We start from the raw sequence: 72,089 nt of genomic DNA, 5'->3' as shown, positions 1-72,089 counted from the left end.
TACAGTTAATATAGGATTTAACCATATAACTTCTGTTTGTACTACAAGAGGAAAAAACATTGGTAACTGTAATGTGGTCACATGTAATACATTGTCTGTGACCACACTTCCAGCAACCTGGGAAATTTAACCATGTGGGTTTAGCTTTAACTTTATTTAGGTCTACAAAAAGACTAGGTGACAACTGTGAACCCAAAGAAGGTCTCCGCCTGGCCACTGCTTGTATAGAATGAGTCTGAAAATTACATAAAACAGAATCCTGTTCCAAAATTGGTAGGTATTTTTTCATGATATTTTTTATTTCATAAAACTGTTTGCTGTAGGTTGTGATACATTTAGGTAAAGCTTGTTTGTCACTATGGGGATTAACATCTCTAGTCTTCCTTTTGTTAGGTTTAATAAGCTTCTCTCTGTCCAGAGCTCTGGCTCTTGAGCGAGCTTCCTGAAGTACTGTATCTTTATAACCCCTTTCCGCAAGTCTCTGCTGTAATTTATCAGACTCCTTTTCAAAGGTAGTCAGGTCGGTGCAATTCCGTCGCAGACGTACCCACTCACCATATGGTATATTCTGCACCACATGGTGAGGGTGGCACGAAGTAGCCTGTAAGATCGTATTACCGGCAACTTCCTTGCGGAAAGGTGACACTTCTATTCTTCCATTGTTACCCTTAAAAACCACATCCAAAAAGGACATCTGATCAGTTGAAATAGTTGCTGTGAACTTTAAATTAAGATCATTGCTATTAATATAACCTACAAAATCGCCAAAAACTGTGATCTCCCCCCTCCATATCAGATCATCTATATAGCGTCCTATCCATTTAAGGTATGTCTGGAAGGGGTTGCTGGGGGAGAAAATATAAGCCTCTTCCCAAAATGTCATATAGATATTTGCATACGACGGAGAGTATTTTGCTCCTATCGGAGCTCCACGGACCTGAAGAAAAAAATGCTCATCAAACATGAAAAAATTGTTAAACAGGAGAAATTCCATAGCCATTAAGATGAATCTCTTCAGGTCCGTGAAGTATCCGCTATACAGGTCTAGATGTCTAGTGGCTTTCATGCCCTCCCGATTGGGGATGGAGGGATACAGCGAGACCACATCACATGCGGCCCAGCTGTAGCCCTCCTGCCATTCCATTTGTTGCATAATTTCAAGAACATGTTTTGTGTCCCTCAAATAGGTTGGAGTTATTTTTACCAGAGGTTGTAGGTCGCTGTCCACCCAGTCTCCCAGTCTCTCTCCCAAGGCTCCGATACCTGCCACGATCGGACGCATAGGGGGAGGGAATTCCCCCTTATGAACCTTGGGGAGAGAGTGGAAGACTGGGGTCACAGGCTCATCCACAAACAGAAAGTCCCTAGTTCTTTTGCTTATTACTCCCATACTGACACCTGTATCCAGCAATTTACTTAGTTCTTTTTAGCATTATTTAGTCGGGTCCCCTCCTAAAATTTTATATGTAGACTCATCACTCAGAATAGTCTCATTTAACTTTTTATAAAGGCCTGCATTCTGCATTCCGAATCCTATCTGCATTCCGAATAATTAGGTTGGGGTTCTCCCGCAGTGCTGCCAAGGCTCTCTTTTCTGATTGGGACAAATTAGAGTGAGAGTTATTTTTAGTATTCTTGTGACTAAGTTTTACTAGATCTTTTTCTACTAATTCCTGGTATCTATCAAGTACACCCGGTCTTGATGCCACCGGATAGAAACCAGGATTAGCCAAGTAAGCCTTTCTGTTATTAACTTATCCAGCTACATTATAACTGACACTCAGATCTCTCTTTTAAGTAGAGGTCTAAACTACGTTCCATCTTGTGACTTTAAGCTTTTTCCTACAATTTTGGACATTAATCGCTGGCCCAAAAAGGCCACACTTAAAAGACACTTTGCGATTTGTGAAGAAAGTAATAATGAACTCTCTATGTCCTCCTCACAAGAACAGAATAATGTTTTGTTTAACCCTTCATCTAACGAACATGAAATCTGTGTTGATTTTTTTGATCAATGTAATATATTTTCACTACATGCATTAGATATGGAGTCTCAGCCTTTTTGTGATCAGAGTAATGACTTTAAAATATCTAATCCTGGTTTCTATCCGGTGGCATCAAGACCGGGTGTACTTGATAGATACCAGGAATTAGTAGAAAAAGATCTAGTAAAACTTAGTCACAAGAATACTAAAAACAACTCTCACTCTAATTTGTCCCAATCAGAAAAGAGAGCCTTGGCAGCACTGCGGGAGAACCCCAACCTAATTATTCGGAATGCAGATAAGGGGGGGTCCGTAGTGCTACTCAACGCAGGCCTTTATGAAAAGTTAAATGAGACTATTCTGAGTGATGAGTCTACATATAACATTTTAGGAGGGGACCCGACTAAATAATGCTAAAAAGAACTAAAAAGTAAATTGCTGGATACAGGTGTCAGTATGGGAGTAATAAGCAAAAGAACTAGGGACTTTTTGTTTGTGGATGAGCCTGTGACCCCAGTCTTCCACTCTCTCCCCAAGGTTCATAAGGGGGAATTCCCTCCCCCTATGCGTCCGATCGTGGCAGGTATCGGAGCCTTGGGAGAGAGACTGGGAGACTGGGTGGACAGCCACCTACAACCTCTGGTAAAAATAACACCAACCTATTTGAGGGACACAAAACATGTTCTTGAAATTATGCAACTAATGGAATGGCAGGAGGGCTACAGCTGGGCCGCATGTGATGTGGTCTCGCTGTATCCCTCCATCCCCAATCGGGAGGGCATGAAAGCCACTAGACATCTAGACCTGTATAGCGGATACTTCACGGACCTGAAGAGATTCATCTTAATGGCTATGGAATTTCTCCTGTTTAACAATTTTTTCATGTTTGATGAGCATTTTTTCCTTCAGGTCCGTGGAGCTCCGATAGGAGCAAAATACTCTCCGTCGTATGCAAATATCTATATGACATTTTGGGAAGAGGCTTATATTTTCTCCCCCAGAAATCCCTTCCAGACATATCTTAAATGGATAGGACGCTATATAGATGATCTGATTGTCATATGGAGGGGGGAGATCACAGTTTTTGGTGATTTTGTAGGTTATATTAATAGCAATGATCTTAATTTAAAGTTCACAGCAACTATTTCAACTGATCAGATGTCCTTTTTGGATGTGGTTTTAAAGGGTAACAATGGAAGAATAGAAGTGTCACCTTTCCGCAAGGAAGTCGCCGGTAATACGATCTTACAGGCTACTTCGTGCCTACCTCACCATGTGGTGCAGAATATACCATATGGTGAGTGGGTACGTCTGCGACGGAATTGCACCGACCTGACTACCTTTGAAAAGGAGTCTGATAAATTACAGCAGAGACTTGCGGAAAGGGGTTATAAAGATACAGTACTTCAGGAAGCTCGCTCAAGAGCCAGAGCTCTGGACAGAGAGAAGCTTATTAAACCTAACAAAAGGAAGACTAGAGATGTTAATCCCCATAGTGACAAACAAGCTTTACCTAAATTTATCACAACCTACAGCAAACAGTTTTATGAAATAAAAAATATCATGAAAAAATACCTACCAATTTTGGAACAGGATTCTGTTTTATGTAATTTTCAGACTCATTCTATACAAGCAGTGGCCAGGCGGAGACCTTCTTTGGGTTCACAGTTGTCACCTAGTCTTTTTGTAGACCCAAATAAAGTTAAAGCTAAACCCACATGGTTACATTTCCCAGGTTGCAGGAAGTGTGGTCACAGACAATGTATTACATGTGACCACATTACAGTTACCAATGTTTTTTCCTCTTGGAGTACAAACAGAAGTTATATGGTTAAATCCTATATTAACTGTAACACAAACTATGTGGTATATCTTGCAACTTGTGAGACTTGTAAAATGCAATATGTGGGTTGCACCACGAACTCCCTGAAGTGCCGGATTAGGAGACACGTTTCGGATGCGGGAGGAGCAGGTTTTAATGTGTCTTCTTTGTCCCGGCACTTCAGGGAGGCTCATGGAGGCATTTGCGACTCCTTAAAAGTAATGGGTATAGAAAAGGTGCACAGACATACCAGAGGTGGAGACCATCGTAGGGCCCTGCTAATCCGCGAATCCTTTTGGATATTCCAATTGGATACGCGGCAACCGCAAGATATGAACTTGTGGCAAGATTTGATTCTGTCTTGCTAAAGCAGAGGAATTCTTTAAAGATCAGGTGCATAGGTGGAGCGGGTGGGAAATTCAAGTTTCCCTTCCTTAACGCTCACCTATATAGATCTTGATAAGAACAACATATGTTTGCGTGTCTTCACATAGGTATTCCTCCCTTGTAACATGTCATATACACCTTATACTTCTGGTGCCAGTACATGTTTTTAGGATCCATTCCAGATTTTCCAGACATCTAATTTTTTGCTTGGTGATTGGTCACATGACCTAAACCCCTTTTATATAAAATGTGTGTTTTTTACTTGATATGTATGCCATGATTAAGGACCTGGCATAGGTCCGAAACGCGTCGGCTGTCATCACGTTCCTGTGCACATGATCCAATAAATATTACCTGCATTTTACCTGCAATCCTGGGCTGGACCGTTTTCTTCCTTTTGTATGTACTGCATAGACTGTGTCATCTGTCTACCCTCAGTAAAGCTACAGTTTATCCGTAACTTGGCGTCGGTGTCTTCATTGCCCCCGTGCCTAGCCCAGGACCAGCGGTATTACCTTTGGGGGGGTTAAGGCCAAACCACGCCCTGGCATCACGATAAGAAGGGGTTAATAACATCTACCCTGCACCTCACACCCCAACGCCACACTGATATAGCACTGCAGTGCAAAAATAGAATTTATGTGAGGCAAAGGTTGTTTTTCAGGTTCGTCTGTAGAAGAAACATTAAATTATCTTTTTTTGTTAACAACACAAAAACTACCCATAAACACGACTCATCTAGCCTAAGTTATTTATTGTGCGAAAATAACACCTTGAGGTAGACTTAAGTAATGCATCTATCATAATAACAGCCATGACGATGAAAGGATGGGCCGCTGATGACAAGCCTAATACTACCTAGCCCGGGGCTGAAGGCCGGCTGCCAACTGCCTATACAAGATGCCTCTTCACAGTGCTGGAAGCATACTTCCTGATTTTATTGTAAATGAAGCTGAAACTTGGTATACATTCCCATATACATTTGATGTGTCACAAGTTATTTGGGTTCTAGAAAAATTCTTCAGGATATCCAGGCCTATTTATGTCTACATGAGGCCCTAAGCCCCTATAAAGACCCCCCTTAAAAAAAGAAAAACTTCATTGATATCACCTAAAACTTTTGACTCTCTCCAGCCTCCCTTCTCCATGGATAGCTTGATCCCTTATTGTGCTGCTATACAAGACAGACTTCTTTTTTCAGAGTGAAAGATGAAGTTTTTTGTTTTTTTTGGGTGGGGGCTTATGTTATTTTTCCCACCGATTGTGCGAAATTACCAAAACAGTCATTTTTCTTTTTACATGCAGCACCACTGCTGTCCATGGGCTGTGTGTAGTATTAGAGTTCACCACCACTGGGTGTTACTGGTTGAAGTCTACACCGAATACAGAGAACATTATTTTTTTTAATGTGAATGAAAGGAACACGTACAAGCATTGAGGGATGTAGACTTATTACAGCGAGGAGTAGTTGCTCCATGGTATTTATTGTTATGGACAATTGTTTCTCTGTAGGCAGAAATTATCCCTCATGCACGAAAACAGTTATAACAAAACACACTAGTGTTACCATTAGCAACCAGTTTACTTCTCTCCATTTTAAACTAAAGTTGTATCACCGCATGCAGAAACGTCCAAACTATAAAAAAAAAAAATATTATTTATAATAAAATACCAAGTGCTGACTTTTGGTCACCTCACATCTCTCAAAATATGAAATAAATAGTGATCAAAAAATTCCCATCCACCAAAAAAATGGTACCAATAGAATTAACAGAATGCACAAAATTTTTTATTTTAAATAATTCACAATGAAACTGAAAATCGGGCACAGAAAATTTACAGAAGTTTATAATATAGCCATTTATAATGGCAAAGTAATTCATACATTTTTTCAAGTAGGAAGCATAACAAAATGTATAGAAATTCGGTATCACTGTGTGCTGACCCACAAAATTAAATTAAAGGGGCATTTTGCAATAGTTAAACACATGGCAGCCTACCAGGACAGTAAAATAAACCATACTCCCCTCACCTGGCCCTGCGCTGTCACTCTGGTCCCCGTTTAATTACTCGTGTTTCCCCAAAAATAAGACACTGTCTTATATTTATTTTTCCTCCTGAAGACACACTATGGATTATTTTCAGGGGATGTTAATTTATTACGGTAAGTACGGTATGACACAACAATCTACATTTCTCCTCCATTTCATGAACCATCCCCACCTTGTCTGCAGTACGGTACTCTCCTTCCCATGCGGATGCACCATAGAGTACAATAGAGCACCATAGAGTACTGGGAGGAAGTGGCTTTAACTTCCCTCCAATGCTAGGCAACTGAAGGGACTTGGGAGCCGCCGCCTCCACACAGTCGCATTCCCACGCTGATAAGCTGGGACACGGGACCCACCGCAGGGTATTGGGAAATCCCTATGATACCTATCAAGAAGGGGCAGATGAGAAGGGCTGGCTGTCTTCATTACCTTCAATAAGCCATGCCTACCACTATGGCTTATTTTCGGGGATATGGCTTATATTGAGCAATTTCATAGAACTCCTGGTATGGCTTACTTTATGGGTTTGTCTTATTTTCAGGGAAACACGGTATTAAGTCTTACACAGGATAATTGGGTCAGCATAATAACTTTAACAATAGTTAAAACATACACTGCCATAAACAATATATCAAGTAAATAATCTACTAGGCACTATTAGTAAAGATTGCTTACACCGGACAATTGGATCAGCATAATACACAAAACAATGAGGTTATTTCCCTGCCACATGTTTAATCGATGTACAATAGCACCTCAAGCAGACACCTGGCTTCTTCAGACCCAGTCATGGGACTCGCCCCTAGCTGCTGGCACAATCTTAAATAACCTCAAATCTTGTGTCTACCCACAGAGGTCACATAACCAATACCTGATGGTTAGATCTAGAAGGTGGACACAACAGGCACCTGAAGAAGGAAGTGACTCGTTGGTCTGTACTTCCTTTCTCGAGCACATGGCAAATTAAATGTCCGGCAGCCATCTTAATTAACTCAATATCACAGTGCAGCAAATGGCAACTAAAAAACAACTAACTAAATGACAACTAAAGAATGTATGTGTTGTACTGAATGCCATATGGCTGCCCTAGTAGAGAAATGTACTAATCTAGTGATAAGCAAGATTAACACAGGAGGTTCCAAAAAGGTAGAAAGCCAGTGCCTGTACATGAGGGGCAAGTAATGGTTATGGACCCCTCATGAGATCCTGAAGCAACGGTCCAGTCATCTGATGATGAGTATGTGTCTTTTTTCAAAGATAATGATGAATTGATCATGCAACAGGCCAGTTCCATCATTACTGGGAAATAATAGGGAAAAACTAAACAAATTGGAGGAAATTTAAAGTGTCTCTAGCAGTGGAACAGTATAGATCATCTCAGAAAGATGGGAGAACTAAAAGGTTGTATGATGCTAGAAATAGTCCAGAGAAACCTCTCTGTTTGCTGACCTCAGTTGTCTGGTCCCATGAAAGACCACATTACCAGAGACTTGTTCCTCAAAGAGGTTCAAGGTAACATGAATTAGTTGTGTGCGCAGGAGGAGACTTCCGTGCCCTCTGTTGTGATGTGGTCCTGGTAAAAGTATATTTAGTAAGGAAGACCTATATTGGGTACTAGAACTACTGGGGAATACCATGTTGAAGGTGCAAGGCCCAGTGGACAAAAGACATCAGAGGAAATGGGTGTTCTGTGTCCATAAAGATCAGGTAAAGGTCACCCAAGCTTTACAAGCCCAGGCAGATACTTAGGCATCTGTGGGATTGGGAAACAGGTAGGGAAATCATTTGGCACCAAAATATATTAATATGTCATTAGTTTTGTGTTTGAGGGAAAAATGGAGACGTGTGAAGATTCATTCCTGACCATGTGTAGCTTAAGTATTTTTTCCCTTGCCGGTCATAACAATCAGTGTTAGAAAACCTTACAGTATTTTTGTATTTGTAGAAGAAGCCTCTAAGAATCACTATGTGCAGTCAGGTGAGCAATTGTAAATGAGATGTCTGTATTAGACCAATTAGGCCGGATGAAGCGCTAGTTTGCGTGAAAACCACCGATTGTTTGCCTCTGAGTGCACACTTTCTGCAGTCCTGTGTCCCCGGCTGATCCCGTGAGAGGAGCATTGAGTCAATACCTGAGCGGTGAGTGCAGGATTTTCCGTTCGTCTTGTTGCCTGAATTCTGACCCTATAAATTGTCTGCACTTCCTCTTGACCTCTGCCGGATATTTGTGTCTTCTAGCCATTGAGAAAGCGTTCCTTGCAGTGTCCAGTCTGAACTGTGTACCAGTTTCCAGACCACGTACCTTGCCGCCTGTCCTGACCTTCCTGTCTGACCCTGACTTTCCTTATTATATTGTATCACTTCTCACCTCGGCCGCCACTGTGGGTTAGTTGTACCAGGGGTAGCGACCTGGGAGTTCGCCTGCTGCAGCAAATCCATCCCGCTTTGCGGTGGGCTCTGGTGAAAACCAGTGGCTCCTTAGACTCTGCTCCCTTGTGCGGCTTTCTCCAGTGGTACAGCGGATCCACTACTCAGACCTTTAAAGTAAGATCCGGCCATGGAACCCGCCAAGGTGCCTCTGCTGAGTGTTGCTGATCTCACCATCATCGTGGCCCAACAGTCACAGCAGATAGCGCAACAGACACAACAGTTGAACCAGCTTTCCGCTATGATACAGCAGCTCTTCTCCGCCCAGCAGCAGCAGCTGCCGCAACCTTCCTCAGTACTTCCTCCGGGGTCTGCTGCTTCCATGGCATCCGTCGGTCCTAAGCTTCAATTGTCCCTGCCCTCGAAGTACGAAGGGGACCCAGAATTGTTCAGGGGGTTGGTGACCCAGTGCTCCATTCATGTGGAACTGATGGCTGACCAATTTTGGACTGAGCGTGCCACGGTGGCATTTGTGGTCAGTCTTCTCTCTGGGAAAGCGCTAGCCTGGGGAACTCTTCTCTGAGACAGAAGTGATCCAGTGACAACCAACCTGCAAGCTTTCCTCTCGGAGTTCCGCAGCATCTTCGAAGAGCCTGCACGGGCCTCCTCGGCCAAAACCGCACTTCTGAACCTCCGCCAAGGGAATTCTTCAGTTGGATATTACATGGTCCAGTTCCGCACTTTAGCCACTGAGCTGAACTGGAATGATTCGGCCCTTTGTGCAACCTTTAAAAAGGGCCTTTCCCACTGGGTCAAGGATGCACTGGCTGCACGGGACCCTCCATCCTCCCTGAGCGAGCTTATTCTGTTGGCCACCTGCATCGATGTGCGCTTCACTGATAGGCAGGAAGAACTCCATCAGGAACTTAAAACAGCCAGGACGCGTTGTCTTGCCCGACTGGCCCAGATGTTTCAGCAGCCGCCTCAACTTCCTATGTCTCCAGTAGCCGAGGAACCTATGCAGGTGGATCGAGCCCACTTGACCCAGCAGGAGAGATCTCGCCGACACAAAGAAAATCTGTGTCTCTATTGTGCCAGTCTGGTGCATTTCCTCAGTAGTTGCCCTCTACAGCCTCATCGTCCGGGAAACGCATGCACCTAGGGCACTTGGGAGAGGCGTCTCTAGGTGTGAATTCTCCCACTCCTCGGTTGACCAAGCCGGTTCAACTCTCTACCTCTCCCGGGGTCTCGTTCCACACTACTGCCGTTGCAAGTGGTAGTCTTGCACAAGGAGAGGATCAAGTTCTATGTGCTTCCCCACTGTTCCTCCTCGGTTCTGCTTGGTCTCCCCTGGCTGCAACTTCACTCCCCGGTTCTTGACTGATATTCAGGCAAAGTCTCTTGCTTGGGACTGTCTTACACGCTGTCTGGCAACTCCTCAACCGAAGAGTTCCATACTTCCTCCTTCTCTGCTGGGTCTGCCTCTTCCATACCAGGACATTGCAGATGTTTTGCAAAAATACAGGCTGAGAGCCTTCCTTCACATCGCCCCTATGATTGTCCGAATGATCTTCTGTCTGGTTCTTTGCCTTCTACCCTTTGTCGGCTCCTGAAACTAAAGCCATGGCTGAGTATATTAAGGAGAATCTGCAGAAGGGATTCATCCAGAAATCTTCTTCTCCGGCTGGTGCTGGATTTCTCTTTGTGGAGAAGAAGGATGGTTCTCTTCGGCCATGTATTGATTACCGGGGGCTCAATAAGATCACGATCAAGAACCGGTACCCTCTTCCATTTATTTCAGAACTTTTTGATCACCCGCGGGGTGCCAAGGTCTTCTCCAAACTGGATCTACGAGGAGCATATCATTTGATCAGAATTTGGGAAGGAGACGAATGGAAGATGGCCTTTAATACGATTCTCCAAAATGGCCCATTTTGTACCACTGCCTGGACTTTCCACTGCCCCGCAGCTGGCGAATCAATTCTTCTGGCATATTTTTCGCCTTCATGGATTGCCGTTACACATTGTCTCTGAACGAGGGGTCCAGTTTGTCTCCAAATTCTGGCAGGCCAGGTAGAGAGGGTGAACCAAATTCTAGGGGATTATCTCCGCCATTTTGTTTATGCACGGCAGGACAATTGGGCCAATCTGTTACCTTGGGCAGAATTTTCCTATAACCACCGGGACTCTGAATCTCCATTCTTCATTGTCTACGGTTGCCACCCTCATCCACCTTTTCCTTTGCCCACTGCTTCTGGGGTACCTGCTGTTGATGATCAAGTTCAAGACTTTATGGCTATTTGGCAGGAAACCCGACGCTCTCTACTTCTTGCCTCCAACCACAAGAAGTCACAGGCTGACAAGAGAAGGCCACCCTCGGGTTTCTCTCCTGGAGACAGGGTCTGGCTGTCTGACAAATATGTTCATCTGAAGATCCCCGGTTCCTGGGTCCTTTTAAGATCTTGCACCATATTAACCCATTGTTGTACAAGCTCCACCTGCCACCATCTCTTCGCATCCCGAACTGCTTCCAAGTCTCCCTCCTTAAGCCGCTAGTCCTCAACCATTTCTCCCAGGGGAATGTCTCTCCTACTCCTGTGTCCGGTGCTGCTGATGTATTAGAGGCAAAAGAGATTCTGGCCACCAAAACTGTCAGGGGAAAACAGTTCTTCTTGGTGGACTGGAAGGGGTTTGGGCCTGAGGAAAGGTCCTGGGAACAAGAGGAGAACATTCTGGATCGGGATGTCAAAATTCTGGATCACTGTTGTCAAAGAAGAGGGGGGAGACCTAAGGGGGGGGGGGGTTCTGTTATATGTCGCACTCTCAGCCTGTCTTTTTGTCTTGTTACAGGGACGGGCAGCTCCACGGCTAGCATGCCAGGCTGCGGGCACACTGGTTCACCTCGCAGTTACTTACCTCTCCGCGTTCCTGGCTCTTCTGCTTCCTCTGACAGCCAGCGTGCGCATACCCGTCTCCTAGGGTGCACGCGTGCAGGCTCCCTGAGTTTTAAAGGACCTTCCTCTTGACCTGCCGGATCTTTGTGCCTTGTAGCCATTGAGAAAGAGTTCCTTGCAGTGTCCAGTTTAAACTGTGTACCAGTTACATTTTTCTACATTTCCAGACCACGTATCTTGCCGCCTGCCCTTACCTTCCTGTCTGACCCTGCAGTTGGCATGCCTCCTGGAGAGCTGCAGAAGAGGAGACAAGTTGCTTTCGGCTGCAGATGGCCTTTAAGTACTGCAGTTCAAATATAGAATTCATATGGGGTAAAGGTTGTTTTTCAGGTTTGTGTCTCGGAGAAACATGAAATATTCCTTTTTGTTTTATTTTTTTTAAATACTAAAGGGGGGGGGGGGGAAAAAAAAAAATAAAAAAATAAAATAAAATAAAAACAAAACTACTACTGATCAAATCTAAGTTACTCATTGTGTGATGCCATAAAGATGAAAGGATGGGTCGCCGCTGATGACAAGCCTAATAGTACATAGCCCTGGGCTGTAGGCAGGCTGCCAACTGCAATTTAGGCACAATAATTTTATTAGGCTGAAATTGGGTATACATGCCCATACATATACATTTAGGAAGATTCACTTTTCAGTTGGGTGAAAGGGGTACTCCGGTGGAAAAACTTTTTTTTTTCCAAATGAACAAGTGCCAGAATGTAAAAACAGATTTGTAAATGTTTTCTATTAACAATCTGAATCCTTCCAGTACTTATGAGCTGCTGTATGCTCCACTGGAAGTTGAGTAGTTCTTTTCACTCTGACCACAGTGCTCTCTGCTGACACCTCTGTCCATGTCAGGAACTGTCCAGGGAAGGAGAGGTTTGCTAGGGGGATTTGCTTCTACTCTGCACAGTTCCTGACATGGACAGAGGTGTTAGCAGAGAGCACTGTTGTCAGACAGAAAAGAACTTCAGCAGCTGATAAGTACTGAAAGGATTAAGATTTTTAATAGAAGTAATTTACAAATCTGTTCAACTTTCTGGAACCAGTTAATTTGAATAAAAAATAAATTCCACTGGAGTACCGCTTTTAAAGCAAAAATTCCAGCTATTTTGTAAATTGTAGACCCCATTGTAGGTACCTTTTATTTTAGGGAGCTTTCAGAATAATCAGTCCTGTGTGTGTGTGTGCATGAGGAAGAGCAATATTCCTGTCCATTATATAACTTTTAGATTACATTTTTTACTTGCTTTCTGCTCTGCATGCGTCATCTTTAATATTCAGATGTTCCTAAGCTTGTGAGTAGAGCCTTACATCTATGATAGTTCCCATACACTGCACACACATAGGAGTTTATTCATAATATTTAAGCAGCAAACGCATAAAGTACATCAAAGAGCAGTGTTAAGAAGTAAAAGCGGAGGCTCAAGCCCCAGGGTAAGACTAAGGCTAGGTTCACACTAGCCTTAGTCTTACCCTGGGGCTTGCTAAAATGTAAAGTGTAGTTCACAAATTCACACTTTGGAATTTGTGAATGCAAAATCCGCTTGGAAATTTCCGCCTGAAGAATGGCGTTGCTCATTCTTCAGCGGAAATACTTGCGGAACACATGGCAGTCTATTGGAGACTGCAGTGTCCGCGCGGTCCTAGCGCTGACTGATTCAGTCGGCATTGGCCACACAATCTCTGGGCGGAAATTTTCTCAGAGATTCCATAGTCTGAACCTAGCCTTACAGTAAGCTTGTGTAAATGCAAGTAAAATATATCAAGTGCTGACTTTTGGTCACCTCACATCTCTCAAAACATGAAATAAATAGTGATCAAAAAATTTCCATCCACCAAAAAATTATACTAAAAGAATTAACAGATAACTGCTCGAAAAAGGTCCTCTTAAAGCTTTGTAGTTACAGAGAAACCTCCAAAAGTTGCACAAAAAATGCACAGTAAATATGGAACTGAAAATCTGATCTGGAAAGGGCGGTAGTGTAAAGTGTTCCATGGGTTTAGAATCAAACAATGCAAAGCATTTCTTAGTAGGAAATATAACAAAATGTATATAAATGTGGTATCACTCTGTGTATTGACCCACAGAATTATTGGGGTATTTTGCAACAGTTAAAAAAAAATGGCAGCCTACCAGGACAGTAAAATTAACCATACTCTCCCTCACCTGGTCCTGTGCTGCCACTCTGGTCCACGTTTACTTACTCCAATGAAACAATTTCCCTGCTCTCCACCTGCTGAGGCCAAAAAATCATCAGCAGAGCAAGCTAACTAAACACAGGCACTTGTGCACTGGATAGGGAGAGCAAAGTATGCTTTATGGTGCCTTCCCACCTATTTCATGCTGCGCAAAATTTGCGGCAGCAGCGCGAAATATGCTGCGTATTCCTCGCTCACTATACACACAGGGATTTCCGGCAGCAGCAATATGCGTGTAGTGAATTTTGGAGGTGGGGCCGTGTGCCGGCGTGACTGTGAAGTGTGGCTCCACCTCCAAAACTCACTGCGCACATAGGGCTGCCGCAGGAAAGCCCTGTGTGTATAGTGAGCAAGGAATATGCAGAGTATTTCCCGCTGCTGCAGCAAATTTTGCACAGCGTGAAATACACTCTATACGCCAGGTGGGAACGCACCCTTATTGTGTTAGTGTACACCCCCTAGCATGTTGTCATGTGTTTTTTTTTTTTAAGGGGATATCCAAAATTAGATTAACATAGCTGCTTTTTAATCCTCAGGTTGGGTGTGGTATTGCAGCTCACTTCCATTAGAGTACCGGTCATCAAGTAAAACCTTTGCTATGTTATTCCTTATGTAATGGTATGCCTATTTGCCATGTATGTTCATAAAATATCTTCTGTCCATCAGTTTTTTACCTTTGAAAAAGTGGCCGCTAGGGGTCTCTGTTCTGTAGTGTTCAGCAGGACCTGTATAACCCACAGACTGGCACAAGTCCGAACTCTGCTCTGCATATCTCTCGCTCCCTGCCTGTCTGTCAATCATGCAGGCGGGAGCCAGCGGCTGCAGCAGAAAAAGCTCACAGGCAGTGAGCAGACTTTATAAAGGCATAACTCAAGAAATAATGGGCAAAATTAAAAAAGAAAAAAAGTGCTGGGGATTCAGGATGAAGAGGGGAACAGACTAGAAAGAACATAATCCCTATTTACTTGGTGGCAGGTACTTTTTAAAGTGAATGGAGAAAAGTTGTAATACCACACACAACCTAAGGACAACACCAGAGATGGTGAGGATATGAAGTTTGCAAGTCTCCCCCAAAAGTAGCAGCCTGGGCAGGGAACTATACTTACCTAGTCCCGTCGGCTGCACTGTAATAACGCCCTCTCCGCATGATTGACAGCCCGCATCACCGCTTTGCTCAGTCTGCTTAGGGAGCTTCTTATGGGTCCAGCGGGGGACGTTCCTGCCCCCCAGGGATGGTGAGGATAAAGATTTTACCATATATAATGGTAAAACACCACATTAGAATGTCATTTGGCTGGAAAAATGCATTGGTGCTGAATTTATCAATAGCAACTTTTCAGCGACAAGTCGCATCGGCTGAAAAGTACGCCGTAATGTCAGACCATGCTGGAGCAGGTTTATATAAAGTCTTAAGTATAGATCCCGAAGTCCGTGTGCAGAATTTATCAAGAGCCTTGCACCTTTTGATAAATTAGGCGCACAATAGACCAACCTAACCCTCTGTAGTTTGGCCTATATTGATGCGGGACAGACAGCTTTGATAAATCTCCCCCAACATGCCTAAATCTTCTCTCCCCTGACACCCACTGTTGGGTAGAGTCAGAAGATCAAACATACACTATAGACAGTTAGCTGGTCCCCATGAAGTCAGCCAGTTTGGACAACTTTTATCTAAATTATATAGGGACCTTTAGGGACTAAAAGACAGACCACATCCTATAGAAGACTTAGAGAATTTATTTTTTCTGTCCCTGTTGTATCATGTTGCTCTACATTGAGAAGAGACTGCACTAGATAATATAAATTCGAGATTTACAGTATAATTTTTTTTTAACCTACACCGTATCCCCTCTTACAAGAGAATACATCATAAATGAAGGTCGAGAATCACACATATCAAAGGTTTTATTATGTACATTTTTATCCAAGTTCTTTATTGTTTAAATTAACAGGATCCAGCAGAACCAATACAGCATCTACCATAAAAAGGGTGATATCTAACAACATACTCTTAAGAGTAGTGACCTGTTTAACCCCTGTGCTGTCCACATGGTAGCAAAGGTTTTAAAATGAAGGCAGGATTAGGAGCAACTTTGAGAGTAAGAGAATAAAATCAACACTATTCATTTGGTCCACGTTCATTTATCCCGATTAGAAAAGTAGCAGACACATGCGCACAAGGCATCTTTCCCATATGCCCAGCCTTCATACGGGAAGGTTGGTGATCGTCATATAGCTGGTGCTAGTTCTTCAACACTATTTCAATGGCTTGGAAGATGAATGGCGATACTTCAGGTGCCCGGCACTTCAGAGATAGCTGTTAACAGAAAACATAATTCTCATTCATTTGGATTACTGTAAAGCATTTAGAGGTCAATAACCACAGAACACTCTGTACAGACATCGAGCCAGCCATGAATGCTGGGAGACTTCTGCTCTGAAGGCTGGATAATTGGGAATTCAGGATCAATACAAGAAATATAAAATCTGTAATGCTTCTACAAAGTGGAGGCTATATTTTCATTTTGTAATGGGATTTTATAATGATTTCACTGAACTAGGTTTCCACATTAACTCTACCAATGTTTATTCTAAACTGGCTTCCTAAAGGGGTTATCCTTGAAAAACATATAATGTTTTCAAAAGCACCACACGTCCTCAAGTTGTGTGTGGTATTACAACTTGGCTCAATTGACTTCAATAAAGCAGATCTGTAATACCACACACAACCGGAGGACATGTTTTGACTGTTTTTGGAAGAAATCAGCTCTGTTTTTCTAAGCCTGGATAACCCTTTATACAATAGTACAAATAAAAATAAAAAATAGCCACATTAAGGTGAAGAGGAAACAAATGTCTAAACAAATGCAGTATTTATAATGTTAACCAATTTAAAAGTGCAAAAACTGATCCTGAATGATAGGTGTGAAGTCTTCATGCATCCTGACCTATCAAATTGAAGACGCCCTTCCAGCAATTTGTATCCCATAAGCCACCTCTCTGATGTACTATGCTGTGTAGTTCATATCCTTACTGATGCCTTTATAAGACGGTTAATGACTCCGGTCCAGTTGTGACCTGAATCATGTGATTGGAAAACAGACTAGCTGACACTTGCAGTGAGTCATGTATGCAGCAAAACTCACTTTGCCAATTCACTTTAATGGGAAGCAAACAGATATGCTCAGTGGAGTGAATAGAGAGCATGTACAAACACAATGCAAGCTTCACTGAGAAGGAGGGCCATTGCATGATCTGGAATGGAGCCGACAGCCAGCTCATAAAGGCACCAGTAAGGAAACTAACTGTACTATACAGGTGGCTAATGGGTACAAAATATCATATCAGTGCTTCTTTAAATGCAGGATGCTTGTAGCGATGGACCAGTCTTTATAAAAGTTGGTCAACTTATATATCATGTACCAAACATTCTTAGAATAAGGCTTAGACATATATATTTTTTTTATAATCAGCCATAATGCAGGAAAAAATGAATGCAGCCTCCCTCTCTTCAAAACCTGATGCATGCAGGATGGTCTCATCTACAATTTTTGGCTGCACTTAGTAAAAAATAAATAAATAAAGTGTGAAACTCATCAGTCTTTAGCATAGACTAAACAGTATGATCACTGCACTCGTGGTACTACTCATGGTGTCATGGTAATTATAAATATTAATGCCTTTAACCTCTTCAGGACGCCGGGTCGTATGCATACGCCCTGCATCCCGAGTCCTTAAGGACGTGGGGCGTATGCATGCGCCTGTGGGAATTCCGGTCCCCGCCACTAACCGGTTGGGGACCGGACCGGGATGCCTGCTGAAGTCGTTCAGCAGGCATCCCAGCACATCGCCCAGGGGGTCCCGAGACCCCCCCCCCCCCCTGTCGCTGATCGCAGAAAATCGTATGTCAATTCAGACATGCGATTTTATGCTATTCCGGGCTGATCGGGTCTGGTGACCCGATCACCCGGAAAATAGGGATGATCGGAGCCGTCAGTGACAGCCCCGATCATCCTGAGGGCTAGGAGCGAGGTTGCAGTGCTGCGATCTCCTCCTATCCCCTGCCATTGGTCAGAACTGATTCTGACCAATGGCAGTGCAGGACAGTGGGTTGAAAGTGAACGTAAAGTGATCTTTACTGTGGCAACCACTAGGAAGGCCAAACTGCAACTCCCAGCATTCCCAGACAGCCAAAGGCTGGGAGTTGTAGTTTTGATACATCTGGAGGGTCACAGTTTGGAGACCACTGTTACAGTGGTGCCCAAACGGTAGGCCTCCAGATGTTGCCAAACTACAACTCAGGCATGCTGGGAGTTGTAGTTCCGTAACATCTGTCCTTTCAGATTTAGCAATTTTCATGAAATTTTTGAAAATTGCTGCTCTACTTTGAAGCCCTCTAATTTTAAAAAAAAGCAAAAATATGTCCATTTTATGATGCCAACATAAAATGGACATATTGTATTTATGAATAAAAATAAAATGTATTGGGAATATCCATTTTCCTTACAAGTAGAGAGCTTCAAAGTTAGAAAAATGCAACATTTTCAAAATTTTCATGAAATTTGGGGATTTTTCCCCAAAAAAGGATGCATGTAATGCCGAAAATTTACCACCAAAATAAAGTAGAATATGTCATGAAAAAACAATATCAGAATCAGAATATTCGGTAAAAGCGTTTGTGTTATTAATTCGTAAAGCGACGGTGGTCAGAATTGCGAAAAAGAGCTCAGTCCTTAAGGTGAAAAAGGGCTGCGTCCTTAAGGGGTTAAGGGTTGACTAATGAAAAATACTTCATGCCTCTATAGGAATAAAAACTCTTGGCATTAAAGCCAATATATACAGATATATTCACATAAAAGCTAAGGCTTTTATCAGTTGCCTTATATCAATGCACTGACCAGACCGAGCGACAACTAATAGCAGATACTTACTGCACAGCTAGGACTTCCAGGCTGCATCCTCAGTTCTGCTAGTACCCAAATGCCATTTGTTAACTTTATAGACTGGTACAACATGTCCTGGCCTTCAACTGTACGCCGGGCCACTGTGAAGACATTGCTGGCCTGCAGCTTGTTGCTGACAGCATCTGTGAAATAAAAGCAGTACTGTAAAACAGCTGGACATTAACATATAAAAGATAACATTGGCGTTACATTCTACTGTGAGCACGTTATGTGAAAACTGACCAACTTTGTGATAATGGTCCACAGGAAAGAGACACTGACAATTACAATACTAGTTCTGCTAGGACTGAACAGACATCCTGTCCCAGCAATCCTTGGGAAAAAGGAGACAAAGGTATAAAGCACCATATGTTTCAGACTATAGGGAGCATCAATAATAATAAGCATAAAAAATAGGTAAACAAGATTTACTGTACATCTTCTATGGGTAATTCTTCATGCTGTGGGACAACTTATCAGGCCATACCTCCCTATCACCATTCCAGACATAGTGCCACAATCTTGGCAATTCAACTTTTCAGCCGAAAGCAGCCGAAGCAGGAAAGTTATGCAATTTGTTTGCTTAACTTTTGGTTGAAAAAATGAACTTCTGAGCTAGGACAACCTCTCCTCGGATAACAGACAGTAGCAGTCTGCAGAGGTAAGAGTTACTAGGGATGGTGCTGCTCCCTGTCAGCACATACAGTAGAGGAAAATACAGCATTTTCTTGGAAACAAAATGCATAATAGTCTGTTGTAACTACAGTTTCATTTATTTAGGATTACTTAATATCCATGGAACACTTACCTGGACTGGGAGGACAGTCTCTGACCTGGAACTGTGCTTCATTCTCATTGGGAATGTCTTTCCATGTAGCCAAAAACATCTGTCGCTCTGTTCATGAAAAAAAAAAAGTGAATAGAAACTGGTGAGTTCTGTCTTCTATATGCGAAAGACAGTCAGACCGCGACAGCACAGTAAGAGACAGGACATCCACAACCAGCAACCCAGAACTTAGCATAATCAACTCCTGGGAACCATAAGTGGACCTGAGGAAGGCATTAGGGTATGCCGAAATGCGTTGTCCTGAATTCTATCAATAAAAGTTATTTTGTCCTGTGCTACTCGAGTCTTCATGGCTACAGTTGTGCAGCTCCTCCGCTAAACCGGTTTCTTTTACTCATTTCGTCTATCTCCATTGTTCACTACTACTGGGGTCCGATACCGGTAAGAGGGCAGCAGCCAACTATCGTATTCCCCTTTACCTATGCCACTTGCTGCTAATTTCGGTGCATCTTCCAAAAAAAAAAAAAAAAAGTTGGTATATCACCTGGGTGTGGTGAAGGGAACACACCAACGGATACACCTCATCAGGGAGCGCCCCCTGTATATTTTTAACTCTTCATTCAAGTTGTCTTCTATATGATAACCCCCACACAGCTCTACGCTTAGCACAACACTAAACAATAAATGCAAGAATCTTTTGATTCAAAGATTGTAAAGAAAAAAAAAAAACCATCATGCTGGTCACGAAAAGAAGGAATATTTGAGAAAAGTTGGAGACCCCCATAAATACTCACCCATTTTTCCATCTTCCACAAATAAAATGTGAAGTGGATAGACAACACTAAAGTAAAAGACGTCAATATTGTTCTTTACTGCCACCTGCAGGAACAGAGAAATACTGCATTAAACCACAAAAACAATGGACTATGGTTCATAAATAATAGATGTTTTAATGATAGCAAAAAAATAAAAATAAAAATAAAAAAATAAAAAATTACAAAATTTTTTTTACACATTGAGAAAAAAAGCTGAAATATGGATTAACATACTGTACTATGAATAATAACAAGTTTAGGCAATTCACCTGCAAGTTATTGAGAGGCTCCATTTTCATGACAGATCCAATTGTATTTAAAGGAAGAGAGACTTCTGTAGATTGATTGGGGGCCAAAGGGGTAAGAATCTGTAGAGGAGCTGCTGGTGCCAACCCAAAGCTGTTAAGTAAAGGAATGATTTAGCTTAATATATTATTAATAAAAATTCTCCCAGAGGCCTCTATTGATCACATTGTATACCTGTTGCGATTGAACTGTATAGCAAAGTCGCTCATGACCTGAAGGGCTCTGTTGGTAAAATGCAAATCCATGAATACTCCACCAGATCTTCTGGCGAAAGTGCCGCTAATTTCCAGGCCTTTTCCCTTCATTGCATGTAACCATACCTGTTGAAAGAAAAAAAAAGGGCTCAATAGCTACATACACTCTATTAATGGGACGCATGTAATTTTAAAAGGGGTTTAAAATCAATGCTCCCAAAATATGACACATGCTATGGTACCACACATGTCATAGATTAACATGTTCATATAACCAGCCTCTATACAAGAGGCTGCATGTAAAACAAACCACTCGCTCCTAGTACATGGTATTATTCTGACAGTTTGCCAAACTATTTTGCTGTGAAATTTTTAGACTTTTCAAAAAATATAAGATCCTGCAAGATTGCATATGTGAAAAAGTATTACTTACTGTCTTTGGAGGTACATAAGATCCAATATTTGCACCTGTTCCACCACCCAAATCAAAGAGGTCACCAAGTCCTCCAGAGAGTGGGGGGCCAAGGGGTGCTGGAGCCACTGGAGGAGCCATGAAGCCAGTTGACAGCTACAAGAGAGAAGCAATAGGGAGATATAGTCTACAAAATAATAGTGGTAATGATACACATTACTTTACAATCATATCACCACCTACAGGCCATTTGTGATCATATGTATCTACATTATGACAACTGTGATAAAAAAAAAAAATAAAAAAAAAAAAAATAAAAAAACATAAAAAGAAAAAAGTGCCTTAAACAAATAAGACCAATCAATCACAAACTAGAATAGCTGCAGAATATGTTGTTGCTATATGATTAAAGCTTATTACAATCATTATTATTGTTATACCAAACATCCATGCAATGGAAAACAAAGAAATTGAATTGTACTTACACTTATATTTGGACCAGTGTCACCACCCAGCTGTAAAGTAAGAAAGAATTAAATAAAACAAGAAGAGTTCTTTTAAGAATGTTGGATTTAAAGTGTCCACAGTACTACCCTAGAATCCCCAGGATGTCATGGCGCTTTCTAGTGAGTGTGTCCCGTGAATGTAATTCTGTACAGTGGGTGATTTTGATGAAACCCTATAGGGTTAAAACCAACCCCCAACAATCCATGCAGTATAGATGTATAGTGCTCCCTAGCATACCCCTTCTGTGTCTTCCACAATCTTTGGAGTTGAAGCAGATGGGAGGGAAGGTAGAGCACAGGCAACCAGAAAAGAGGCAGGGAGACACACACAAAAAAGCCGGAGAGCAGCAGGCAGGAGCAGCACAGGAAAGAACATTGACAGAAAGAGAAAAAACATGAAAAGAAAGGATCAGCCTAATACACTGTGAAAGACATCAATTATTTTCCATTTTAAAGTAACCCTGCTTATTTAAAAAAAAAAAAAAAAAAGCCAAAAGTTTTGATCGGTCAGGGTCTCAGTGCTCTGAGACACCCACGGTCCAGGAAAACAAGTGGGGATAAGCATGCTTCACTTTCCGAACTACTTCCTGGGGCTCCATTGGGGTCTATTCATATGTACAGCATCGTCCGCAGATTTGATGTGCAGGATTTAAAGCCGTGTTGTCATTTAGTTATCTGCGTGGGATACTGTATGTGTGAATAGACCCTTATGAATCTATAGGGCTGCAGGATGGATCACTACAAGCCGGGGAGTAAAGTGCGCCTGATCGGTGTGGATCCCACTACTGAGACTCCAACTGATCAAAACTTTTCGCATGTCAAAAGTTTTTTGAAATGACAGACATTTTACTACAGAGCAAAGCATGAGACATATAAAAGGGACTATTGACAAGTTTACCCTAGAGAGCAGTGTGTGGCTCAGTACAAGACTCACTTAAACGTTTGATATTTCCTTAAGACATGTCAAAAAGGCGATTTTTATGCTTACCGTAAAATCTCTTTCTCAGAGGATCCATTGGGGACACAGACCATGGGTATATGCTGCTTTCACTAGGAGGTTTGACACTATGGCAACAAGAAAAGACGGCCCACCCGGCAGTGTATATCCACCTACAGGCACCTGAGCTAATCAGTGGCACCTGAGCTAATCAGTTTTAGTCCCAGAGCAGTAGGAGAGGACCGACAGATCAGAAAAAAAAAAAAAAAAAAAAAAAAAAAAAACATGAACTGTCCGAGGAAACCAAGAATAAAAGTTAACTGAACACACCCTCAGACAGGTAACCGAACCAGGAACACCAGAGAAAATAAGGGCGGGTGCTGTGTCCCCCATTGGGTCCTACGAGAAAGAGATTTTACGGTAATTACAAAAATCTCCTTTTCTCTATCTGCTCCATTGGAGGACACAGACCATGGGACGTACCAAAGCAGTTCCTAGGGTGGGCAAAGGAAAACCAATCAGGGTGGAAGGCTGGACCACCGCCGCCTGCAAAACTTTACGGCCCAGACTAGCATCAGCAGATGCAAAACCTGGTAGAACCTCGTGAAGGTGTGCAAAGACGACCATGTGTCCGCTCTACAAACCTGCGAGGCCGAAGCCTTGTTCCGGAGAGCGCAGGATGCCCCGACAGAACGAGTGGAATGAGCAGAAACCCTGAAGGGTGGGGTCTTCCCCTTGCAGTGGTAAGCTTCCGAAATAGAAGACCGAATCCACCGAGAAAAGGTGTCCTTTGAAGCAGGTTGTCCTTTACGGCGACCTTCCGTGAGAACAAAGGAGTCACAATGTCGAAAAGAAGAAGTGACAGATAGGTCCGAAGAGCCCTCAGCACATCTAGTTTGTGGAGCAAACGTTCTTTGGGATGAGATGGAGCCGGACAAAAGGACGGAAGGACGATGTCCTCATTAAGATGAAAAACAGAAACAACCTTAGGTAAGAAGGACGGAACCGGACGGAAAACAACTTTGTCCTGGTGTATGATCAGGAAGGGAGAACGGCAGGAGAGAGCAGCAAGCTCTGAAATTCTCCTAATAGAGGTTATTCCAATGAAGAACGCCACCTTCCAGGAAACGAGGCGAGAGGAATGTCCCTGAGAGGTTCGAAGGGAGCACCCTGCAGGGCACCAAGAACTAAGTTCAAGTCCCAAGGTGGTGTAGGGGACCTGTAAAGAGGGGCTGCGTGGGCCACTCCCTGAAGAAAAGTCTGGACATGGGGATCAGACGCTAGAGGACGTCGAAAGAGAGTGGAAATGGCCGAAACCTGTCCCTTAAGGGAACTGAGAGCTAACTGTTGTTCTAGCCCCGACTGCAAAAAGGAAAGAAGTCGAGGGAGAGAGAACATAACTGGAGAAAAGGAATGAGAGTCACACCAGCGAAAATAAGACTGCCAAGTACGGTGGTAAATCTTCGCAGAAGAGGGCTTGCATGCCCTGATCAAAGTGCGAATCACTTGGGGAGAGAAAACTCGAGCCCTCAGAACCGCGGTCTAAACCGCCACGTCGTCAAATGCAGAGAAAGTAAATTGGGGTGGCAAAGCGGACCTTGAAAGAGAAGGCCTGGATGAAGAGAGAGGTGCAGCGGTACATCTTCCAGTAGTCGGACCACATCGGCATATCACACCCTCCTGGGCCAGCCCGGAGCCACGAGAACGGCGGGAATGCCCTCTGCCTTGACCTGGGAAGGAGAGGAAGAGGAGGGACAAGATAGGGTAGGGCAAAGTCCGACCAAGAAATCACCAGGGCATCCAAAGCCAGAGCCAAGGGATCCCGGGACTTCGCCACAAAGTGAGGAACCTTCTGGTTGTGGCGGGACGCAAATAAGTCCATGTCTGGAGTGCCCCAGAGGTTGCAAGTCTCTGCAAACACCTCCGGATGAAGAGACCACTCGCTGGGGTCGGATGAGGATCGGCTGAGAAAGTCCGCTTCCCAGTTCTGCACTTCTGGGATGTGAATTGCTGAGATGGCTGGCACTCTGAGTTCCGCCAAGGGAAGAATCCTGGACACCTAAGCCATCGCTGCCGAGCTGCGAGTGCCGCCCTGGCGATCGATATACGCCACAGCAGTGGAGTTGTCCGACTGGACATGAACAGGATGGTCCCAAAGAAGGATCTCCCAATGGCACAGGAAAAGATAGATTGCCCTCAGTTCCAAAATGTTGATGGGGAGAAGGGCTTCTCGGGGGACCAAAGGCCTTGGACTGTCCGGTCCCTGAAGACCCCTCCCCAACCCGAAAGACTGGCGTCCGTCGTGACGACTTGCCAACGGAAGGGCAGAAAGGAGCGCCCCTGTAAAAGCAGGGGAGAATGAAGCCACCACAGAAGGGACTGACGAGACCTCTGAGGAAGAATGATCCTGCGATCAAGGGATAACGGAGATCTGTCCAACCGGGACAGAAGCGCAAGTTGAGGAGGACGGTAATGAAACTAAGCAAACGGCCTCAATTGCCGCCACCATCCGACCCAGAACCTCCATGCAGAAGCAAATGGAATCTGGAACAGGGTTCTAGAGCATCTGAACTCCTGACAAAAGACTCAGCCGCTTGTCCGGCAGAAGCCGAATCCGGGCGGACGCCATATTGAACTGGAGTCCCAGGAAAATCAACGACTGAGTGGGAGTTAGGTTGGACTTGTCCAGATTGACCATCCAGCCGAAACGGGACAAGGTCTGAAGGGTGAGACGGAGACTCTCCAGATTCTGGGTCCTGGTTGGAGCCTTGATCAGGAGGTCGTCCAGGTACGGAATCACTGAGACACCCCTCGACCATAAGAGGGCAATCACAGGCACCAGAACCTTGGTGAAGACCTTTGGAGCAGTGGCCAGATTGAAGGGAAGGGCCACAAACTGAAAATGGCCTTCCGGAACTGCAAAGTGGTGATAGCGCTGATGTCCTGGAAAAATTGGAATGTGGAGGTAGGCATCTCTGATGTCCACTGAGGAAAGAAACTCTCCTTGATCCATGGACGCCATGACCGAACGGAGAGACTCTTTGCGGAAATGGCGGAGGAGAATATGTTGGTTGAGGCACTTTAGATCCAGGATCGGGCGAACGGAACCCCCTTTCTTGGGGACCATGAAGAGGTTGGAATAAAACTCCAAAAATCGCTCCTCGGGAGGAACAGGGACAATCACTCCCTGAATGAGAAGGGACTGGAGCATGCCCCGAGGGGGACCCGGGAACGAAAAAAGCGATCCCTTGGAAGGGAGGCAAACTCGATCCGGTATCCGTTGGATACCACATCCCTGACCCAGGAGTCCTGCACATGCACGGACCAAACTTCCCGGAAGAGTAACAGATGACCTCCCAGGTAGGCTTGCGGGAGCCCGCTTTGGCCGTGAAACGACCGGAACGGTTATCAGATTTCCTGGAGGGACGGGTCTGGAAGGAGGGAGCCTTCTTGTCCCATGAGGGCGCCTGTCTGGACACTTTACTGGATCCAAATGCCCAAAAGGAAGTCTACTTTCAATGGGAAGTAGTACTGCGAACCTTATTTTGAGATAACAAGGAACTTTTACCACCCGTCTCATCTAGGCGCTTACCAAACAGTCGAGAACCTGTAAAAGGAAGCTCCATCAGAGATTTCTTAAAAGCGGCAAATGCGTTCCAGGCCTGAAGCCACATAGAACGACGAAGAGCCACCAGGTTGCCTGTGGCAAAAGCCACACAACGGGCCGACTGCATGGAAGCAGAACAGAGATAGTCTCCAGCCCTAGATAGTCGGAGAGCTAAATCAGCCAATTCCTCGACGGGGGATTCCGGAAAGAATACCCTGGCGGAGTTGGGAAGCCCAGACTGAAAGAGTTTTAGACACCATGGCAGAAGCATACCCAGGAAGGAAGGAAGAGCCCGCTGCTGCAAAGGCAACTTTTGCCAGAGTCTCTACCTTCTTGTCTGCCGGATGCTTAAAGGAAGCTGCATCTGCCAATGGTAGAGTAGTTGCTTTTGATATGTGGGAGAGCTGAGCCAAGTCGGAAATAGACTGGGAGAGGGAAGACACCCATTCTGGAGGGATAGCAGAGCTCACCGGGTCTGGAGGAGAATCCTGAGTAGTAATACCAGGAGAGTCGGTGGGTGCAGTGGTGCAGGCAGAACAAGTGGGTTCAGCAGAACCAGACATTTTAGTATTGCAGCCCTTGCAAGTATAATAGGTGACCAGGGCCCCGGTTAGCTGTCTAGAGGGAGGGACAGTTCTGGGATCGAACGTAGCAAAATTGAAACAGTCTCACCCAGCATCTGTGTCCCCAGTAAACGCAGCTGCTGTGAGGAGAACTCCGGTCCGCAGCTGAAGAGAGAGAGAGACAGGAGGGGAGGAATGGAGGACCAATGACAAGAGAGGGGTCGGACTAGACTAGGGCGCCTCTCAATGGCCCTTAGAAACACCTCTGCGTGCGCACAGCGCTAATTGGCAGAGAAAAAAAGTCTAGTTTGCGCGCCCGCAACTCATAGGGCACTATCCCCGCTGGCAATGAGAGGGCGGGGCTAGTACCCGACAAGAGCCTGCGGTCAAAGGATGATAATTTCCCAGGTTATAATGGCATCTGCTTTTACTACACGTTGCCTCTGCGAATGCATGAGGGAAGGGAGCGTGGAGAAGCGCCGCCGGCAGCACGCGGCTGACGATAGGATGAAGTAAGAAACTGTGCTCTGGACGCATTGAGCAAGAGATGCGGCCGGAGCTAGGTGCTGGTGCTTGCTTGCTTGTGAATGCAGGATGGGAGCTGTCCGCAGCGTGCGGCTGCCGAATAATGAAAGTAAACTGCACACTCCTGAGGTGCCGGCGCCTGTCTGTACAGAGAGAGGGGAGGGGGAAAGGAAGGGCACAGTCCTACACCACTGACAATAGCGTTCCCCACATCCCCAGGGGTTGATAGGGGTTGCCCAGTAACAATTAAAGAGGAGTGGGCTCAAAGTAGGGGTCTCCAGAGGATGAAACCTCACCTTAGTCAGAAGAACTGACTCCGTTACCTTGCTGTCAGAGCTCTGCTTTCCAGCATCCGGAAGTTATTGTTCCAAACGATGTGTGTGCAGGCTTCCGTGTTCAGGGCCACCCCTCGTGACGTCATGCCCGCCCCCATTAACGAAAGTCTATGGGAAGGGGGCACAACATCACGAGTGGGCGGGTGTAACGTCACGAGGGGCGGCCCTGAACACGGAAGCCCGCACACACATCGTTTGGAACAATAACTTCCGGATGCTGGAAAGCGGAGCTCCGACAGCAAGGTAACGGTGTACCCCTTTAATGAACCTAATGAAGTCTTCCGTCAGCTTTAGTCACCTGCATCATGCCTGGCTGTAACAGCGAGACGAGCAGGGAGGTAGGGGGCTCAGGTGCCTGTAGGCAGGTATACCCTGCTGGGAAGGGCCAACTTTTCTTGTTGCCATAGTGTCAAGCCTCCTAGTGACAGCAGCATATACCCATGGTCTGTGTCCCCCAATGGAGCCGACTGAAAGTTTTGATTGGTGTGAGTCTGAGTGTTATGACCTCTACCAATCAGGAGAATGAACCGGGAAAAGTCTGCACGCTCTTCTCCCTATGTGCCATGAGATTGAGACATGCTTCATAGCGGTACACTGAGTGTGTCTTGATCACTTGACACAGAGCTGGGAGAGAATGCACTGAGTGCTTGATTCTCCCAGGCTCGTTCTCCTGATTGGTGAAGGTCTGAACACTCAGACCTCCACCCATCAAAACTTTTGACATGTCTGTAGGAAATATCAAAAGTTTTTCCAAGTGACAGTGCACATTCTATTCAGTTCCTGTAACTATGATTGTTAGTGATTTCTTTCCTGCATGTACTCCATTTACCAGAGTAAGTGCTTAGTACATGATAAGTTCAATATCAGTCCCTGTGCACTGATTCAGTGACTTAGCCCCTTGATACACTTCACGCCCCCTCCCATAGACTAGCATTGAGGGAGCGGGGCGTGATGTAATGAGGGGGCTGGGCTATGACATCACAAGCTCCCGGCTCCAGTGTTCGGAACAGTTTGTTCTATCCCTTTAAGGTGGCAGATGCCATATGCTCCAAACAAAAGGGCAAAATTCCTTCCCGATTTCAATTATAGTAATCAAAATAAATCCCTGGATCACTGTCTCAACTCCAGTAATCTATTAATAGCTTATAATATTATATTTTTAAGAAAGGCATCAGGCGCCTCATGAAATTGTCCAAAAAATCAGCCATCACATAATCATGTGACAGAGTTCCATAGTTTCACTGCTCATACAGTAAAGAATCTGTCTGTAATGTTGGTGAAACCTTCTTTCCTCTAGACGTAGTGGATGCCCCCTTGTCATGGTTACCGGCCTATGTATAAAAAAGATCACTAGAAAGATCTCTATACTGTCCATTTATATATTTGTGTATGGTGATCACATAATTTCTTAAGACATCTTTTCTCTACACTGAATAATCTAGTTTAATCACAATAGATGTTTAACTCTTTATATCCCTTTTTTGAATATTGGCACCACATTTGCTATGCATCAGTCTTATGGAACACACCCTGGAAAATATCCGGGCGGACATTCCACAATCAACAGTCACTGGCACTCCGAAATGTGCCATCTTCATATATGTCAATGCGTTTCTGAGCAGATTCAGCCAAAAGTATTGACACGCTCGGAAATCAGGCATAAGGGTCCAGCTACCACAGCACATAATACCTGCAGAACCCTCTATACCAATGCTCAGTTGATGGATTCATTCCATTTAAACAGTGCAGGGTCTATAGATGTTTTGTCAAGTACTATAATTACACTTTTTTTTTTTTTAAATAGATTTCCTTTGAATTGTCCCTTCCTACATATACAAACGTTAAGGGCCACTCCACCAAAAAGTTATATTCCCCTTTTAGCATAAGCATGGTGAAGGTAAACAGCTCCCCCTCTTATCGGACACTTTGTTTTCCAGATAGGACATCAATTCTGGTCGCCCCTGTTACAGTGTGAACAGCCAATTGACACTGGGGATTGAGTGTGTTCCAGAAGTCACTTTCTTAATATAGCTCTATGAGACAGAGTTACACTGGCAAAGTTACTTCCGGTCCACAAAGCAAGAGCTGTGTTAATTGGCAATGGAGCGGGGACTGGAGCCGACATTCTCTTATGAATACAGAGTGCCCTGTAAGAGGGAGGAGCAGGGCAGCCATTTACACTCATGATGCTCATGCTGGGAGGGTAAAATACCTGGGGTATAGGTATATGGTATAATAAAGGGGCTGAATATTATGTACATACCAGAGTGTCAAGTCCACCACTCAGGAGATCTACTCCACCTAATGGAACAGAGCTGGTAGTCAGGGGGGGTCCACTGACTGGTGGTGCTAGATCAAGGTTTAGGAGGTCACCCAACAGATCACCCTGGGATGGGATGACTGAAGGGTTTGTTTCTGTTTGGGGTTGCACAGAGGTAACTGCATCTGGGCTTTCTGCACTCTCGTTGCTGTAGACAAAGAAGCAAGTAAATTAGTAATAGTCTGTCTGCAATGTAATACTACACCCCCTATAGTTTGCCTTGGAATTGCTTCAAATAGACTCATATTCTATTACTAAGTAGCAGGGAAGGTGGGAAGCTTTCCTTCAGGCAAACCAAAAGCAGTTCAGACTTCCATATATACGATTTAAGTCCTCCACTAGACACTATATAAATACTACCTGTAGTGCTGTTTTTAAGTCACACTTTAAAACCCTAGTTAACGGGTGTGCACTTTATGGTGTACTGTTTTGTTTTGTGTTTTAAAGCCACAGAGCTGGGCGGTATGACCAAATATGTGTATCACAGTATTTTTGTAACTTATGGCGGTTCCACGGTATATAACGGTGTTTCTTTCACCCCCCAAATGATGTGACCCGCAAGCGATGTTCTGCTCCCCCCCCCCCAACCAAATCATGTTACCCGCCAGCGCTGTAGCGGGGTACTACTCACATATGTCAAGCACTGCCCTCCTCCTCTTTGTTGGGGGCGGCTGTCGCTGGAACTCACTGTACGCCAGTGGTCTCCAACCTGCGGACCACCAGATGTTGCAAAACTACAACTCCCAGCATGCCCGGACAACCAACGGCTGTCTGGGCATGCTGGGAGTTGTAGTTTTGCAACAGCTGGAGGTCTGCAGGTTTGAGACCACTGCTGTACGCTGTATCCCTATGCCCGGGCTGCAAAAGATAAAGAAAATAAACTTTAACTTACCTAAGTCGGCCTTACGCTGGGGACTGGAACGTCGGACAGCCGTCAGCATATCACCGGTCGCAGCAATGCTCCGGCCAGTGATAGGCTGAGCCCACCGTCATGTAAGGAGCCGGCTTCTTACATGACAGTGGGCTCGGCCTATCACTGGCCGGGGCGGGACATCACTGCGGCTGGTGATAGGCTGACGGCTGTCCGACGTTCCAGTCCCCAGCGTAAGGCCGACGTAGGTAAGTTAAAGTTTATTTTCTTTATCTTTTGCAGCCCGGGCATAGGGATACAGCGTACAGCAGTGGTCTCAAACCTGCGGACCTCCAGCTGTTGCAAAACTACAACTCCCAGCATGCCCGGACAGCCGTTGGTTGTCCGGGCATGCTGGTAGTTATAGTTTTGCAACATCTGGGGGTCCACAGGTTGGAGACCACTGGCGTACAGTGAGTTCCAGTGCCAGCGGCCCCAAACAAAGAGGAGGAGGGCAGTGCTTGACATATGTGAGTAGTACCTCGCTGGGCTGATAATGAATTGGGGGGGGGGGAGCAGAACAGCGCTGGCGGGTCACATATGATTAGTTCCCCGATGTGGGGACAGCACAGGGCTGATTCATTCATTCCCAAGGGGGAGGGGCCAAACCGGTATTGCGGTATGGGTTAAAATTCATATCGTGCAGCACAAAAATTTCGGTATTCGGTATGAACCGGTATACTGCCCAGCCCTAGCCACAATTTCTTGCAGCTGTATACTACCAGGTATTATAGGAGCTGCTCTACTTGGTCTTTGGACACCTAGGCATGGCTGATATGAGAGGTTCACATTCATAGACATACCATACATACATAGACAAACCATGGTCTGTCATACATATCCAAACATACAGCTTGGGCACATAATGAACATTCATACATGAAATAAAAGTATCATTTCAGATGCACTGTACCTAGAGGGGTAACATACACTATCCTAGTAGAGTCTACTATCAGCTATTCTCTGCAACCTACATGAGATCTGTAAACACAAGATATCAGCCAATACTCACGAGCCAGTTCGAGGTGGTAACCTTTTGGGAACAACTCCACGACTTCCTTCTACAAAAGCAGTTGGAGGCTTGTGGTAGACAGAAGCTAGTGTACCAATGTAACAGATAAGCTCCTCCAGCAAAGTGGGCTCAATCAGATCAGTTTCTTCTGAGATCAAAGGTTTTTCTGCCAAGACAACTTCTTTGGCAGCAACAGGATCTGTGGAGAGCAGTCGCCAGTATATATAGCCACGATCTCGGAGATCTGGGTTATCTGAATCCTATATTTAAGTGCATGAGATAGAGATAAGAAACCCATACAGAAATAGATAACAGTGGTGCATAACAAAGTTACCAATTCTTTATATTGCTCAAACTATGCAATTATAATAAACGGATATGAAACAGCTTATAGGTCTTACACAATGTATCTAAAGAACAGTGCATTAAAACCATAAGGACATCTAAAACATTCACCTGAGTTGCCAAGCTTAATACTTGCTGTACTAGCTCCTGTGTCTCTGTAGGCTTCTTTAAGAACAGTTTCACAATAGCTGTCAGAAGTTGTAGTTGGACCTAAAATAGAAATACCTTTTGTAACTTGTTTAACACAGACAGCAGTGTTAATGCAATTAGATGTTCAATACAAATCCGAGGGTCAAAAGCTGGTATGCAGTCTACCCTAGAAAAAAAAAATCTACTCCTAGCAAGCTGGACTAACCAAAGAGAAGACAAAAAGCTGCCAAATCCCAATCTGAGACCACACTATTAATAAGATTGGAAAAAATGTAAATACAAATGTAACTAGTTTTTCAGTGAGATACAGTGCGCCCTGCTGCCACCTATGTTAGTAATTGTTCAGAGATGGAGAGGTTTGCTATGGGGATTTGCTTATGATCTGGACAGTTTCTGACACAGACAAAGGCAGCAGCAGAGAACACAGGGTTGGACTGGAAAAAACTACACAACTTCCTCCAAGGTACACCTAATACCGTATTTTTCGCCCTATAGGACGCAACGGCGTATAAGACGCACCCAATTTATAGGTGCAAAATCTAAAAAAAAATAAAGATTTTGAACCCAATAGTGGTCTTCAACCTGCGGACCTCCAGATGTTGCAAAACTACAACTCCCAGCATGCCCGGACAGCCGTTGGCTGTCCGGGCATGCTGGGAGTTGCAGTTTTGCAACATCTGGAGGTCCGCAGATTGAAAACCACTGTATAGGAGGTAATACTCACGTGTCCCCGCTGCCCTGGATGTAGCTCCATCGCTGTCGCAGCGTCCCCGTCGCTCCGGAACGTCTCTGCTGCCGGCCGGGTATCCTCGGTCTCTTTCGCGGTCATCACGTTGTTACGCACGCCAATGCACGTACGCGACGACGTGATGACGAGGAAGGAGAGCGCCGTCCATACAGGGGATCCCTGAACGGAGAAGACACCGAGGAGGCAGGTAAGGTCCCTCCCGGTGTCCTGTAAGCACTAACCCGGCTATTCAGTCGGGCTGTTCGGGACCGCCGGGGTGAAATCGCGGCGGTCCCTAACAGCCCGACTGAACCGCCGGGTTAGTGTCACTTTCCCTTCAGACGCAGCGGTCAGCTTTGATCGCCGCGTCTAAAGGGTTAATACAGGGCATCACCGCGATTGGTGATGTTCTGTATTAGCCGCGGGTCCCGGCCATTGATGGCCGCAGGGACCGCCGCGATAGGGGTGTATTCGCCGTATAAGACGCACCGAATTTTCCCCCCCAGTTTTGGGGAAGAAAAAGTGCATCTTATACGGCAAAAAATACGGTAAGTACTAGAAGACTTAAGATTTTTAAATATAAGTAATTTACAAAACTGTATCGGACGCCAGTTGATTTGAAAAGATTTCTATATCCACTTACAGAGCCACATTAGGGTACGTCTATACTTTTTAATGGCACCTTTTATTTTACCATTTAATGTATTGAGAAATCAAGGGAAAAAAAGTTTCTGGGGTGAAATGGGAACACTTCCCATTTCCCCTAAATACACAATCATTTTTTCAGGGTTTAATGTTTCACAATGCAAAATGGCTCTTTTACTATGTTCTGATTACATTGATACTTAAAGTACATAGTTTTTGTTACTTTTAACCTTAGACCATGCAGACCCGCCAGGACCTTTTTTTTTTTTTTGGAAAGTGAAGTGAGAAAGTGAAGTGACCGAAAATTTATTTTTATTTTTTTAGTTTTAAAGGGGTACTCCACCCCTAGACATCTTATCCCCTATCCAAAGGATAGGGGATAAGATGTCTGATCGCGGGGGTCCCACCGCTGGGGACCCATGCCCACCGGAACGGAAGTTTGTGACGTCACGACTCCGCCCCCGTGTGACGTCACGCCCGTCCCCTCAATGCAAGTCTATGGGAGGGGGCGTCACGCCCCCTCCCATAGACTTGCATTGAGGGGATGGGGCGTGACGTCACACGGGGGCGGAGTCGTGACGTCACAAACTTCCATTCCGGTTGTCGGGACCCAGACCCTCCAGCGCTTCCGGAGGAAACAGGTGGGTGCCGCATGCTATATTGCGCTGGTCCCCAGCGGTGGGACCCCCGCGATCAGACATCTTATCCCCTATCCTTTGGATAGGGGATAAGATGTCTAGGGGTGGAGTACACCTTTAAGGTGGTGTTCATTGTGCTTATAAATAATGTTCTATTTTAATAGTTTCAAGATGAGCTGTAAAGACAGCTCAGCCACGTAACTTACGCTTCAGTCTTTCTGCAACCTTAAATGGGCACTGTCACCAACTTTTTTTTTTGATATGTTGTAGTACATATGTACTACAACATATCTCTAATATAGTTTCATTATTTTTTTTATTAACAAGGTGTAATTTACATTTGAAAACCGGCCACAAGGGGTCACCCTCCTAGTGGCTGGCTGCAGCCTGGCGTGACGTCACGCCTGAAAAAGGACTGATTTTGGAGTGGCAATCAGTCCTTTTTCATTTAGGCTGCTCTCGCTCCCTGCCTGTCAATCAGACAGGCGGGAGCGAGCGCATTGGCTCCCCGGCCACTGGCTGGGAAGCCACTCCTCCCGCACGTGTCGTTGCCGCCGCTGCCCCTGCACGCCCGCTGCCGGACTCTGCAGTATCTGTAAGTAAAAGGGAACGGGGTATGTGGGCGGACGGAGGGGGGGGGGGGGGGTGTGATGGAGGGAACGGGGTATGGGGGGGCTTTGACGGAGGGAAGGGGCTAGCGCTGTAGCGCCGCATGGCACTAACATAGTTTATCTACACAGGGTGCCTCCAGCTGTTTCACTATTACAACTCCCAGCATGCCCTGACAGCCTATAGATGTCAGGGCAAGCTGGGAGTTGTAGTGGTGAAACAGCTGGAGGCACCCTGTGTAGATAAACTAAGGGCGGAAGTGTTGTCCCCAGTAGGCATCAGTGACGTGGTGCCTGCTGGGGAAGTCTGCCTGGTAGTGAGCACACTACCAGGCAGACATAAAGTTATTTTTAAGATAGTAAAAAGAAAAATTAAAAGCAGGGAGGGGGTTAGGGATAGATTGGCAATAGGCAGGGACAGAAAAAAAAAAATAGGATGGTGGGAGCTACCCTGCAAAGATGCTGTTTCACTAGTGCCAGGGCACATGTCTCACCTGTGTGCTCTCATCATGGAATCCCTCTAAGAAGCTTTCCAGCAGCTCATCAGCATTGTCAATGCGCTCAGCATACTCTCCTACTATCCAAATCATTGCAGCCCTTGCCTCTGGTTCATCGAGAGAATCCAGGTTTTCACACAGTGTGGAGATGACGCTCTCATATCTAAAGAAAGATTAGTGAATATAAAACTTCACATTGGGGCCAGATGGTGACATACTAGAGAAGTATTACATAAGCATAAAAGAGTAGATCTTCCGTCAATACTGTCCGGATATAATCTGCCTTTCCTTTAAAGCCCTTACTCCTAACCAGAAAACACTATACATCTCTCTGCTATAATTCTATAATAAACAACACCAGGGGACTACTAAACAACAGTAATAACAGAAAACTATCTAGACAACAGGTTAGAACGACTAGTGAAACCTACTTGTTTGGATACTTTCTGAAAATGTCCTTTATGACCACAATGGCTTCTTGGACCACATAATTCACCTTGGTCTGAATAAGATCCAGTAGGGTACTAACACAGCGCTCTGCAGATTGCTAAAAGAGAAGCAAAATAGAAAACCACAATTCAGAATCAATCTTTAACCCCTTAAGACCAAGCCCATTTTCACCTTAAGGACCAGGCCAATTTTATTTATGCATTTTCGTTTTTTCCTCCTCGCCTTCTAAAATCCATAACTCGTTTATATTTCCATCTACAGACCCATATAAGGGCTTGTTTTTTGCGTGACCATTTGTACTTTGTAATGAAATCTCTCATTTTACCATAAAATGTACGGCAAACCCCAACATTTTTTAAGGGAGGAAATGTAAACAACAATTTTGCACATTTTGGAGGGTTTCGTTTTCACACTATACACTTTACGGTAAAAATGACATGTTCTTTATTCTGTGGGTCAATACAATTAAAATGATACGCAGGGCTAGATACTTTTATATATTTCTACCGCTTAAAAAAAATCTTATGCTTTTTGTACAAAATCAGTAATGTAAAATCGCCCTATTTTGACCACCTATAACTTTCTCATTTTTTGCGCAGTCATCTGTACTTTCTATCGATACCACATTTGCATATGTAAAACTTTTAGATAATTTCTGGACTTTATTTTTTACATTTACGCCGTTCCCTGTACGGGATCATTAACATTATATTTTGATAGTTCGGACATTTACACACGCGGTGATACCAAATAAGTTTATTTTAAAAAAAAACGCTTTTTGGGGGTAAAATGGGAAAAACAGACAATTTTCATTTTTATTGGGGGAGGGGATTTTTCACTTTTTTTTTTACATTTCTTTTACATTTTTCAACTTTATTTTTGTACACTTTTTATGTCCCCATAGGGGACTATCAATAGCAATCCTTTGATTGCTAATACTGTTCAGTGCTATGCATAGGGCATACCACTGATCAGTATTATTGGTCATCTTCTGCTCTGGTCTGCTCGATCTCAGACCAGAGCAGGAGACGCCGGGAGACAAACTGAGGCAGGTGAGGAGACCTCCGTCTGCCATTACAGATGATTGGATCCCCGCGGCAGCGCTGCGGGCGATCCGATCATCTATTTTAACATGCGCATTGCCACAGATGCCATGATCTGTACTGATCACAGCATCTGAGGTGTTAAAGGCGGACATCCGCGCGACCGCGGATGTTGGCCATTACCGACGGGTCCCTGGCTGCTGCTAGCGGTCATACACAGGTCGTAAACTTATGTCCTGGTGCGCTAAATACCACCACACCAGGACATACATTTACGTCTGTGGTCGTTAAGGGGTTAAAATACTAAAGGCCCCTTTACATGGGCTACGGGCTGAATGAGTGTTTCCAGGATAGTCGGACCAGCGACAGGCAGGCAAATATTTGTCAGCTGATTGGATCTTGGAGTGCTCATTTAATTATCACTATCATCAGCACATCACCCTTTGTTTATGCAGCCAAAAAGGATGAATTTAAAGGGCCACACGAGTGAACGAGCATTTAATCGAGCCTTGTGAACTAGCGCCAACCACCGAGATAGAAATGTCTATAAGGATCTTAAACTGTCAACATGCTAAATAAAATAGTCATACCTCCACTTTTATGGCACAGCGTCCAATGGCTCTAACAGCTTTGCGTACAAAATCTACGTCCACCTCTGTGGCATATTCTTTAAGTTCGGCCAGAACCTATTTTATTTAAATGAAAAGGAATATTTGACTAAGTACCAGTATAATGACTAGAAGGTGATACAACTGTGTACAAGTTGTACATATGCACATAATATAGCAGCCACTAACCTGGGCAATATTTGCAGGTGATGCCAGTCTGATCATGATGTCAAGTTTTTCAAGCTTAACATAGATCGGGTCATTATATTTAACAAAGAAAACTTTCATTTCATGCTTCAAGATCTCTGGCCTGGAAGACAAGGCACAGAGAATAGGCAACAGACTTATGCACACAGAGCATCGGTAACACTTATCAGTATAAATATCTTACCTTTTCTGTACAATTAAGTTGATGTTGCGCAGTGCTACATACTGCAATTCAGGCTCAGCTGAGAGTAAAGTGACAAGTGGGGGTGCAAGCTTCTTTAACAGTGTCCCATAGTAATCCAAATCTTTGGACAGGAGTTCCATGAGTTTCATAAGAACCTTCACCGCAGACAGGACCACAGCTGAATTAGCATGTGACAGGCGAGGAGTAACACGTTCACATACACTGTAAAGAAGAAGTGTATCAAATAAAGAAAAGAAAAAAAGGATCATACCCTATATCCATTTGAGCAACATCAAACTTACCTTTGAGCTTCCCGGTCATCTTTGGGAACATAGTTGGCTAAGCAATCCAGAATGAAGATCTGCCCCCACTCTGTGCACTCATTGAGAGCAGTTAGTAGTTTATTGATGGACTGGGGGTTCAGGTCCAGAAGGTTACTATTAGGATGGGACTCTGCAATCTCTGACAGAGCTGCTACAGCATTAGCCACAACCTGGAATAAGGAGAACATTAGACTGAGCATTAACAATCGGTTAAGTAAGCTACTTGACTGCTATTGCCATACAATATGAATGATTCACATTTTGTTATAAAATTGCCCTTTTACACTAGTAGCAAATAATGATGAATATAAACTGAGTGTCAAAAGGGCCTGGAATATTACTGAGGTACAAACAGAATCTGAAACGTACTAACAATTCTAGAAACCACTGCTTTTTCACGATATAGATAGCTATTAGGGCTGCACGATATGAAAAAAATGTGCGATTGCGATTTTGGGCCTAAATATTGTGATTTCGATATGTGATGCTATATAGTAAAAAAAAAAATTAAAAAATGGTGAAATCCCCCCCCATTTCACAACTACCTACCCGTTTTATGCCCACCACCTATTTCACATCCCCTCCTTGTCACATTCTCCTCCCCCTTGTCGCATCCCCCCCTTGTCACATTCTCCCCCCACCCCCCCTGTCACATTCTCCTCCCCCTTGTCCCCCCCCCGTCACATTCTACATTGGGTTGAGCGGATTTCAAATCTTCCGCGGGACCCGGGAAACCTAGTGTATTGCTGCAGTATAAGACCTTTCCCCATCAGCCAATCACTGGCTTGACACGTGACACCACTGCAGCCAGTGATTGGCTGAAAAGGGAAAGGTCCTACTGCCTGTACTAAGAAGAGAGGAAACTCTGGAGCGCACGGAGACTAATCTGCAGGGACTGGGACTAGCTGAGCAGAAGATTTATTTTTATTTTTCTCCCTGTGCCCTTAGCTCAGTGTTTTTCTAGCAGGTTGCCTCCAGCTGTTGTGAAACTACTACTCCCAGCATGCCCGGACAGCCTTTGCCGGTCCGGGCATGCTAAGAGTTGTAGTTTTGCAACAACTGGGGGCTCCCTGGTTGGGAAACACTGACTTAGTATTTAAATTAGTTTTTACCTGCTCTGGCCGGCCTCGGCCACGGGAGCCACCCCGAGCAGATAATCGCATGTTTTCCCCGGGGCTGCATCGCTATATCGCAAAAAGCAAAAATTGCGATTCGATTGCTTTTGCGATATATTGCGAAGCCCTAATAGCTATTGACAGTCAGCTATTTAACCCACAGCATTTACTGTCACAATGTTACCCTCTCCTTTGGTACATTCCCCCTTAGATCCAAGCCAACAAAAAAAAACATCACAAAGAGAATTTCCTTACCATGGGATTGGAGTCAGATATTAGATCTTTCAATGTATCAAGGAATCCCTGATCTTCCACTAACTGAGCATTAATGTCATGCAATTTGGCAACACACACAGCCGCCGTTTTGCGCACATATGGGTCTTCATCCTTCAGGCATTTGCGCAGTGGCTCACAGAGATACTCTGTGATTTTGTCTACACGAATACAGCCCATGGTGCGCACAGCTAGAGCACGGATCAGTGGGTTTGGGTCTTCACAGTCCTGAAAGGAAAAAATAAAATAAAATGGAGAAAAGTTAAAAATAAAATAAATAAATAAAAAAAGACTACAAAATGACACGTATTTAGCATGGTAGCTAGCATAACATGACTTCTGAATAATTATCCATAATAGAATATTTCAGTTATTAAAGAAAATGAACATAGCAATACATAGAATTAGAAGTCTGAACACCATGCACACAGTCACGCCCCCTTCCTATAGACTTTTGCTGAGGGGGCGGGCGTGACTTCACGAGGGGCGGCCCTGAACATGGAAGCCCGCACACAGCGATCGGAACAATAAACTTCAGGATGATGGGGAGCAGAGCTCCGGAAGCATGGCAGCGGAGTACCCCTTTAAAAGGGAAACTCACAGCCAGTTCACCCACACTAAACCCAATATACAGGGTTACAAGTGCAGGTGAACTGGATTAAAATGTGGTATAAATTCCCAGGATCTGTGGTGCAGTTGTGGAGATAGACCTGCTATTTACCAACATTGCTAACATGTTATTTGCCGACTTTGTTCAAAGGGGGAGGGACCTGGAATCCTTAGCATCACTTCTGAGTCCCGCCTCCATTGCACAAAGCCAGCAATTAAGCTCTTAGCAGCGTCCATCTAGGGAACCGGACAACGGTTTATCCTGCTAAGATATACCTCATTTTAAATCCGTTTCACCTGCACTATAAACCTGTGATTTGCGTTAATGAGACATGTATAAATATGTATTCAGATAGCTCCCTCTATTGGGGAGTATGGGCATCTGGAATTGTTCCATTCACTTTCGTAGATATAGCTAAGCTATTCTATATAAGCTATTCCACTGTGTATAACCTGCCAGAGTCACATACTGTGCTAACCCAGCCCAGACTGTACCAGACCACTATGCACAGCCAATTTCATGTTGTCTTCTTTTTCAGATTATTTGGCCCCACAGGCCTCACACACAAAACTGATTGTAAAGATGGCTGACAGAAGACCCATGTCCACCCCAGGAGGCATCCAAAAATTTCAAGAACATGACAATAGAGAAAGAGGAGGAACAAACACAGTAAATAATACCTGCCGTTTCAAATATAATTGCTAAATCTGGTTTTGGTAGGTAAACCATGGTGGCAAGTGTTCTCACTGCTATTATTAATCACTTATCATCATTCACTTTCACTTCATTTCATGGGGTGGGACCAGAGCTAAGCTGTTCACCAGTATTACATACACAGGATCTTCCTTATTTTCTAGCCAATCACAGCACAACATACTCCTCTCTGCAATGCCATGACATAGTACTGGAGAGAGTGCACTAGACTGAACAGGCTGCTCTGTGCTGGGTGATGATTTATACAGTACTAGATGACATGTGGAGGGAGAAGGGATTATGGATGCACTACGTTTGCAAGGTGCTATGTAAGTAGAAAAGGAAAGAAAAAGCAGCATGTTCAAAGCAAGGAAAGGGTTACATTAAGCACAGAGCTGCTACACTGCAGTAGTGTGTACAGCAGTAGGTACAAAACAATTTACACAACAGAAAGCTGCCATGGGTGATCATAAGAATGAGAATAAGAATGAAGCCTTGATTTACCTTTGATGAACAGTGGGGATTATCTTCAGCATGCTTTATTTAACCTAAAGAAACCTGACAGAAATTACGCAGCAACTCTTCAGAAAGTCAAGTTTTTATTTCCGCTATCTATAGTGATCTTATTGCGTCCTCTAGCAAATAGCCGTATATGTTAACTTGGAAATCTGACTTAGGCTGGGTTCACACTACGTTTTTCAACTACGGTTCCCGCATACATTTTCTATCAAAAGCCGTATGGGTAAAAAACAGATGGAACAGTATGGGAAAAAGTAAACCGTATGCGTATTTAAACAGTTTACTGTTTTTAAAAGTGCATACTGCTCCGTCAGTTTTTATAGAAAAAAAACCCATACGTTTTTGAAAATGTTGTCCATTTTTAATGGGAGGGGTCTTGGGTGGGGACCAAATGCGCAAATGCAAATGCACATGTGCAAAGTAAAAACCGTATACATGTGCATTTCCCATTGACGTCCATGTTAAAAAAAAACGTATGCGGTTGCAGTACAGATTTTAAACCGGAGACAAAATCTTGGTCAACCACGGTTTTGACTCCGGTTTAAAAACCGTACTGCAACCACATACTTTTTATTTTTTTTTTTTTTAACATGGATGTTTTCTTTAGAAAAACGGATTGAAAACAGTATGGCAAAAATGTGATGTGAACCCAGCCTTAGGCTGCTCCTTTGAACCTAGGGAATGGGTCCAAATGGCTGTAACTACCTAAAAACTCTCTATTCAAAGGGGTACTCCGCTGCTCAGCATTTGGAACAAACTGTTCCGAACGCTGGAGCCAGCAGCTTGTGACGACATAGTCCTGCTCCCTCATGATGTCATACCCTGCCCCCTCAATGGAAGTCTATGGGAGGGGGCGTGACGGCTGTCACGCCCCCTCCCATAGACTTGCATTGAGGGGGCGGGCGTTAAGTCATAAGCTCCCGGCGCCGGCTCAGTGTTCGGAACAGTTTGTTCCAAACGCTGAGCAGCGGAGTACCCCTTTAATGCGAGATTGCAGGAGGCCGGCTGGAAGGTTCCTCATTTCTTCCTAGCACCTCCAGGAATTTGATTTGATATAACTTTGATCATTTGCTAACTGTTAGATATTGTACTATAATGGGAGATTCCACCTGAAGTGCTCTGGTCTTCCATCTTAAAGCAACTAGATTTCGACTTGTTTTACTTGTTCAACACCTCAAGATTGTATTGTTTTATTCGGTCATTGTTATTAACAGTTGTGACTTGCTTTTATTTACAATCTTTGTGCCTTTCTCCAGGGTTGGGTGGGGATTAGCTTGGCCTAAGGATGTTCAACTTCATTCTCTCTATGCTCTAGTTAGTAATTCGAGGTTGTGCGCTGTATTGTGAAACATCACATTATGTATGTTGTGTGTATCCGATGTATCTGTAAGACCTGTGCTCGTATATGTTGCTTTCCTGGTCGACTTAGATGAACGCTTTATGGTGAACTTGGGACTGTTTACTTTGTTTTGGGTTTTTTAATGTTTAAACATGCATAAAACTTCAATAAAAAGATCTAAGATCTGATTTAAAAAAATTAACTAAAAGATAAAGAGATTTACAAATATGTTAGAAATTCAGTTGGCAAATGGAAGGAAGTTGTTTGAAATGAGCAGAGATGCCTGGAGAATGGCCCAGAGTGATATATAAAACATCCATTAAAGGGGTTATCCAGGAAAAAACTTTTTTTTTATATATCAACTGGCTCCAGAAAGTTAAACAGATTTGTAAATTACTTCTATTAAAAAATCTTAATCCTTTCAGTACTTATGAGCCTCTGAAGTTAAGGTTGTTCTTTTCTGCCTAAGTGATCTCTGATGACACGTGTCTCGGGAACCGCCCAGTTTAGAAGCAAATCCCCATAGCAAACATCTTCTAAACTGGGCGTTTCCCGAGACGTGTCATCAGAGAGCACTTAGACAGAAAAGAACAACCTTAACTTCAGAAGCTCATAAGTACTGAAAGGATTAAGATTTTTTTAATAGAAGTAATTTACAAATCTGTTTAACTTTCTGAAGCCTGTTGATATATAAAAAAAAAAGTTTTTTCCTGGAATACCGCTTTAAGTCTAAAAGGACGATTGTTATCAGTATTTCACAGTATTTAAGGGTGTGTGCAACATAGTGACAAATTGTGAAGTCTTTATGGCATGGTTAATATTGATATGGCATGTTTTATACTGATCAGCTTTACATGCAGCAAAATAAAGAACAGAAACAGATGTTGGACGATATGAAAAAGATGACATTGAGCTTGTCCTATGATAAACTAGCATCTTACATGACAACTGAATAGCCAGTGCAGAAAACATTCAGCAATAGCTTTTTTTAAGTCTACATTTAACAAATACTTTAATGTAAACCAACAAAAAAAAATGGATGTCCACTGAAGATAGCTTCTGACATATGTGAGAACATATACATTGTAATTATTTCTAATATATATAGCTGCAAATTGAAAAGTGACAACACGTTTTAAAAACAAAATACATACAAACATATAACAAATACTACTCAGTATAGGAATAATAAAATGAAATAAAACCTGGATTAACGGCGCTTCCCCTGAATGTTATTTAAAGGGGTACTCCGTTGGAAAACTTTTTTTTTAAATCAACTGGTGCCAGAAAGTTAAATAGATTTGTAAATTAAATGCAAAGAAAGATAGACGGCACTCACCAGGAAATAGCTTCAACTTCTTTATTATGCTGTATCAAAGGAGCGGTGTCAAGCAGGTATTAGTGGTGGGGACACCGGGGATCCAGTGTGGAGGTAACAGCTGTGTCGTACTTCCGTTACGGAAGTCTGAAGAAGTACGGAAGTACGACACAGCTGTTACCTCCACACTGGATACCCGGTATCTCCGCCATGATACCTGCTTGACACCGCTCCTTTGATCTGACAAGTTTGTGCAGCATAATAAAGAAGTTGAAGCTATTTCCTGGTGAGTGCCATCTATCTTTCTTTGCATTTGGATATTGAACTTCCCTTTTCCTGGATGCAACACCCCTGGAGGATCTATGCTTCATTTATCCCACCTGTTGCAAGCCTGATGCCGTTGACACAGCAGTACCGGTAGCTATGCCTTTATCTTGTTGAAGATTTGTAAATTACTTCTATTAAAAAGTCTTAATCCTTCCAGTACTTATTAGCTGCTGAATACTACAGAGGAAATTATTTTCATTTTGGAATACAGAACTCTCTGCTGACATCATGACCACAGTGCTCTCTGCTGACAGCTCTGTCCATTTTAAGAACCATCCAGAGTAGGAGAAAATCCCCATAGCAAACATATGCTGCTCTGGACCGTTCCTAAAATGGACAGATATGTCAGCAGAGAGCACTGAGCTTGTGATGTCAGCAGGGAGCTCAGTGTTCCAAAAAGAAAATAATTTCCTCTGTAGTATTCAGCAGCTAATAAGTACTGGAAGGATTAAGATCTTTTAATAGAAGTAATTTACAAATCTGTTTTACTTTCTCGCACCAGTTGATAAAAAAAAAGAAAAGTTTTCCACCGGAGTACCCCTTTAAAAAATAAGGATGTCCTTTTATTTAACTAACATTTGGGAGAAGCGCAGTTTATCCAGGTTTTATTTAATTTTATTATTCCTATGGTGCAAGCCGGAGCGACTGCCATCATCCCGGACGATCCTGGGGCTGCTAACCTGATCTTCTACATCCACATGCCACTGTAGGAGTTGTACTTAGCACAACATCCTAGGGTACGGAGCCCAGCTTATGCTACCTATGTTTCATAACGGTACTCACAAGGGGCACACCCTGTTTTTTACCCTATTCAATTATTACTCAGTAGGAGGAGATTCCGGCATACTGCCCACTAGTGGTCCCGTCTAATGTTGTAGAGTACAACCCCCCAGTTGGAGAAGTGATGAAGGCTACAGAACAAATCATGGAAAACTGTGACATAAAAGTGGGCACACAATATGCACCTTGAAGCCATGCACTATGGAAAAAGAACAAAAAAACATTCAGGGGTTGAGCTTTATACCCTTCATGTTAGTATACAGTATACACCCAATAAAAAATCTTCAGCTGGCACTCACCACTACATATTCCTGTTGTTCATTGGTGACGGTAACAAAACAGTTATACAGTATATACATACGAAAGGAAAAGCATACCACTTGAGAATATGCTTGATGCAGGCTGATAAACTCCATTACTATTTAAGCTAGAAATAGCATAAAATACAAAAGGAAGAGGAAGTAATAATATATAGCAAATTCATCCCACTTCATATAGCCATATTTGGAGTTGATATCAGTCATCACCCACCTTCACAAACGTGTTTACAGCCATGATGGCCATATCTGGCTGGCTCTTCGCATAGTTCATCAGGTACAAATACACAAGCTTCTTCAGTTCCAGGTTGTCTGTCTGCATACAGTTCACCACATCGGGAAACAGGGCACTGCCACAAAAAGGAGTCACTTACACTGTGACATTCTTTAGGAGTTCAATATAATATGTACATACATGACTACAACTACTGACAAAACTGATTCCTTACCCTACAATGGCAGATTAAAAAAAAAAAAAAAACTACTTATGAGGGGAAATTTAAAAGAAACATGGGTCATGCAGATTCATGTCAGAAAGCGTGCGACCCATAGACTGGTTTGAGTGGCATTGGGGCCGCTCTGCCAGTGGGTCGTTCCCCCTGTGGGCACTGGTGTCGCGGCGGTGGTGGTCACCGCCCAGTGCTGCGCCATTTTATGCTAGGGACGTTAGGGACCCACTCTAAATAGGTGGCCTTGACGTGGCGAGTGGGCTTGTACTTTTTGATCAAAAATGTATACTAACAACCTGTTAGTTTTTGATATTATGCTGAGAAGCAATCAGATCATTATACAAGATTGTAGATGTGCACCATGTCTGTTTCTTCTACCTGAATTCACATTGTTTTATATATGATGACTGCTAATTTCCTGAGACTTCTAAAAGCCAAATCATCTTGTTAATGTATGGAAGCCTTCGTTTTCCCCTCATCCAGTATGCACTCTGTACTGGACTACACAATAGCACACGCCGTCAGGCATCTTCAGCTACACTCAAATGAGAAAACTTACACCCCCGCTCACCTGACATCCTTCCCAACAGTCATGGATGCAATGACTTTCTTCACAGCTTCCTTCTTTTTCTCCTTCTTGTCGCTGTTGAGCTCTGCTTTTAGCTCAAAGATCTCACCTGCAGGTTGGGGAACACAAAAATAGATCCAGCACCCATGACTTACAAGGCAGCTGTTACTTACAGGTCTCCCAGATCTCTGCCCCTTACCTTTCTTGGTGGTGGTGAAATACTTTGAGTCTGTCATATCTGCAATGGGATTTCACGCTTAGCTGTAAAGAGAAAAGATACAGTATGTCAGAGCACATGTAGGGAATACTTCTACAGAGCTATCAGCTGAGGTTACAGGAAGGAACAGGGCTGCACCACCCCCATCCAACAGGAAAGAAAACAAGGAGAAGGTCAGAGGGGAGAAGTGAAGCAACACCAAACATCACACTTGAATTCCAGGCTCGCTTATATACATATGGCTTATTATACATATACTGACAGAGAAAAGGTACAAAAGAACAGAACTAAACTAATAATAGGCATGGAGGATCATAGCATAGAGGAAAGATTACAGTTCCATGCCTAGAAGTACAGAAACACAGGATAAGGGGAGAAGTTTTAGATTGTGGGGGTCCGACCACTGTGGCTCTCCGCGATCTTCTGTATGGAGCCCCAGCTCTCCCCCTGCGCGGTGCGTCACGATCCTTGCCTGAAGCCTGGCTATATTCGGTTTTCCCATAGAGATATAAGTTGGAGCTCTAATGGTCGGACCCCCTGCGATCTAAAACTTATTCCCTATCCTGTCGATAGGGGATATATTTTTCTGTACTGCAAGGCATGTGACTCCTCCTTTAAAGGCGGTACTCCGCCTCTAGACATCTCTTCCCCTATCCAAAGGATAGGGTATAAAATGTCTGAGCACAGGGGTCCCGCTGCTGCACCCTGCAGTCATCACTGCACAGAGCAAACTCGCTCTGTGCATAATGACGGGCGATACAGGGGCCGGATCATCGTGATGTTACAGCTCCGCCCCCTCGTGAAGTCACGTTCTGCCCCCTCAGTACAAGTCTATGGGAGGGGGCGTGGCGGCTCCGCGCACCGAGGACAAGCAGGGCTCCGCGCACCGAGGACAAGCAGGGCTCCGCGCACCGAGGACAAGCAGGGCTCCGCGCACAGAGGACAAGCAGGGCTCCGCGCACAGAGGACAAGCAGGGCTCCGCGCACAGAGGACAAGCAGGGCTCCGCGCACAGAGGACAAGCAGGGCTCCGCGCACAGAGGACAAGCAGGGCTCCGCGCACAGAGGACAAGCAGGGCTCCGCGCACAGAGGACAAGCAGGGCTCCGCGCACAGAGGACAAGCAGGGCTCTATTCAGTGAGGCTCTGAGACTTGCTACGGGCTCACACATCAGAATGATTAACAAACCTGCAGCCTGCACAGAGCCCTGCTTGTGCTTCCGGTATTTGGACTCCTCAGAGACATACAGGCAATAACTGCAGGGATAGCACTTTTTTACCCAAAAATATACACATTTTTTAACCAATGTATATTACAAATATACATATAATGGTATTATCTACATGATAAAAATAAATAAAGGTTTAGTCTCCAGGGACGTCAAGCCTTTTTTTTACTATAACAACTTAATTTGTGGAACAGTTTCTGGGCTAAAAAACGGCTTAGACATGTTCACAAAATAAGAGTATTGCGTATGTATAAGTATAGAATCATCGAACCCGGTTTATCCATTCATACCTTCATCTATCTCCAAATATCAGACATCTGACGGACTCCATTCAAGTCAAAGGGAACCGTCAGGACCCGTTGGTGTCAGTTATGCTCCGAACCGTTCAGCTTCTTTTTATCGAACGGACCCTAAACAGGTCACGGTACAATGGCTGTCTGAACTTAGTCTTACAATGTAGATTGGGATCCCCACTAGACAGGATAATGAGGACTACAGAGCCACTGACTATATTACACATATATGGCCATTGAAAAGTTTAGCAGTTATAATGAAATTCCAATTACACTTCTGGCAACAGGCGGCAGGCACAGCTCCACCAGAGCGCAGAATATTAAAGGGTTAAAATCTTTAAACCTTGTCGATGATCTCTATGTGTAAACACTCAGAGGAAGCCATGCACAAATAGGACAGGCACAATGCACAGACGTGTTTGAAGCATGCTGCAGATTTTAAAGTCCACACAGAAGGTGAATTTCATCCTGCAGAATTTCTGCTGTGTGTAGAGGACATTTCACAGATCACATTTATTATCTGGTTCTGTAATCTTTTGAGGATTTCCAGGTGGAAAATCTGCTGAAAATCCTTAGCGTGTGCATTTACCCTGAAGCAGTGCCAGCCAGCCTCATGGCACCATAACAGTGATACAGACCTGCTACTTCTAACAAGTATTTGCAAACTCAGTTTACTGAATTCTCCAATGTCAGCAGTACAGAGCCCAAGCAGGGGCCTAGTCTGAGGCATAGGGCCTAGATATTCAGTGATGTCAAAAGCACAAGAAGGCTGAAAGAACTGATCTAACCCACCCTAGTGAATGCCTATATGCCAAAAATGAACGAGTGGCTAGACCTGTCTTACAGGTTTTCCCCCAGTTCCTCAGTTCAGTAGTGTGTCACATGATGCCAAACTCACTGGCATTGGAACAATAAATGAAGTATAGGTATCAGAGCCTGACAGACATGGGATTTATACACCACACAAACCGGCCGGTCAGCTTTCCCTGGAGCAATTTTCCAGCTTAAAATAATAACAATTATATATGCAGAGTCATGCTCCTATATATCCTCCGCCTCACTGCTAGATTGGTGGCCCCTTTACATCACTGCATGGATTACATGTCTTAACACAGGTAACAGCAATTCTATGCCTACATCTCTAGCATCCTATTTACAGCAGTGCAGTAAAGCACATCAGTACAAACAGGGATAAAAGATGAGGATTTGCCTATTTTTATATCATGATAAGCCCATATGGTGGCACAGTATGTTACAGTTACATAGTTAGTACGGTCGAAAAAAGACATACGTCCATCAAGTTCAACCAGGGAATTAAGGGGTAGGGGTGTGGCGCGATATTGGGGAAGGGATGGGATTTTATATTTCTTCATAAGCATTAATGTTATTTTGTTCCAGGAATGTATCCAATCCTGTTTTAAAGCTGTTAATTTTTACTGCTGTGACCAGTTCCTGAGGTAGAGCGTTCCATAAATTCACAGTCCTCACGGTAAAGAAGGCGTGTCGCCCCTTGAGACTAAACCTTTTCTTCTCCAGACGGAGGGAGTGCCCCCTCGTCCTTTGGGGGGGGGGGGGGGTTTAACCTGGAACAGTTTTTCTCCATATTTTTTGTATGGGCCATTAATATACTTATATACGTTTATCATATCCCCCCTTAAACGTCTCTTCTCAAGACTAAACAATTGTAACTCCTTTAATCGCTCCTCATAGCTAAGATGTTCCATGCCCCATATTAGTTTAGTCGCGCGTCTCTACACTCTTTCCAACTCCGCAGTGTCCCTTTTATGTACAGGCGACCAAAACTGAACAGCATATTCCAGGTGAGGCCGTACCAATGCTTTATAAAGGGGGAGTATTATGTCCCTGTCCCTTGAGTTCATGCCTCTTTTGATACATGACAATATCCTGCCGGCTTTGGAAGCAGCAGCCTGACATTGCATGCTATTCTGTAGTCTGTGATCTACAAGTACACCCAGATCCTTCTCTACCAGTGACTCTGCCAGTTTAATCCCCCCTAAGACATACGAAGCATGCAGGTTATTAGTACCCAGATGCATAACTTTACATTTATCCACATTGAACCTCATTTGCCAAGTGGATGCCCAGACACTTAGTCTATCCAAGTCAACTTGTAACTTATGCACATCCTCTATAGCGTGTACGTAACCTATACATGGTGGCACAATATATAGGTCATTTACACATGGTGGAAGTATTGTATTCAGAGGATGTACTGTGTGGCAGTATTGTTTGAATTCAGGGGGCACAGTGTGTGGAGATGTTTTTATAGGTACGTGTCAGGGTTATATTCAGGGAGTCCAGTATGTGGAAGGGTTATATTTCCATTATTTCATAAAATCGATAAAATGTAATAACGGGATTTGTTGTTGCCTAATTTCGTTATCGAATAATCGGCCGATTCGTTGTCCGGACACCGGCGTTCATAAGGCTGCTGAGGGCGCCGGCGGTCATAAGGCTGCTGAGGGTGGGTGGTCAAGAGCTAGGCCGCACCCTCTGTACATTAAGTCCCACCTTCCGCTGACCCACTGCTCACCAATCACTCATGCTGCTGCTCTGCTCTCCTCGCCCGCCGCCTGTGGACGCACGTCATTGTGCCTCCATTTTATGGAGGACCTCACCCGTACTACTGCCGCCAGTAGGCCAGTTTCCTGCTGTTTGATGCGCCCTGCCACTGTTACTGCCACATTGCATATTGACACACACGTGTGGTATCTGCAGAGCATTGAACCCTAGTGTCATCTACAGACACCAGGGTGCAATGCTCTGCACATACCACCATACACATAGGGGTATATGCAGAGCATTGCACCCTTGTTTCTGTAGTAAAGACACTAGGATGCAATGCTCTGCACATACCTCCATGTGTATAACAGCGTGTATGTGTTCTACATACATCAGTGTTTCCCAACCAGGGTGCCTCCAGCTGTTGCAAAACTACAACTCCCAGCATGACCGGACAGCCAACGGCTGTCCGGGCATGCTGGGAGTTGTAGTTTTGCAACAGCTGGAGGCACCCTGGTTGGGAAACACTGACCTACACACTGCTATACACATGGTAGTATGTGCAGAGCATTGCATCCTTGTATCTGTATGCTCTGCATATACCCCTATGTGTATATCGGTGTGAACTGAACACCACTTTACCCATGGGGTATGTGCAGAGCATTGCACCCTTGTGTCTGAAGTACAGACCCAAGGGTGCAATGCTCTGCACATGCCCCCATGGGTATAGCAGTGTGTATGTAGTACATAGACACTGCTATACACATGGGGGGGTGTGCAGAGCATTTGCACCCTAGTGTTTGTAGTACTACAGACATGGGTTGGGTGCAATGCTCTGCAGTCTTCACATACCCCCATGTGTATAGGAGTGCTATATAAAAAGTGTAAAGTAAAAAAAAAAAAATAATTATAATAATGTAAAATGTAAATAAACCGCTCCACCAATAAAAATTTGTCATTATTAAGGATCCTGTACAGCAACCAGCGTAAATTTGATACTGCCGCATGGGTAACTGTCTGAACTATTAAAATGTTAGTAAATCATTAATATTTTATTTTAATAGTTCAGACAGTTACCCATGCAGCAGTATCAAATTTACACTGGTTTCTGTACAGGATCCTTAATAATGATCCTGTACAGCAACCAGGAAAAAAAAAGACCAAAATTGCCGTTTGGCCACATCACATGCTAGAAATGTTTTATATGGCCATTGTACAGAATTTTTCACGCAGAATCCGCTAAAATACTTTTTTTTGGGGGCATTTTTTTCCCCCAATTATCCACTGGAAACCTTTTTTTCCATTTTTATTTTTTATATTTATTTATTTATTTGTCTAACAACTGGCGCCATAAAGTAAAACAGATTTGTAAATTACTTCTAATTAAAAATCTTAGGGGGGATATTTATCAAAGGATTTATGTGTTTTTTTCACGTAACTTTGGCGCAATACTTTGGCGCAGTGTCTTTTTGCGCCAAAGTTTGGCACATCTTCTCCACTGTCATTTTTACAACTTTCTCAAAATCACACGGTCCTGTGTGTGATTTTCACTTTAGTCAGTAATTCATCATTTGCGCCAATCGATCTTTGGCGCAAATCCCCACCCAAAAATTTTGCACATGGAAAACACACTTAGCAATGTCAGAAAATGTAAAGGCGTCAAAATACATTAAAGGGGTATTCCAGGAAAAAACTTTTTTTTTTAATACATCAACTGGCTCCAGAAAGTTAAACAGATTTGTAAATTACTTCTAGTAAAAATCTTAATCCTTTCAGTACTTATGAGCTTCTGAAGTTAAGGTTGTTCTTTTCTGTCTAAATGCTCTCTGATGACACCTGTCTCGGGAAACGCCCAGTTTAGAAGAGGTTTGCTATGGGGATTTGCTTCTAAACTGGGCGGTTCCCGAGACACGTGTCATCAGAGAGGACTTAGAAATGAACAACCTTAACTTTAGAAGCTCATAAGTAGAGATGAGCGAACTTACAGTAAATTCGATTCGTCACGAACTTCTCGGCTCGGCAGTTGATGACTTTTCCTGCGTAAATTAGTTCAGCCTTCAGGTGCTCCAGTGGGCTGGAAAAGGTGGATACATTCCTAGGAAAGAGTCTCCTAGGAATGTATCCACCTTTTCCAGCCCACCGGAGCACCGGAAAGCTGAACTAATTTATGCAGGATAAGTCAATAACTGCAGAGCCAAGAAGTTCGTGACTAATCGAATTTACTGTAAATTCGCTCATCTCTACTCATAAGTACTGAAAGATTAAGATGTTTTAATAGAAGTAATTTACAAATCTGTTTAATTTTCTGGAGCCAGTTGATATATATAAAAAAAAGTTTTTTCCTGGATAACCCCTTTAAAACATTTTTTTTTTAGAAAGCAGCGACGCCTCCAGGGCTGCTCAATACTATCCTGCGACATAGTTGTCTCTGAGGAACCTTCACCCTCCATTGAGCCAGCATTGGACATGGCTACACAGGTTCAGGAAAGGTAAGCACTAGAGCAGTGTCCGGGCATGCTGGGAATTGTAGTTTTGCAACATCTGGAGGTCCGCAGGTTGAAGACCACTGCACTAAAGTAACAAAAAAAATAAAAAATAAAAAAAAAACTACCCAAGTTGAAAATAAAATCCATTTCACATGGTGGCTATAAACCCCATAAAAGAAAATTACTCACGTCACTTGCTGATATACTGCAGGAGGGACTCCGAAATGGCTGCTCTACAGGGTAAAATACGCTGTGGTGGTAAATTCTGTGTAAAAGGCGCTGTGAACAACTGATTTCAACATTTGAGCCAAAATTACTAACAACTTGCACCAAATGATAAATTTGGTGCATGTCCACGGAAACCAAAGTGAAAAAAAAAAGGGTAAAAAGAAACTTTCAACAGGCAAAATTGATAAATACCCCCTTAATCCTTCCAGTACTTATCAGCTGCTGTATGTTCCAGAGGAAGTTCTTTTCTTTTTTAATTTTCTTTCTGTCTGACACCTGTCCATCTCAGGAACTGTCCAGAGTAGGAGCAAATCCCCATAACAAACCTCTCCTGCTCTGGACAGTTCCTAAAATGGACAGAGATGTCAGCAGAGAGCACTGTGGCCAGAAAGACAAAAATTCTAAAAGAAAAGAATTTCCTCTGTAGTATACAGCAGCTGATAAGTACTGGAAGGAATACGAATCTGTTTAACTTTCTGTCGCCAGTTGATTTAAAAAATGTATGTTTTCCAGTGGAGTACCCCTTTAATCATTGAAATTACCTGTTGTAAGATTACCTTAACACTGTGGCTAGCTGTTTGTGAACTGGTATTTCCTGTTTGACTTTGCTTTTTTTTTACTACAAATCCCACAATTCCATCTTCCTCCCTCTCACACGTCAGCCACCTCACCCATTGAAACAAATGAGCTGCATTCATTCAAAAGACCTGTGGTTTTCAATCAGGGTGCCTACAGCTGTTGCATTAGTTGCAGATTGATCTCTCTCCCACCAAGCGATTGCTCCACCCATTGAAGCAGACAGGCTCCCTGTCATCAACTGACTAGTGAGTCAGGTCTTGGCCGCATTGCAAGCTGGGAAAAATCTGAGACAACAGTCATTTTGTATGCTGGTAAAAAAAAATTATTGGGGTGAAAATCAAAGACGAATTGTGAGAAAACCGTCACACACAGGTACAGACACTATATTATGAACTACACTAACTTTACAGCCCCTGTAGCATAGTCAAATAAAAAAAATGCCTGGAATACCCCTTTAAATTTTGCTGCAACATCTGAGCCTGGGTCTCAGGATCCTCTAAATTGAAAGACATATCCTGACACCAGACACATCTTCAGGTGTACATTCATATGGTCTTCATAGAGAGATGAGTAGATATTATTAGAAGTACACTACACACAGGTGTATGTGACAAGTAGAGAACCTGTAGTTATAAATCAGTCTCCCACCTGTCTGTACATTCATACCTATCCCAAGAAGTGCTGCAGAGACTTTATAACTGAATACTATATCTTAATGTATTTACAACAGGACCTATAGATTCATCAGATTATAGATTTACATTGCACCACAACTCTCAGAACGGCTCGGCCTCTATCCCAGCATAGCTACAGGTTGTGCTGACTGCAGCGCCCCGGAGCTCACCCCTGTCTATAGGAGGGTGGATGTCACCGGGAATGAATGGGGCCAGGCCGCCCATAACGCCCGTACTGAGCTGCCATTACCCTCACCCTCCGGAAGCTGTAATCACACCCCAGTCACCAGCTGTTCGACCACTTCCGGCCCCGCCGCCGTGCTGGAGGAACAAGGAGGGTGCGGGGAGTCTGACCTGTCTGAAGGACGCGGGGACCGGTCCTGGGCTGCTTCGATGTCAGACGTATGCGGATCTTCCCCCTCCTCCCGGCAGAGCACCGCAAAGATGGCTGTCACCTGCTGCCGGAAGTGACGACAGGAGACACGTCCGGTATCCACGTCTAGGAGCTGCAGTTTCTATAGCAACCTGGAAACTAAGGAAGAGTAAGATGAACGGAGTGCCAGGCTCCCAGTATTATAACAGTGTGTGGGTATATATTACTGTGGAGGTAGATGTGGGGTGGTCAGGAAGGTTACTTCACCCGAGGCAACATAAACCATTATTGCCATGCTTGGGACATGACTGAAGCACAGCACAATGTCTGTCAACACCCTATTTGTATGGGGCACATCCCTAACGTATAACTTTTTATATAATGTTGATAATGCCATTATATTGTAATGAGGGCAGATGGCATTAACCCCATGTATTCGTGACGCCAGGGGATGGTTTTACCTCTACACCACCCGAAGGCATACCGCTGGATCCTGGGCTAGGCACGGGGGCAAATAATGACTCCGACGCCAAGTTACGAAACAACGGGAGCTTTACTGAGTAAGACAGATGTAACAGTCTATACAGCTCGGCTAGACCCAAGGAGGTGACCAGTGACTTCAGAGATCACAGGGCTCGCTGGGTCTTATGGTGGACTTTTACAATTTGATGCAGGACCACGCTGACTTGAGACAGATTGACTTGAACTGACTTGACTGAGACTGACTATGACAGACTTCACCCCGTTTGTAGCTTAACAGGTTTTGACTTTCACCTCTGGGGTAGTGGACTTGTGGATTTGTGGCTGTGTGGTAGACTTTGGACTTTTTTTTTTTTTTTTAAATCAGGTAGTTTTTATTAAGTTTTTTTAAACACAGTTTAACAAGAACATACATTCCCCAACGACCCCCCTCCCCCCCCCCACACATAACCATTCCGTCTCAGCCCCTCCCCACCAAAGCCCTTCAACCCTCATTGTACATAAGTCATAAACCAGCTCCATCAAATCCACATCAATAGCATAGTTGAATAAAAAAGAACAAAGTAAAAAAAAAAAGGAGGATATAAAGACTGCTCTTCTATTTACTAGGATGGTTCCACTGTGACGGCAGTCCATGAGGGTGCCAAACTCCCGCACTCTATCAAACTTGATGATCAAACTCTGCGCCTCTTCAGGGGTGGCTCTCCCTCTCGGGGGTGGTCTAGCATCCTGATGTACAGGGTCTCAAGGGTTTTTGTGTTCTGTTGTTGTGGCATCAATTTGGGCCCATACTCCTTTCTCCTTTGTGCCCGCATCTCCTCCACTAATGCAGCCATATGGACCTCTTGCTTAGCCTTCTTGGACTGGGCTGTCAGAACTGGGGGATGGGCTTTCCCTGGTAGGGGTAGAAGATATTCTCTCATGTATCGGATGAGTATCGGCTCATTGCCAAATAGCCACCGGGGCAGCGGTGGTGACCGGAGGCGTGCTTTGGGATTCCAGACTTGTGGGAGAGGCTCTGGACTGGGGGTAGATGGAGAGGTACTCAATTCCAATTTCTCCGTATGGATCTCCACCCAGGATCCCCAGGTCGGTTGGGGTGGGGACAGTTGTTGGCCACTCTCCGTCATCATCGGGCAGCAGGACTTTTAGGCAGGCATCTTCGGCCCCAATGGAGATCCTCTGCAGCCCGTCTGTCAACTCCTGAAGCATCTGCACCTTGACCGCTGCAATTTTTAGGTCGCTGGGCGCCATCTTAGGACTGTCAGACCTCGTGCTTGCTTGCTCATCTGCCATGTTGCTCTCTCTGCAAACTTCCGGCAAACTTAAGAGGTCTAGCTCCTGTTTTTTTATAGTGGACTTCTGGAAGATGTCATTAACCCCTTGTGTTCCTGACACCAAGGCATGGTTTATCCTCTACACCACCCAAAGGTATACCGCTGGATCGTGGGCTAGGCACGGGGGCAAATAATGACTCTGACGCAAAGTTACACAACAACGGCAGCTTTACCGAGTCAGACAGATTTAACAGTCTATACAGCTTGGATAGGCCCAAGGTGGTGTCCAGTGACTTCAGAGACTACAGGGCTCGCTGGGACTTATGGTGGACTTCGACATTTTGATGCAGGGCCACGCTGACTTGAGACAGATTGACTTGGACTGACTTGACTGAGACTGACTGACAGACTTTACCCCGTTTGTAGCTTAACAGGTTTTGACTTTCACCTGTGAGGTACAGGACTTGTGGATTTGTGGCTGTGTGGTAGACTTTGGACTTTGGGGAATGGAGTCTGCCTGACAGGGCAGCAAGGATACAGGGGCACAACTCCTGTACTGGGCCACCGCATACTCCCCCTCTTTACAAGTTTATTTGTATGTGGATTTGTTGATTCGTGCGGTAGACTTTGGGCCTTCTTAGGACACCAGACACTCTCTCAGGACTTGACCTCACTGTAGCTCAGCAAAGACTCAAAGAGAGAGAGGAAGCTCCACCCAGGGCTTATATAGGGGAGACTGTGGAGGGGTCCCATAGGTCACCCTGTAGGTCACATGGTCACTGGTACCTTCCCTGGTTACAATCACCTGACAATAATACTTAAAGGAAAACTGTCAGATATTTTCTTCCGCACTATCCACAGGTACTGATGGATAGTGCGGGAGACGCTGATTAAAACGAGCCATACCTTACCTGGATCCGTCTGGCTGTTCTCCCGCAATTGTAGTTTTATTCTATGTGTATATCTTGCTGTAATTGGCACGGGTGGGGCTTCTGCAGGTTAACTGGCACTGAAGTCAGTGCAGCTTATGAATATTCATCCCCCCTCCCTCCAGCTCTCCCTCTCTTCGCCGCTCCTAACTGAAGGGAGGGGGGATGAATATTCATAAGCGGCGCTGACGTCAGCTGCAGAACCCCCGTCCGTGCCAGTTACAGCAATACACATAGAATAAAACTACAATTGTGGGCGAACGGCCGGGCGGATCCGGGCAAGGTAGGGCTATTAGAATCAGCGTCTCCCGCACTATCCACCAGTACCTGTGGATAGTGCGGGAGAAAATATCTGACAGTTTTCCTTTAAAGGCATACATCAATATATGGAAAAAATAGGAAAAAGGCCAGCAAGTGGAAGCATAAAAAACTTGACTTTATTTAGGAATTCTCCATTAAAAAACCTTCAGGTGGCAGTCAAACATGGGCATGTAAAAAAATACAAAAATAGCACATATAGAAAGGGTCCCAAGCAGTAGCTGACGCGTTTCCGATCTATCGATCCTTACTCCTAGCTTGCTAGTACTCAAATGAGGCATCCTTATATATGCAAGGATGTATTCCCTAATCCACACAGGAAAGGGAGGGACAGGTTCATATCACATGTGCAAATTATTAAAACCAAGAGTGGGTGGGACCCATGCAAAAATATATATGATTGAGACCAAAAAGATAGAAAAAATATATAAACATGTATAAAAATACTAATAGTGTAATATTAAATCTGTTTTGCTGTTTAAACCATTTGGCTGGGTACTGTTCAAAAGGTAAATCCATACTGTTTCTCTGTTGTGGAGGGATTGAATGTGATCTCCTCCTCTTTTGCTATGTTTGACTTTTTCAATACCCGAGAAATGGAAAGAAGTCATGCCTGAATTGTGGCATAACAAAAAATGTTTGGACACATTAGAAATGCCTGAAGCCAAAGGGCCAGCTGCATGCCTGATGTGTTCCTGCATGCGTTTTTTCAATGATCTTTTTGTGGAACCCACATATACTAAATTACATATAGTGCACATCACCTTGTAAACAACAAAGTTGCTGTCACAATTGATGAAATCATTTATAGTATGGTTTTTGCCATCGATTGTCCCCTCCACTTTATAGCATTTTTCGGCAAAAGGGCAGACCACACAGCGTGTGTGGCCACATTTATGAAATCCCTGTGAGGGACATTTATCAATGTTTGCTTATGTATTCTTTTTTGTAGTAATTTTTTCCTTACTTTTTTCTTGCTTATGTGTGACTTATTTATCAACTGGTTTCAGCCTGTTGATAATTTTCTTTCACGTAAGCAATTTTTCCTTTTTTACTTTGGTAGTAGCTTTTTCTGCTCCATGTTTGAGCTGGAGTAAGTTTAGTAAATTTTTAACCCTGTTGCGACTTTTTTTGCGCAGTTGCGACTGTCGCAGTTAATAAATACCTGACTACCCGTAGTCCATTTTAAAATTATTACTACGTAGTTAATTTTTGGAAAACTTGCTTTTCTCGCTTTCCAGTCAAAATGTCACACGAAAAATCGCGTAGTCGCAGTTGCGACAATTATAGTAAAGAAAACCTGACTAAACCCGTTGATAAATGTCCATATTTGTACTTAGCCAGTGTGTATGGGGGCTTGCGGTATCTACCATACTGGGGACGAGGAGGTTAGACAGCGTGGGTGCACATCTTGCTGAGAATCTGATCCCCGGCTTAATTATTTCACCTACCACAGGGTCTGTGGATAGTAGGGGTAGATGTTTTGTAATGATACGTTTGATGTCATTATACTCTAGACTGAAGGTTGTAACAAAGGTCGGGCAGTAATCCGCAGCAGGATTTTTTCTCTTACCGACTAGAAGATCTTTACGATCCATACGATCTACCCGTGATCGGGCCTTCTTTAACATCCAGCCGGGATAGCCGCGCGCTGTCAAGCGTGTGCATACCTGATCAGCTTCCCTCAGGTATGCATCTGCTGAAAAGCTGTTCCGTTTTACTCGGATCAGCTCCCCAACAGGTATGGCAGATATAGGCCCACATTTATCATTGCAGTGCAAGTGAAGCATTTTTTTAAACCTTTTTTTTGTGTGCTGATAATGTGTAGGAGCACCAAATTTATTAAAAGGCAAAAGAGCTTTGATAAATTTTGTGTAGGTCCACATTTTTTTAAATTTCTGTCTACACATACACCAAAAAGCTACACCATGTCTGGGCTGGTGTAGTTTTAGAGACTTTTCAGTGGCTTTGCGCCTTTTTTTGCTCCTTTTTACAAAAAGGGGCAATGATAAATCCCTTCCATATCATGTCTATTGCCAAAATCAGTGGATTGCAACTCAAAATCAGTGGATTGCAACTCAAAATCAGCAGAAATGTGTAAACAAAAAGGGGCAAAAAAAGGCGCAAAAAAACCCTGCTTGCGCCTTTTTTGCCCCTTTTTTAGACACAAAAAACAGTCTAAAGACAATGATAAATGTGGGTCATAGTGCTTTTTGAATGACAGGAATTTGCTCTGAGAATAGTATTGCCTGTGACTTTTTTTTCGGTATGGATCAACTTAAAGGGTAGCTCCCACCATCACTTTTTTTTTTTTTGTCCCTGCCTATTACCCATCTATCCCTAACCCCTCCCTATTAAAAATGCTTTTTTGTCTGCCTGGTAGTGTGCTCACTACCAGGCAGACTTCCCCAGCAGGCACCACATCACTGATACCTGCTGGGGCCGGCACTTCCGCCAGTAGTTCACCTATACAGGGTGCCTCCAGCTGTTTCCCCACTGCAACTCCCAGCTTACTGTAGGCATACTGTATAGGTGAACACCGGGGCACATACCGCTCCCCGCTGCACAACCGGCAACTTCCCCCCCCCCCCCCGGCCCCGTCGCGCCGCTCAACTCACTCCCCCTCCCCCTTAGTTCACCCAGAGTACCCCATCCCCGCCGCGTAGCCCGCAACCCCCCCCCCCCGGCCCCGCCGCTCCGCTCAACCAACTTCCCCTCCCCACCCCCCTTAGTTCATCTATTCAGTGTCCCTCCAGGCTTCCCCACTACAACTCCCAGGGCATGCTAGGAGTTGCAGTTGGGAAACTGGAGGCATACTGTATAGGTGAACAGTATACATAATACTTGAACATATACATAATACAGTGAACATAATACTTTACCTTGTCCCCGAGCCTGCGCGCGTCCTCTTCCTTTAAAGCGCTCTGATTGACAAGCGGGAGCGAGCACAGCAGTGATTGAATTTCGACTCGTTGCCAGGCTTCAACGAGTCGGAATTCATTAGTGACGTCACTGCTGAATGCATTCGGCCACTAGGAGGGCGACCCCTAGTGGCCAAATTTAAAAGTGATTTTAAACTGTTTTAAAATCACTTTTTTTAATTAAACTATATTAGAGATATGTTGTAGTACTTAAGTACTACAACATATTAATTTTTTGTTTTCATGACAGTGCCCATTTAAATTTTTCCAGTTGTAATATTACCTCGCAAGGTTATTTCTAAAAAAGGGGTTTCATATTTAGACCAAGCATGCGTAAATTTTAGATTAAACTGACTGAAGTTTAAGTAATCCATAAATGCTTTTACAGATGAACAATGAGATGACCATACTATGATGATGTTATCCACATACCTCCCATACCATGAGAGGCATGTGGAAAACTTATTAGAATCAGAAAAAATAAATTGTTCCTCCCACCAGAAAACAACGAGGTTGGCTAAAGCAGGTGAAGATTTTGCGCCCATTAAAGCACCTGTGCGCTGTAAATAAAAATTACTCCCAAACATAAAATAATTGTGTTTTAACACAAAGTCCACCACCTCAATAATAAAGTGCTTTAAATCCAAAGAATATTTAGGAAATCTGTTCAAAATATCAGAAATAGCTACTAATGCTAGGTCTTGTGGAATGCTGGAATAGAGCGGCTCTATGTCGCAAGTGAGCCATGACAAAGAGTCGCTCCATGTGAATTCATCCATAATGTTAAGGAGGTGTTTAGTGTCCTTGATATAGCTTGGACATCGCACTGCCAAGGGTTGGAGAACTGAATCCAACCACTCGCATAGATGCTCATTCAAGGAACCGATGCCTGCCACGATCGGACGCATCGGCGGCGGGAATTGGTCCTTGTGCATCTTTGGAGTGAAAAATGGGCAGAATGGGAGCAGGCACAAATATGTAATCAACTTCTTTTTGGGTTAATATAGATCTTGCTTTTCTTTCCTTCAATAACATTTCAAGGTCCTTTTTGAAGGTTTCAGTCGGGTCCCCACGTAATTTAACGTATGTAGTATCGTCTGAAAGTAATTCTTCATTCAGTTTTATGTATAGTCCAGTATCCATACAGACCACCGACCCGCCTTTATCGGCAGATCGTATTGTTAGATCTAGGGATCGACCGATTATCGGTATGGCCGATATTATCTGGCGATAATCACGATTTTGGGCGTTATTGGTATCGGCAATTACCTTGCCGATAAGCTGATAATGCACCGCACCGCGACCGCCACCCCCCCGACCCACCGCATCGCACCCCCGACGTTCCTGTAGTGTCCGGGGGCGTTCCGGGTGAAGAGTGAACCGATCCGGGCTGTCCTTCTTCTCCGGCGGTCATCTTCTCCACTCCGGGCAGGCTCCGGCCTAGTACACTGCATAGACGCCATGACGTCAGGTGCGTCGCTGCGCACGGGCGTCACTGCGCAGCGGCGTCTATGCAGCGTACTAGGCCGGAGCCTGCCCGGAGTGGAGAAGATGACCGCCGGAGAAGAAGGACAGCCCGGACCGGTTCACTCTTCACCCGGAACGCCCCCGGACACTACAGGAACGATGGATGGCCCGGACCACCCTGACAGGTAGGGGGAGAGAAGCGGGTGTCGGCGGCGGCCTATGGCCCCGCAAAAGCCACTGCAGATCATTGATTTAAAGCGCCCGCTTTAAATCAATGATCTGCAGCGGTGTCGCAGGGGGTTAAATAGCCGATAACTTATACCGGAATATCGGTATAAGTTATCGGCTATCGGCCCTAACCTGCACCGATTATCGGTATCGGCCCTAAAAAAACGATATCGGTCGATCCCTAGTTAGATCCTTATTCTTTTTTAATTTCTGTACCGCTGCAGTTTCCTTTTTAGTCAGGTTAGAGTGAATGGAGCTGGACAACACGTTAGCTTGTAATGTGACTAAATCCTTCATGATAAGGTCTTGAAATCTGTCAAAAATTGGGGGTCTGGTTTGGACAGGATAAAAATCCAGATTTTTGGTAGCAAAATTTTGAGAGACGTTAATTTCGTCACAGGTAGGTATTGCACCATTTTCAAGGAGACACAGATCTCTAAAAGCAGTTTGCTCTGTCAATGTATGCATTAATGGTAGATTGACATCTCTGGAGACATCAGGTAAGTCCGGTGTTTCATGATCTTTTTCAACAAAGAAATGTTTTTTTACAGTCAAAGTTCTGACGAATTTATTTACATTCAAGATGGTCTTATATACGTCAAAGTGATGTGTGGGGGAGAAACTAAGGCCTGTTTGTAGCACTGATATTTCATCTTCTGTGATGTTATAGGAAGAAATATTAATTGTTTTATTATATCTTCTAGTTTTTTTTATTTTCTCCTTAAGTTTTTTGTCGAAATCCTCAAACTGGGCTGTGTTCGCATAAGGTTGAAGTTTTTCCTGAGTGGATTTGATGCCATTTTTCACTTCAGTGAGTTGTACCTCCTCAAATTCCACTATAAGATCGATGAGCTTCAAAGAACTATCCGTTAGTATGAAATTCCATCTGGTTTGAAAATCTTCATTGAAGATAGCAGTAGGGATTTTTTTTTAAATGTAGGCCTCGTGGTACAAGATGTTTTTCTAGATATGTTTTTAAAGCTGTGATATCCCACCACAGTTTGGTCTCTTTTATTTGCAATTTTTCTAAGCTGTGCATTAAACAGTTGATATTTATGTCCGATTTTACACTGTCTCCATTAAACAAGTCTTTTGCTGCATGTATGCGTTCTGTGCAATCATCTATGTCTCTAAGTGCTTGTGTAGACATGGTTAAATCATGTGTTGTTGCCTCCTGTGACGACATATTGTAGAAATACAAAAAAGCTTCACCCAGGGAGCGCGAAGTGCAGAGGTGAGCACAAATGAAACAAAAAATAGAAAAAATCTCAGCTCACCTGGGACTTTCGCGGCTACCTCCAGACATCAGGAAAAAATAGGAAAAAGGATAGCAAGTGGAAGCATACAACAATATATGTACATTACACTAACATCTAACATAGGAACTTAAGATGATACATAAGACACAAGTACGGGGGGGGGGTGAAGGTCAGGGGTCACGGAATGTCTGCCTGAAAGGGCAGCAAGGGTACAGGGGTGCTCCTTGCTTGCCAATCATCCTGCTGTGTGAGCCGGAAGTGTATCATAGAGCCTCAATGCATAGAGCCTTGCTTGTCCTCAGGGCACAGAGCCCTGCTTGTCCTCACTGCACAGAGCCCTGCTTGTCCTCACTGCACAGAGCGCTGTTCGTCCTCACTGCACAGAGCCCTACTTGTCCTGAGTGCACAGAGCCCTGCTTGTCCTCACTGCACAGAGCCCTGCTTGTCCTTAGTGCACAGATCCCTGCTTGTCTTCAGTGCACAGAGCTCTGCTTGTCCTCAGTGTACAGAGCCCTGCTTGTCCTCAGTGTACAGAGCCCTGCTTGTCCTCAGTGTACAGTGCTCTGCTTGTCCTCAGTGTACAGAGCCCTGCTTGTCATCAGTGTACAGAGCCCTGCTTGTCTTCAGTGCTCAGAACCTTGCTTGTCCTCAGTGTACAGAGCCCTGCTTGTCCTCACTGCACAGAGACCTGCTTGTCCACCCAAACTTCCTATCTTTGGACTCCTCATAGAGACACACAGACAATAGCTGTAGGGACAAAAATATACAAATTTTTTAACCAATGTACAGGGTAGGTTATTTATATGGATACACCTTAATAAAATGGGAATGGTTGGTGATATTAACTTCCTGTTTGTGGCACATTAGTAAATGTGAGGGGAGAAACTTTTGAAGATGGGTGGTGACCATGGCGGCCATTTTGAAGTTGGCCATTTTGAATCAAACATTTGTTTTTTCAATAGGAAGAGGGTCATGTGACACATCAAACTTATTGGGAATTTCACAAGAAAAACAATGATGTGCTTGGCTTTAACGTAACTTTATTCTTTCATTTACAAGTTTTTGACCACTTATAAAATGTGTTCAATGTTGTTACGCCGAGCGCTCCGGGTCCCCGCTCCTCCCCGGAGCGCTCGCTACACTCTCCTCACTGCAGCGCTCCGGTCAGATCCACTGACCCGGGGCGCTGCGATACCCCCTCCAGCCGGGATGCGATTCGCGATGCGGGTGGCGCCCGCTCGCGATGCGCACCCCGGCTCCCGTACCTGACTCGCTCTCCGTCGGTCCTGTCCCGGCGCGCGCGGCCCCGCTCCCTAGGGCGCGCGCGCGCCGGGTCTTTGCGATTTAAAGGGCCACTGCGCCGCTGATTGGCGCAGTGGTTCCAATTAGTGTGTTCACCTGTGCACTTCCCTATATCACCTCACTTCCCCTGCACTTCCTTGCCGGATCTTGTTGCCATCGTGCCAGTGAAAGCGTTTCCTTGTGTGTTCCTAGCCTGTGTTCCAGACCTCCTGCCGTTGCCCCTGACTACGATCCTTGCTGCCTGCCCCGACCTTCTGCTACGTCCGACCTTGCTTCTGTCTACTCCCTTGTACCGCGCCTATCTTCAGCAGTCAGAGAGGTTGAGCCGTTGCTAGTGGATACGACCTGGTCACTACCGCCGCAGCAAGACCATCCCGCTTTGCGGCGGGCTCTGGTGAAAACCAGTAGTGACTTAGAACCGATCCACTAGCACGGTCCACGCCAATCCCTCTCTGGCACAGAGGATCCACTACCTGCCAGCCGGCATCGTGACAGTAGATCCGGCCATGGATCCCGCTGAAGTTCCTCTGCCAGTTGTCGCTGACCTCACCACGGTGGTCGCCCAGCAGTCACAACAGATAGCGCAACAAGGCCAACAGCTGTCTCAACTGACCGTCATGCTACAGCAGCTACTACCACAGCTTCAGCAATCATCTCCTCCGCCAGCTCCTGCACCTCCTCCGCAGCGAGTGGCCGCTTCTGGTCTACGACTATCCTTGCCGGATAAATTTGATGGGGACTCTAAGTTTTGCCGTGGCTTTCTTTCCCAATGTTCCCTGCACTTGGAGATGATGTCGGACCAGTTTCCTACTGAAAGGTCTAAGGTGGCTTTCGTAGTCAGCCTTCTGTCTGGAAAAGCCCTGTCTTGGGCCACACCGCTCTGGGACCGCAATGACCCCGTCACTGCCTCTGTACACTCCTTCTTCTCGGAAATTCGAAGTGTCTTTGAGGAACCTGCCCGAGCCTCTTCTGCTGAGACTGCCCTGTTGAACCTGGTCCAGGGTAATTCTTCCGTTGGCGAGTATGCCGTACAATTCCGTACTCTTGCTTCAGAATTATCCTGGAATAATGAGGCCCTCTGCGCGACCTTTAAAAAAGGCCTATCCAGCAACATTAAAGATGTTCTGGCCGCACGAGAAATTCCTGCTAACCTACATGAACTCATTCACCTAGCCACTCGCATTGACATGCGTTTTTCCGAAAGGCGTCAGGAGCTCCGCCAGGATATGGACTCTGTTCGCACGAGGCGTTTTTTCTCCCCGGCTCCTCTCTCCTCTGGTCCCCTGCAATCTGTTCCTGTGCCTCCCGCCGTGGAGGCTATGCAGGTCGACCGGTCTCGCCTGACACCTCAAGAGAGGACACGACGCCGCATGGAGAATCTCTGCCTGTACTGTGCCAGTACCGAACACTTCCTGAAGGATTGTCCTATCCGTCCTCCCCGCCTGGAAAGACGTACGCTGACTCCGCACAAAGGTGAGACAGTCCTTGATGTCTACTCTGCTTCTCCACGTCTTACTGTGCCTGTGCGGATATCTGCCTCTGCCTTCTCCTTCTCTACTATGGCCTTCTTGGATTCCGGATCTGCAGGAAATTTTATTTTGGCCTCTCTCGTCAACAGGTTTAACATCCCGGTGACCAGTCTCGCCAGACCCCTCTACATCAATTGTGTAAACAATGAAAGATTGGACTGTACCATACGTTTCCGCACGGAGCCCCTTCTAATGTGCATCGGATCTCATCACGAGAAGATTGAACTTTTGGTTCTCCCCAATTGCACTTCCGAAATTCTCCTTGGACTTCCCTGGCTTCAACTTCATTCTCCAACCCTGGATTGGTCCACTGGGGAGATCAAGAGTTGGGGGCCCTCTTGTTCCAAGGACTGCCTAAAACCGGTTCCCAGTAACCCTTGCCGTGACTCTGTGGTTCCTCCTGTAACCGGTCTCCCTAAGGCCTATATGGACTTTGCGGATGTTTTTTGCAAAAAACAAGCTTAGACTCTACCTCCTCACAGGCCTTATGATTGTCCTATTGACCTCCTCCCGGGCACTACTCCACCCCGGGGCAGAATTTATCCTCTGTCCGCCCCAGAGACTCTTGCCATGTCTGAATACGTCCAGGAAAATTTAAAAAAAGGGCTTTATCCGTAAATCCTCCTCTCCTGCCGGAGCCGGATTTTTCTTTGTGTCCAAAAAAGATGGCTCTCTACGTCCTTGCATTGACTACCGCGGTCTTAATAAAATCACGGTAAAGAACCGCTACCCCCTACCCCTCATCTCTGAACTCTTTGATCGCCTCCAAGGTGCCCACATCTTTACCAAACTGGACTTAAGAGGTGCTTATAATCTCATCCGCATCAGAGAGGGGGATGAATGGAAAACGGCATTTAACACTAGAGATGGACACTTTGAGTATCTGGTTATGCCCTTTGGCCTGTGCAACGCCCCTGCCGTCTTCCAAGACTTTGTTAATGAAATTTTTCGTGATCTCTTATACTCCTGTGTTGTTGTATATCTGGACGATATCCTGATTTTTTCTGCCAATCTAGAAGAACACCGCCAGCATGTCCGTATGGTTCTTCAGAGACTTCGTGACAATCAACTTTATGCCAAGATAGAGAAATGTCTGTTTGAATGCCAATCTCTTCCTTTCCTAGGATACTTGGTCTCTGGCCAGGGACTACAAATGGATCCAGACAAACTCTCTGCCGTCTTAGATTGGCCACGCCCCTCCGGACTCCGTGCTATCCAACGTTTTTTGGGGTTCGCCAATTATTACAGGCAATTTATTCCACATTTTTCTACCGTTGTGGCTCCTATCGTGGCTTTAACCAAAAAAAATGCCGATCCCAAGTCTTGGCCTCCTCAAGCGGAAGACGCCTTTAAACGGCTCAAGTCTGCCTTTTCTTCGGCTCCTGTGCTCTCCAGACCTGACCCATCTAAACCCTTCCTATTGGAGGTTGATGCCTCCTCAGTGGGAGCTGGAGCTGTCCTTCTACAAAAAAATTCTTCCGGGCATGCTGTTACTTGTGGTTTTTTTTCTAGGACCTTCTCTCCGGCGGAGAGGAACTACTCCATCGGGGATCGAGAGCTTCTAGCCATTAAATTAGCACTTGAGGAATGGAGGCATCTGCTGGAGGGATCAAGATTTCCAGTTATTATTTACACCGATCACAAGAACCACTCCTACCTCCAGTCTGCCCAACGGCTGAATCCTCGCCAGGCCAGGTGGTCTCTGTTCTTTGCCCGATTTAATTTTGAAATTCACTTTCGGCCTGCCGATAAGAACATTAGGGCCGATGCTCTTTCTCGTTCCTCGGATGCTTCGGAAATTGAACTCTCTCCGCAACACATCATTCCTCCTGACTGCCTGATTTCCACTTCTCCAGCCTCCATCAGGCAAACTCCTCCAGGAAAGACCTTCGTTTCTCCACGCCAACGCCTCGGAATCCTCAAATGGGGTCACTCCTCCCATCTCGCAGGTCATGCAGGCATCAAGAAATCTGTGCAACTCATCTCTCGCTTCTATTGGTGGCCGACTCTGGAGACGGATGTCGTGGACTTTGTGCGAGCCTGCACTATCTGTGCCCGGGATAAGACTCCTCGCCAGAAGCCCGCTGGTTTTCTTCATCCTCTGCCTGTCCCCGAACAGCCTTGGTCTCTGATTGGTATGGATTTTATTACTGACTTACCCCCTTCCCGTGGCAACACTGTTATTTGGGTGGTCGTTGATCGATTCTCCAAAATGGCACATTTCATCCCTCTTCCTGGTCTTCCTTCAGCGCCTCAGTTGGCTAAACAATTTTTTGTACACATTTTTCGTCTTCACGGGTTGCCTACGCAGATCGTCTCGGATAGAGGCGTCCAATTCGTGTCTAAATTCTGGAGGGCTCTCTGTAAACAACTCAAGATTAAATTAAACTTTTCTTCTGCATATCATCCTCAATCCAATGGACAAGTAGAAAGAATTAACCAGGTCCTGGGTGATTATTTACGACATTTTGTTTCCTCCCGCCAGGATGACTGGGCAGATCTTCTACCATGGGCCGAATTCTCGTATAACTTCAGAGTCTCTGAATCTTCCTCCAAATCCCCATTTTTCGTGGTGTACGGCCGTCACCCTCTTCCCCCCCCTCCCTACCCCCTTGCCCTCTGGTCTGCCCGCTGTGGATGAAATTTCTCGTGATCTTTCCATCATATGGAGAGAGACCCAAAATTCTCTCTTACAGGCTTCATCACGCATGAAGAAGTTCGCGGATAAGAAAAGAAGAGCTCCTCCCATTTTTTCTCCTGGAGACAAGGTATGGCTCTCCGCTAAATATGTCCGCTTCCGTGTCCCTAGCTACAAGTTGGGACCACGCTATCTTGGTCCTTTCAAAATTTTGTGCCAGATTAATCCTGTCTCTTACAAACTTCTTCTTCCTCCTTCTCTTCGTATTCCTAATGCCTTTCACGTTTCTCTTCTTAAGCCACTTATCATCAACCGTTTCTCTCCCAAATTTGTTTCCCCCACTCCTGTTTCCGGCTCCTCGGACATCTTCTCCGTCAAAGAGATTCTGGCATCCAAAAAGGTCAGAGGGAAAAAATTTTTTTTAGTTGATTGGGAGGGTTGTGGTCCAGAAGAGAGATCCTGGGAACCTGAGGACAATATCCTAGACAAAAGTCTGCTCCTCAGGTTCTCAGGCTCTAAGAAGAGGGGGAGACCCAAGTGGGGGGGTACTGTTACGCCGAGCGCTCCGGGTCCCCGCTCCTCCCCGAAGCGCTCGCTACACTCTCCTCACTGCAGCGCTCCGGTCAGATCCACTGACCCGGGGCGCTGCGATACCGCCTCCAGCCGGGATGCGATTCGCGATGCGGGTGGCGCCCGCTCGCGATGCGCACCCCGGCTCCCGTACCTGACTCGCTCTCCGTCGGTCCTGTCCCGGCGCGCGCGGCCCCGCTCCCTAGGGCGCGCGCGCGCCGGGTCTTTGCGATTTAAAGGGCCACTGCGCCGCTGATTGGCGCAGTGGTTCCAATTAGTGTGTTCACCTGTGCACTTCCCTATATCACCTCACTTCCCCTGCACTTCCTTGCCGGATCTTGTTGCCATCGTGCCAGTGAAAGCGTTTCCTTGTGTGTTCCTAGCCTGTGTTCCAGACCTCCTGCCGTTGCCCCTGACTACGATCCTTGCTGCCTGCCCCGACCTTCTGCTACGTCCGACCTTGCTTCTGTCTACTCCCTTGTACCGCGCCTATCTTCAGCAGTCAGAGAGGTTGAGCCGTTGCTAGTGGATACGACCTGGTCACTACCGCCGCAGCAAGACCATCCCGCTTTGCGGCGGGCTCTGGTGAAAACCAGTAGTGACTTAGAACCGATCCACTAGCACGGTCCACGCCAATCCCTCTCTGGCACAGAGGATCCACTACCTGCCAGCCGGCATCGTGACAAATGTGCTGCCCATTGTGTTGGATTGTCAATGCAACCCTCTTCTCCCACTCTTCACACACTGATAGAAAAACCGCAAAAGAAATACTAGCACAGGCTTCCAGTATCCATAGTTTCAGGTGCTGCACATCTCGTATCTTCACAGCATAGACAATTGCCTTCAGATGACCCCAAAGATAAAAGTCTAAGGGGGTCAGATCAGGAGACCTTGGGGGCCATTCAACTGGCCCACGACGACCAATCCACTTTCCAGGAAACTGTTCATCTAGAAATGCTCGGACCTGACACCCATAATGTGGTGGTGCGCCATCTTGCTGGAAAAACTCATGGAACATGCCAGCTTCAGTGCATAAAGAGGGAAACACATCATCATGTAGCAATTTTGCATATCCAGTGGCCTTGAGGTTTCCATTGATGAAGAATGGCCCCACTATCTTTGTACCCCATATACCACACCATACCATCAATTTTTGTGTTCCAACAGTCTTGGAGGGATCTATCCAATGTGGGTTAATGTCAGACCAATAGTGGTGGTTTTGTTTGTTAACTTCACCATTCACATAAAAGTTTGCCTCATCACTGAACAAAATCTTCTGCGTAAACGGAGGGTCATGTTCCAATTTTTGTTTTGCCCATTCTGCAGCACCTGAAACTACGGATACTGGAAGCCTGTGCTAGCATTTCTCCTGCGGTGTTGCTATCAGTGTGTGAAGAGTGGGGGAAGAGGGTTGCATTGACAATCTAACACAATGGGCAGCACATTGAACACATTTTGTAAGTGGTCAGAAATAACTCATGAAAGAATAAAGTGACATTAAAACCAAGCACATCATTGTTTTTCTTGTGAAATTCCCAATAAGTTTGATGTGTCACATGACCCTCTTCCTACTGAAATAACTAAAGTTGGATTAAAAATGGCCGACTTCAAAATGGCCGCCATGGTCACCACCCATCATGAAAAGTTTCCCCCCTCACATATACTAATGTGCCACAAACAGGAAGTTAATATCACCAACCATTCCCATTTTATTAAGGTGTATCCATATAAATGGCCCACCCTGTACAGTGGGGATTAAAAGTTTGGGCACCCCAGGTAAAAATGTGTATTAATTTGCATAAAGAAGTCAAGGAAGGATGGAACAATCTCCAAAAGGCATCAAATTACAGATTAGACATTCTTATAATATGTCAACAAAAGTAAGATTTTATTTCCATCATTTACAC

General features: G+C 44.7%; 1 protein-coding gene across 4 annotated transcripts; it reads right to left on the bottom strand.

The window, feature by feature from the left end:
• Nucleotides 1–15,646: 15,646 nt before the first annotated feature.
• On the bottom strand, nucleotides 15,647–55,398 carry AP1B1 (adaptor related protein complex 1 subunit beta 1). 4 transcript variants are annotated; one of them, XM_056528715.1, is made up of 23 exons: nucleotides 55,246–55,398; nucleotides 46,864–46,925; nucleotides 46,668–46,773; nucleotides 45,862–45,997; nucleotides 39,727–39,972; nucleotides 38,336–38,526; nucleotides 38,034–38,255; nucleotides 37,832–37,952; nucleotides 37,625–37,720; nucleotides 35,973–36,088; nucleotides 35,539–35,704; nucleotides 32,388–32,486; nucleotides 31,932–32,191; nucleotides 29,953–30,157; nucleotides 21,961–21,981; nucleotides 21,702–21,731; nucleotides 21,238–21,372; nucleotides 20,785–20,930; nucleotides 20,574–20,703; nucleotides 20,284–20,368; nucleotides 19,511–19,597; nucleotides 18,691–18,845; nucleotides 15,647–16,076 (listed from the first exon to the last, which is right to left on the bottom strand). In XM_056528715.1, exons 2-23 carry the CDS (start codon nucleotides 46,898–46,900, stop codon nucleotides 16,002–16,004), a joined length of 2,865 nt encoding a protein of 954 aa, XP_056384690.1. In that variant the 5' UTR covers nucleotides 46,901–46,925; nucleotides 55,246–55,398; the 3' UTR covers nucleotides 15,647–16,001. The 4 variants fall into 4 exon arrangements, with proteins under 4 accessions (XP_056384690.1, XP_056384691.1, XP_056384693.1 ...); XM_056528716.1 differs by having other exon boundaries at nucleotides 55,148–55,263; XM_056528718.1 differs by lacking the exon at nucleotides 55,246–55,398 and adding an exon at nucleotides 55,062–55,129.
• Between the last annotated feature and the right edge of the window lie 16,691 nt (nucleotides 55,399–72,089).

Source organism: Hyla sarda, chromosome 1, assembly GCF_029499605.1.
Source record: "Hyla sarda isolate aHylSar1 chromosome 1, aHylSar1.hap1, whole genome shotgun sequence".
NCBI classification, from domain to species: Eukaryota; Metazoa; Chordata; class Amphibia; order Anura; family Hylidae; genus Hyla; species Hyla sarda.
The sequence above is the reverse complement of the archived record's forward strand: the minus strand, read 5'-3'. Positions and strand labels throughout refer to the sequence as shown.

Coding starts and splice junctions, on each gene's coding strand:
- AP1B1 (XM_056528715.1), bottom strand. CDS start 46,900: ATGACAGACTCAAAGTATTTCACCACCACCAAGAAAG. Junction 37,953..38,033: donor AACTTAATTGTACAGAAAAG/GTAAGATATTTA, acceptor CTTGTCTTCCAG/GCCAGAGATCTTGAAGCATG. Junction 20,369..20,573: donor AGCCTCTCAATAACTTGCAG/GTGAATTGCCTA, acceptor CTGTTCCTGCAG/GTGGCAGTAAAGAACAATAT.